This window comes from Ceratotherium simum, chromosome 33 (genome assembly GCF_057802395.1).
Source record: "Ceratotherium simum simum isolate JZ-2026a chromosome 33, ASM5780239v1, whole genome shotgun sequence".
In the NCBI taxonomy this organism is placed as follows: Eukaryota; Metazoa; Chordata; class Mammalia; order Perissodactyla; family Rhinocerotidae; genus Ceratotherium; species Ceratotherium simum.
In genome coordinates, this window is record NC_141932.1 from 6518690 (window position 1) to 6590778 (window position 72089).

General features: G+C 44.0%; 2 protein-coding genes and 1 pseudogene across 4 annotated transcripts; all 3 read left to right on the plus strand.

The window, feature by feature from the left end:
* The first annotated feature begins 1543 nt into the window (after positions 1 to 1543).
* LOC106800106 (leukocyte immunoglobulin-like receptor subfamily A member 6) lies at positions 1544 to 9581 on the plus strand. 3 transcript variants are annotated; one of them, XM_087421169.1, is made up of 8 exons: positions 1544 to 1930; positions 2154 to 2189; positions 2362 to 2649; positions 2808 to 3107; positions 3337 to 3618; positions 3925 to 4224; positions 5222 to 5295; positions 8792 to 9581. In XM_087421169.1, the coding sequence occupies exons 1-8, from the start codon at positions 1882 to 1884 to the stop codon at positions 8849 to 8851; spliced, it is 1389 nt and encodes a 462-aa protein (XP_087277295.1). In that variant the 5' UTR covers positions 1544 to 1881; the 3' UTR covers positions 8852 to 9581. The 3 variants fall into 3 exon arrangements, with proteins under 3 accessions (XP_087277295.1, XP_014649654.2, XP_087277296.1); XM_014794168.2 differs by lacking the exon at positions 5222 to 5295 and having other exon boundaries at positions 1547 to 1930; XM_087421170.1 differs by lacking the exons at positions 2362 to 2649; positions 5222 to 5295 and having other exon boundaries at positions 1548 to 1930.
* Positions 9582 to 23044: 13463 nt separating this feature from the next.
* LOC106800105 (putative killer cell immunoglobulin-like receptor-like protein KIR3DX1) lies at positions 23045 to 46502 on the plus strand (annotated as a pseudogene).
* Positions 46503 to 47677: 1175 nt separating this feature from the next.
* LOC101404590 (leukocyte immunoglobulin-like receptor subfamily B member 3) lies at positions 47678 to 53721 on the plus strand. Its single transcript, XM_087422329.1, is given in 15 exon segments — positions 47678 to 47788; positions 47952 to 47987; positions 48178 to 48462; positions 48610 to 48992; positions 48994 to 49023; positions 49025 to 49105; positions 49107 to 49428; positions 49689 to 49991; positions 50305 to 50355; positions 51296 to 51415; positions 51729 to 51804; positions 51887 to 51924; positions 52162 to 52214; positions 52995 to 53156; positions 53235 to 53721. Coding segments are annotated over 15 exon segments (2118 nt in total). The 5' UTR covers positions 47678 to 47754; the 3' UTR covers positions 53379 to 53721.
* The last annotated feature ends 18368 nt before the right edge of the window (positions 53722 to 72089 follow it).

Below are 72089 nucleotides of genomic sequence, written 5' to 3' on the forward strand. Positions count from 1 at the left end.
TTTTGAAGGAGGATGATAAAGAAAAAGATGGTGCTGACTTAGAGAAACAAGGAGTCAGTAAAGGGAAGTGTTTGGGGAGAAGTAAAACCACAATCCCTGATCAACAGGGAAAGCTATGCTTTCTTCTGAGAAATAGTGGTCAGTCTTCTAAGCATCTCCCCAGCCTCCTTCTCCCCAGGTCCTCCTCCCTGTGATGGCCCCACTGGCTCCTCCAGGCACCAAGACAGAGAGGGGACCAGCCTTCAGTTCCTCACTCTTGCACTTCACATCCAATCATCAAATCCACACCACTATGCCCCCCAAGTCCTTCTTAACAATATCCTGATCCATCACAAGACTCAGGACATCTCATCTGTGTCATCACATCTGCCTCCTTCCTGGTCCTCCAATCCCGGTCCCCACTCCTTTCTCCAGTTCATGCCTCTCACCGCCTCCGAAGGACTCTTCTAATAACCGCGTCTGGTCTGCTCCTGCCCTGCTCAAAACACCTCCAACTGTTTCTACCTTCAAAATACATCCAAGTTGCACCACCTGATGTTCAGGGCTGTGAATGATCAGGTCTGAGCTAAACTCACAGCCGCAGCAAACACAACTCTCCCCCTGAACCAAACTCATCACAGTTACCCACACACACCCCAAGCACACCCACAAACAGAGCTACTTAACAATTCTGTGCCTTCCTTGGGCTCCTCCCTCAGCCAGTCTGAACCTAGCCAACTCCTTTCCAACCTGCCGGTCCAAAAAGCCATCCTGTCTCATTACACTCAACTGTAAATGTACTTTGTGTTATAGGTTTGTGCAACCATTATATCAGAAAACCATGTACATGACTTAAAATACTGATCAACTCATCATCCAAGGGCCAGATTAATGTTGGAGTTTTTTTATTAGTAGAGTTAATTATTTATAGAGCCTTCATGCATTACCTTTCTACATGGTGGTAGTCTTTTTAAAACAGAAATCTGTTCATCCTGTCTGTTGCTTAAAATCTTCCCATTGCCTTAAAGATAAAATCCAAAATACTTGCATGGTGCTCAGGATCCTGGGTGACAAGCCCAGCCTTCTCCTGATTGCTCTCAATTCTGAGAACAGCTCATATCTTCTGGGCGAGGATGCCCCCACCCATCTCCACCTTTGGGCTAACGCTGCTCATGCCTTGGGTCACTGCTTTGCCAGAAGGATCCCTCACAACCCAGACTCCTTTTGCTGGACGTCTACCTGTTGTTGAATGTCATAGTCCAGTTTTCTTTTTTCTTCCAACTTGTATTAAAATAAGACTATAACTGAATTGTTTGCCACTTAAATATTAGTAATGTCTGTCTTCATTCATCTGAGCCCCGTGAGTCCCAGGAAAGGCTCTGTCAGCTTCACCAATGACTCTCCAGCTCCTGGCACACGGACATGATAACTGCTAAATATAATTTGGCTGATTGCCTAACTGATGAAAGAAAGGAAGAAAATTTGCATTTACAGAAGCTCAGAAAAGGGAAGTGAGTTGCCCCAGGTCACAAAGCCTCTATAAGAGGCGCAGTCAGAGTTGGAACAGAAATTGGGCTGGTCCTCCCCTGCCTGCTCCAAGCCTCATGTTCTGGGACAAGTGTCGCTCTCTGGATTTGGGTTTGGCATGAGGTGGAGGCAGAGTGTGTGGGGTCTGGCGAGTGTCCGATCTGGTCTGGAAGATCCCCAGTGCCTACTATATCCTGAGCCCCATCCTTCACGGAGGGCATAGTGAGGCTCTGGGAGGGGCTGTTCCCCTTCCTGCAAGGCCACAGATGAGGAAACTGTGATGTGTCACCAAGCCCTGATATTATCACTTCCCATGCATCTGTCTGTCCTACTGGGCTCTGTGGACCCTATAGGTCATCTGAATGGCTGGGGACCATGGGAAGCAACACTGGGACACCTACTCTCACTGCTTTTCTCTGCCTTGGTGAGTTTTGAGGAAAAGAGGAGGGATGAGATCCCCTCTTCTTCTAGGTCCTGGTCCCTGAGAGACTTCAAGATTCAGGAGACTCACTCGGGGAAGAACTTCTTGCAGGGAGGAGAGATGTGCTCAGCCCCAGATCTGACCCCAGTGCGGAGGAGCACAGACCAAGCCTGCAGCTTCTATGTGTGGGTTGGGGGACACGTTCTCATAGGGAACTCTCTTCTAGGGCTGTGTTGGGGCCCATGGAACCAGGTACGGGCAGGTGAGTCCTCCCCGACACCTCCCACTTCAGCCCAATGAACCCTTCTGGGAAGCTTGGGGAAGGTCAGATGATCTGGCCTGAGGTGACAAGTCTGCGAGGGGCCTGGAGTGACAGCTGGGGAAGCTGAGGGGAGAAGGGCTCCACTGACACTTGAGGTCTGATTCCTTTCCAGGAGCACCCCCTAAACCCTCCATCTGGGCTGACCCAGGACTGATGATCACTAGGGGGAGCCCTGTCACCATCTGGTGTCAGGGGTCTCTGCAGGCTGATGTCTATCATCTGTATAAAGAGAGGGTCTCTAAACCCTTGGATACAGAGGCCCCACAGGACTACAGCAACAAGGCCAGTTTCTCCATCGAATCTGTGAGCTCATACACTGCAGGGCTATATCAGTGTGCATATCACACTAGTGGGAATGGCTGGTCAGAGCGCAGTGACCCCCTGCCCCTAGTGGTGACAGGTAAGAGGGAGGAGCCTGGTCCCCTCCCACTGTGGGCTCCTCCTCACGGGAGGAAAGGAACACAGTGTGGGCTCAGGGGACCCTAGTCCTCACAATCCACACCTGGGGTATGTGAGCTAATGGGCCCCCTTTAACACAGCTCCCTCCTTCTCCCTCAGGAGTGTACAGAGCACCCTCCCTCTCAGCCCACCCAGGACCTGTGGTAGCATCAGGAGGGAACGTGTCCCTCTCCTGTAGCTCAGAGTCCACAATGGAAACTTTACATCTGCTGAAGGAGGGAGGAGCTGACCCACCCCAACACATGGAATTGAGGACCTATCGTAGGAGGGGGCAGGCTGTCTTCCCTGTGGGCCCTGTGAACACCTCCCATGGGGGGACCTACAGATGCTATGGTTCTCACAGCTCCTACCCCTATGCGTGGTCACTCCCCAGCGACCCTCTGCATCTTGAAGTCACAGGTGAGGGCCTCCCTGACCCACCTCTTTCCTAGGACCCCAAAATGACTGATGTAAGCCTTGTGCCCAGTGGAGCCCTGAGGGTGATGGGGACTTGGTGACATGTCTTCATGGGGCGTGAACCACAAAGTGAGAAGTTTAGGGGGTTGAAAAATGAGAACTCTCACTGCAGGCCCCAATGGGCAATGTGGGATGTGAGTCCCATCCAAAACTACCATCCCCTTCTCTCCAGGTGTGTACAGGGAGCCCTCCCTCTTAGCCCAGCCGGGCTCACTGGTGCTTTCTGGAGACAGCCTGACACTCAAGTGTCACTCAGAGGCCGGCTTTGACAGATTCGCTCTGACCAAGGACGAGGGGCTCACACCCCCCCAGCGTCTTCATGGGCAGCACAGCCCTGACTTCCCCCTGGGCCCTGTGAACCACACCCACGGGGGACAGTACAGATGCTACAGTGGACACCACCTCTCCTATGTGTGGTCGGCCCCCAGCACCCCCCTGGACATCCTGATCGTGGGTGAGGAGCCCCATGTCCTGAGTGTCTGTTCAGGGCCCTGGGCACACGGTCAACCCTGGTGGTGATGGGGTCCAGGGAAAGGGTCCTGGAGCAGAGGCTGAGACGGAGCAGTGGTCGAGGGAGAGGGAGGGAGGTGGGGGGGTGAGGGACAAGGAGACAAAAGAGACCCACCCAGAGTGACAGAGAGGAGCTGAGAGGGGGTCACAGACAGAGTCCCTGGAGAGAAGACAGTGGTCCTTCAGCTTAGTGTCAAGGGCATGTGGTAAGAGGCAGCTTTATACACATCACAACCTTCCCCCCCGCCAGGAATGTACCAGAAACCCTCCCTCTTGGCCCAGCCAGGGCCCTCAGTGTCCTGGGGAGAGAATGTGACCCTGCAATGTCGCTCTGAGATCCACTTGGATACCTTCCATCTGTCCAAGGAGGGGTCACCTGCTCCTCCCCAGCACCTTCGTCTGCAGGACACAGCTGCACCCTTTCAGGCCAACTTCACCATCAGTCCTGTGACCTCAGACCACGAGGGGACCTACAGGTGCTACGGTTCAGACAGAACCTCCCCCTACCTGTTGTCACTCCCAAGTGACCCCCTGGAACTTCTCGTCTCAGGTGAGGAGCACCAGCCCTGTTCCCTTTGTCCCTATGATCTGTTTGGGGCCCTGTCCTCAAGAGATGTCTTGGCTGAGAATGGAGATAGGGGTCTAGAGGGAGGGTCACCCAGAAGGGGATAAGACCCTCAGAGTCTCCCCTCAGACCCACCCCCTTCCCACTCATCTGGATCTAGAAGGTGTCAGGTGGGGAGAAGGACAGTCTTGCAGGGGCCACAGGGCAGATGTAGGAGAAGGTTTGAGTGAGGTGGGTACTTCAGGATCATCCCAGCCCCTCACCCACAGGGCCCATCTCAACAACTGGGGATTCACGGAGGTTCCTTTGCTTAGAGGGAGCACAGACCACCCAGGTCATTCTGACAGTCTCTCTGAGGATCTAATGCCCCATCAGATATTCAAGGACAGGCTTGTCTCCCAGGGAACCTGGATAATTGGCAGGGATATAGACGGGGACTACAGGACTCCAGGGGCTCTAGGCTGGGCAGACAATGTGTGGGGCGATCATGGCAGAGGGAGATGTTAGGCCCGCCTTGGAGAGGGGCAGCCGGGCTGAAGATGGGAGAAGATCAACTGCCGTCACTTCCCCCAACTTTGGTTTATACATATGGGGTGTGATCCACTGCGGGGTCTCCGTGCTCCCTGAGCTGGTGATTTTGGACAGATCCCTGGTCCCAGAGCTCCTGGTCTCAGGTGGGGAACCCCTGTCCCTGTCCTCTCTGAGCTCAGGTCTTCTCTGGGCCCCATCTACAGGAAAGTCTGAGAAATGATGGAATAATTGGAGCACAGGGAATGTTCCACAGAGGAAATCCAGCCCATTAGAGGGTGGAAATTAGTGGGAACCTCCCAGCCCTGGGACACCCCATCCCTGTAGTCTCAGACAGGGCTGAGGATGGGAGAGGGATGGAATGAGACTTGGTGAACCTAAGAGGAAATGAGATTAGACTGAAGTTACAAGACAGAGGCCCCTGCCTACTGACTTCTTGGTGTCTCCATCTCAGAACCACAGCATCGCCACTCACCAGGAGCCAGGAGCAGGGGGAGATCCCACAGAGGTGCTCATCTAGGAATCAAGGTGGCAGGGACCCCCTGAGTAGGTGGAGCTGAGGGTGTGTGGGCTCAGTTCTCCTGGGAGGGCGAACTTCTGAGAAAGCCTTTAGTCCTCTGAATAAGGGGGAGCTGCATGACCATGACCTCCAGAGGCCCTTTCATTTCTGACCTTCCAGGGCATCTGCGAAGTGGCTCATCACAGACCTGCTCCTGGTCCAGCCCTCTCTGGGCCTGTCCTGCTTCTCCCAGTAATTCTGCCCTTATCAGGATTAAAAAGCTGAGGGAGGGCCGGCCCCGTGGCTTGGTGGTTAAGTGAGCGCGCTCCACTGCTGGCGACCCGGGTTCGGATCCCGGGCTCGCACCGACGCGCTGCTTCTCCGGCCATGCTGAGGCCGCGTCCCACATACAGCAACTAGAAGGATGTGCAGCTATGACACACAACTATCTACTGGGGCTTTGGGGGGAAAAAAATAAATAAATAAAATCTTTAAAAAAAAAAAAAAAAGCTGAGGGAGACAGGGGGAAGGTGCATGTGATTTTAATCCATCAGGCCTGGAGTCTCAGCTTAGCAAGAGAAAGCCACAATATTGTGGAGACTGCAAAGATTTGGAAACCCTATTGATTTAGCACCTCAACCCTCCCAGTCCACACAAAAACTGTGGGATTTTCTACCAAAAGCCACCTCCCCTTGTCAGAATCCCTGTTTCACAGGCCCCTGACCAGTTTTGGATGACGTGTGGAAAAGAAGGAGAAGGGCAGGGTTGCAGCCTTTGGTGTCCAGGACTGACTTGGAATCCAAGGAAGACGGTGGGATGATGGAGGAGGACAGGCTGGGAGAGTTGGAGGACAGACGGACACTCCCTTGGCAGCTCCTGTTTCTCATTTCCAAGAAACGTTTAGATGAAGCCCCTCACACACACATGTGGGGGTGGGGGTCCCAGAGCCCTCTCAGATCAGGACAGTAGGTTGCTCAGGCCAAGGTGGGATCTGCTGTGGGTGCAGATGGGGTCCACACCAGACTCTCTCCTATAAAGAGAAGCACCCTGTCCATGGGTACTGCTCTGCACAGACCTCCTGTGCTCACCTGGAGGCCTCCAGCCTTCAGTGCACACCTGAGACTAAGGAGGGACCATGCAGGGCTCACTGGGGTCACTTAGGGGAGCACTGCACAGCACGTCTGTGTGCAGCTCACATCTACTCTGCATTTTCTGTGCAAACTTCTCTGTTATTCCTTTCTTTCTCTGAGAACTTTAATAGCAAAACTTGCATATATAAATTTACAAATTGAACTTATAAAGATTTATGACAAAAATAGGCAATTCTATTCCTATTTTCATTGGCATTAGATTAAATTTATACATTCATTGTGGAGAGTAACTTTTTAATAGGAAGTTTTCTTACAAAAGATGCTTAAAAGGAGGGTTTATTAAGGACTTCACATGCATTTTGAAGTTTTCTTCATAAAATTGTCTACACCTATAGCTTAAGATTTGTTCAATGGCTTTATTAATTTATAAGTAAGATCTTTGATTTTTTATAATTTATAAATATTTAAATATAGATAACAATGATATTGGCTTGGTTATATTAATTTTATGTCTCATCAACTTACTACAGATTCTCCACCATTCAATTGTTTTTCAATTGATCTTCTCTGATTTACTGACAATAATTTCATTAACCTCAAGGAAATTGAAATTTCACTTATTTCCAGATTGTGCACCAGTTTTATTTGTATCAAATATTATATGAAAATGCGGACAATGTAAAATGTTAAGATATATCTGAGTGTCACTTTCAGATAATATATTCATTTTTAATCCAAATTGTTTTAAGGCAAAAGCATCAAAAATCTATATTTTGTATATGTATAACAGTATTGACCTCTACATCCGTCCATTTTTCTGTTACATTCAGATTTTATTAGAAAAAAATATTATTTCCTTTATAGAAATTAGGAATTTTTTCTGGACTTTTTACATCTCTTGAATTTTTTCTCTTTAATTTTAGCCATGGTGAGATATATTTAAAAGACTTATTAGTGTCAAACATCTGGATATTAACCCCACCAAGTGACGTCTATTATTAATTTGTACTTTTGACCAGTATAAGCTTATTTAGAATTTTTACATTGAGATGTATAACTAGAATTAATCTAACACTGCTTGGAATAGATTTGAAGAGTTACCTATTTTTTGTGCTCGCCCAATGCATAAAACCACTGATTTTCCTGTTGCTTAACACGTTGAATACTAGGAGTGTGGATTTTCTTGGTTTGGGATATTAGAAATGGAGAGGATAGAGATTATCTACATTTTTTCTTTCATGTAGTATTTATTGAGTGTCATTAACCATTACATGATTTTAATATCAAGGTAGCTGAGAAATTCACACATTCTTGCAACTCACTTTCTTATCCAGCATTTTAGCACGGAAAAGTTCAAATATAAAATTGAATGATTAGTCTTCTCTCTTTGAAATCTTCTAGCAGTTTCCAGAGTTATTTCAAAGAGAGAGAATGATGATGGTGATGATGATGATGACAGTTATGGAAACTCCCTCATCTGTAATGTCATTTCTGGCTTGTCTCAAATCTCACTTCCCCTTCTCCTCTGGACCCAGCTATATCTCACAGACATGATTTTATTCTTTATTGAAGAACAGTCAGAGATCTTTCTGGGGACCTGCTCTTCCTGCAGCCTGTGATGTGCTTCATCTGGGTCTTCACGTGGCTCCTCTCAGGCTCCTTCTCCTATTCGGGAATCATCATCTCCAAGTGTAACCTTCACGGTGACACCATGTAGATCAGACCTACCTCCTCATTACATAATTTATTTCTTGTAATTAACCCAACTGATGCTATATTTTTGTATGGATTGAATTTTCTCTCTTCTCTCATGTGTATATGACCCACCTCTCATCCATGGGTCCTCAGTCTTCAGTTGTTGAATGAACAGAAGCTCTCATGTCTGGAAGAGTTAGCATGCGTGGTCACTATCCCAGAGTTAACAGAGAGCATACAAGAATTCAATTATTTCTGTATTGGGAGACCAGGTTTCTCAACAATCCTGAGCTCTGGGGGCACATCCAAACTCTGTTCCAAAGAGGTTCAAAAGCAAAGTCTAAATTCAAAAGACCACACGAAGACTGATAGAATCCAATGAGAACAGAGGGAATCCTTCTACAACAGAGAAAGGATTCTTTAAGGGACAGCATAATAGTTATTTCATGAAAAACAGAGGGAATCATAAGACCACAGAGCCCAGGGGAAAGGCTTAAGTCATATCAACTCCTCAACCATCCCCACTATTTTATGATTCTGAGGAGCAGCTGACACCATCCTCCCATCACAATGCAAGTCAGACTCCAAGAGTAGCAAGCAATAGAAATTCTCAGTTATGGGGCTGGTGCAGAGGGTCACATACTGCCAAGGGGAGACAGGTGCCTGGGTGGACATCAGGGATCCTGGGGTGATTTTTCTCTGCACTGACCTCTGTGACCTCTTTCTCCACAATTCCTAGCCACGCATCCCCAAGACTACACAGTGGGGAACCTCATCTGGATGGGCGTGGCTGCCGTGATCCTGGTGGTCCTCGGGATTCTGCTCTTTCAGGCTCGGCACAGCCCCAGAGGACCCCAAGATGCAGCCAGGAGGTAAATACAAGAGAGAACTATGCACTGCTCAGAGAGGTAGAGGCTTGGAAATAAGTCTTGTGTGCCCAGGAGGTTCTGGAAGAGCATCTGGGGCATATGTTGTGTGAAACGTCTGTGGGTCATTGTGAGGTGGAAGAATCATTGTTCATGTGCAGGGACAACGTCTGGACTCTTCTGCCATTAAACTGTGGAATTTTCCTTCCTGAACACTGCTGAGTTGCCTTGACTGGCTCCTGTCTTTCCCCCTTTCTGTGAAATCAGCATGTATCCCACATGGCAGATTTGGGTCCACACCTCCTCACACTTTCATGGTCTGGTACACTTTCATGTAATCCATTTTTTCTTTATTTCTAATTTCCACATTCCTTGACGTAGGTATGTGTATTAGGAGTCTCTATTTTTTCTTTCAGAGCATGTAATCTGTTTCAATAAATCCATAAGTTGTAATAACAAAGAGCCAGCCTGAAAGAGGTAAATCCAAAATGATGCCCTAACACCCTCTCTGGACTGCACATCCCTTCACTTTTCATCAGATGATACCTGTGTAGTTTCTGCAGAGATATCATCACTTGGAATCAAGACATTGCTGTTTGAAGTGATAGCACAGTTATTACTGCTCCTGAAAAAACCCACTGTTAAAAACACTGATTCAAAGCATTTTCCAGTTTCTCTGGTGTATATACTCCCTTCATGGCCAACTTCAAGGTGCCAATGTGAGAAAAACATAGAGTAAATTTTAATAAGCTTAGACTTGCCAATAGTTTTCAGTTATGACACAAAAACACAAACTGTGAAAGAAAAAAACTACATGAATTGTACTTCATCAAAATTTAAAATATATGTTCATTAAAAAAGATGATCAAGACTGTAAAAGATAAATTACAAAACTGGAAAAAAATTTACAAATCACGTATCTAATTAGGGTCTACTATCCACAATGTAAAAAGAATACCTTTAACTCAACAACGAAAAGCAATCCTATTAAAAAAAAAATAGTCCAATGGCTTGAATAGGCATTTCCAAAAAAACATATACAAGTGGACAGCAAACATATGAAAGATGGTCAACTCATTAGTCATTAGGGAAATGAAAATGAAACCACAATGAGATATCACTTCAAACCCATTGGATTGGCCATAATTTGAAAAAGAAAATAACAAGTGTTGATGAGGATGTGAAGAAATTTGAACCCACTATACACTGCTGGTGGGTAAGTAAAATGGTTAAGCCATGTGGAAAACAATTCAGCAGTTCCTCAAAAAGTTAAACCCCGAATTATCATATGATCTAGAAAATCTCCTTCCAGGTTTAAGTTTCACTTATGCAAGACTAAAAAATTATAGCGATCTGCCATACAACTACGCGCCTATACTTAATAATACTGCACCAGACACGAAAATTTGTAAAGAGGGTAGATCTCACATTAAGTGCTCTTACCACAGTAAAGAAAAGAAAAGAAAAATAATTGCAAACAGATATTCAAACACTTATGAAAGTGTGTTCATAAAAGAACTGTTCACAATAGACAAAAAGTCACAGCAGCCCAAATGTCCATCAATTGATTATGGAAAAACAACAACAACAATTAAAAACTCTTACTGTCTCCAACTAGTGCACTTGCCAAAAGCATGGAGACAGAATCCACAGTCTCAGGTGAAGAGTTATTGTCTGGAGGACAAGAGGTGGTGAGGGGGCAGAAATGACTCAGAGGTTTTGATGGAGAGTGATGAAGAGAAGGTGCTGCTACTTATGGAAACAAGAAAGTAGGAAAGGAAGTGTTTGGGAGAAACAAAACCACATACCCAGGCCAGGAGGGAGGTGGTGGTTCCTCTGTGAGTCAGTTGACGGTATTATAAACATCTCCCCAAGCCTCCTTCTCCTCTTGGGGTCATCCATCCTGTGACAGTCCCACTGGCTCCTCTAGTCAAGGAAAGGAGAGAGTAGAAGAGCCCTCAGTTCTTCACTCTCTTCCACCTCACATACAATGAACAAATTGAACAGTTCTGCCCCGATCCCCTTTTTTTTCCATGACCCTAGACCACCACCACAGTCAAGTTCAATAGAAGACTTAAGATGTCTTGTTGGTGCCACATCATCAGCCTCCTTCCTGCTGCATACCTCGGGCTTTCACTCCCTGATGAACTGTTTTATTCTCATGGCCCCAAACTAATCTGTCACTGACTCTACCCTGCACAAAGCCCTTCCACAGGTCTCCTCCTTCCTTCAAGTAAATTCCAACAATCTCCACCTGACAATCCATGAGGTTGATGACCAGCCTGAGCTAAATTCTCCAGCCCCAGCAAAGCCAGCTCCTCCCTACAAACCAAACTCATCTCAGTTGACAACCTCCCCTCCCCAGACACACACATAACCTGAATAATTACCACATTTGTGCCTTCTCAGGAGCAGCTCCCTGAGCTAACTTGAACATAGCAGACTCCTTTACAAACCTCCTAGACCATGACAAGGATGAAGAATTCTTGTCTCATCCCACTCAACTGTGAATGTATTTTTGTTGTAGGGTTTGTGTAAGAGTTACGTGAGAAATCCTCATAAACCACTCAGAATACTGGTTGACTCATCACCAGACTAATGATAGCATTTTATCACTGTTTATATCTATACGGTCTTCCTACAGTACAGTCCCTACAGAACGGTGCCTTTTTCAAAACAGCAATCTATTCATACCTTCCTATACTGAAAATGTTCCCGCTATCTGAAAGATAAGATCCGAGAATACTTGCAGTCTGCACAAGACTTTGTGTGACCAGGGTGCATTGTTACCAGATTACTCACAGTTCTTAGACTAGTTCACCCTCTTTCTGATCAAGCATGCCAACCCCTCACCACATTTGTGCTAACCCTACCTTGTCGTGGTCTCTTCCTCCAGAAGGTCCCCAAACTCTCGTCACTAAGGTTGCTAGACATCCACCTGTTACCGAGTCTCTCTGTTTTCAGTTTCTCTTTTTCTCTACAGCTTACCAAAACTACAGTCAAATTATCCATTGTCTAATTATTTGCATTGTCTTTTGTTGCTAATCAAAGCTCCATGAGTCCAGGGAAGGAACCAGTCAGTTTCACCAATAAATCTCATCCTGTACACAGTAACTTCTCAATAAACACTGGTTGATGCCTGGATGGTGGAAGGAAGCAAGAAATTTGCATTTACAGAATCTATGGAAAGGGAATTGATTTACCACAGGTCACAGAGTCTCTATAAAAGGTAGGGTCAGAAGTTGAACTGAAATGGGCTGGCTCCTAGGCACTGCCTTGCATCCTCTACCATCATTTTCTGAGACAAGTGTCACTCTCTGGATTTGAGTTTGTCATGAAGTGGAGGCAGAGTATACGGGGTCTTGTGAAACTCAGATGGTCTGGAAGGTCCACAGAGCCTGCTGTCTCTTTGGCCCCATCCTTCAAGGAGACCAGACAGAGGCCATGAGAGGGGCTTTTCCTTTTCCTGTGAAGCCACTGATGAGAAACCCAAGATGTGTTACATGCAGCCTGGACCTTGTCCACCCCATTTGTCTGTCTGCCTGCCTGGCTCTGTGGTCTTGATAAGTGGTCTGCACTTCTGGGGACCATGGGAGACAGTACCAGGACCCCAACCCTCATTGCCCACCTCTTCATCCATGAGTTTTTGGAAAAGCAGAGGATGGGTTTCCCTCCCCTCACAAGTCCTGGTCCCTGAGACCCCAGAACTCACAAGGATCACTGTGGGACAGAACTTCAGGGGGAAGGAGAGATGTGCTCAGCCAAAGATCTAACCTCAACGCTAAGGGGCTCAGAGCAGGCTTGGAGCTTCTATGTGTCTATGTTGAGGGACTACACTCTCACAGGGAACTCTTTTCCAGAGTGTCAGGTCCCATGGAACTGGGGAAGAATCCTCTGCCGCAAATCCTGCTTTAGAACAGTGAACCCCCCTGGGCATCTGGTGGAGCACAGAGGGTCTGAGCTAATTGTTACCTGTCTGGGAGGAGCCTTGGAGTGACGGCTGGGATACTTGAGGTTGAGAAGGGCCCCTTTCACATTTCAAGCCTGATTCTTTTCCAGGAGTCCCCCAAACCCTCCATCTGGGCTGACCCAGGCCCCATGGAACCACGGGGAACTCTGTGACCATCTGGAGTCAGGGGTCTCTGCAGGCTGATGTCTATCATCTGTATAGACAGGATCGCTAAACCCTGGGACACAGAGCCCCACTGGACCCCACAAAAAAAATGATTTTTTCATTGAATCTATGAACCCACGCAGTGCAGGACTATATCAGTGTGCATTTTACACCAGCAAGAATGGATGGTCAGATCACAGTGATCCCCTGGTGGTGACAGGGAAAGAGAAAGCTTCATGTCCCCTCTCCACTGTGGGCTCCTCCTCACAGGCAGAAGGGAGCAGAGTGTGGGCTCAGGAGCCCTCAGCCCTTACAGTCCACACCTGGAGAATGTGTACTGACAGGCTCCCTTTAGCAAGCACCCTCATGCTTTCTCAGGAGTGCAGGACACACTCTCCCTCTCAGCCCACCCAGGTCCTGTGGTGGCATCAGGAGGGAACATGTGTGGTCATTATGAGAGGAAACACATAAAGGGGAAGACCCTCAGCTGAGGTGGGGAGAAAAGAGCAGATTCCATCTCTGTCCATGGTGCTGAACTCTAGGGGTCCATAAGAATCATCATGGCACCTTAGGGAGAGTAAAGATAGTCTCTCAATTTCAGGTCGAGGAGATTGGGGGATTCACTGGAAGTCGTAAGCTGAAGCTGAGTTGGCTCAGCCACCCTTAGCAGACACACTGACAAAATTCTATCCGTATCTCAAACTTTATCTCACATCCCTCAAAAATACAATCCTATCCTGGATTTCAAAAGGCTGAATTAGCTCTGAAGTTCTCTACCAGTGGATTTCTGTGGAATAATGTTGAGGAATCCTTCTCTGGGGACTTCTGTCCATTATGACTATGTCCTGTCTCCACAAGGAACCACAGTCATTATGTGGGGGGAAAGAAGAAAGGCAGGATTTCTTCCTGATTTCCATGAGCACCAGGTTGTCAGCCAGATCAGGTCATTCTCCAAAACATCTTCCATCAGAACTCATGTTTAGTATTCCCTTCCTTCCTCCCAGTGCCACCTGGTATTCCTTGGTATTGCTTTTCTCAAGTTATCAGAGCCTATCTTACATCTATAGATATCTGTATTTTTGACCATGTATCCATCTAAATATTTACTTTTATCGTTTTTTGCTTGTTTCTTATCAGTCTTTCTACCTAGACTACAAAATGAAAGACTAATCAGACGTTATGTTAAGTGTTGTTATCCTTGATTCCAGAAAAATTGTCTTATACATTGTAGATATTCCACCTTTTATTTTCTAAAAGATTGGATTGATAGAGAAAAGAAAGGAAAATAATGGAAATATGTAATGTTGAGCAAGAGACAAAAAGAGCTGGCTGATATGGAGGAACTGAAAGGTAGATCCAGCCCTTCACTCTCATATTCCTGAATCTCAGGACAAAATGAAGCCCCAAATGTTCATCTTTGAATCCTAATTAGATGGAAGATGAGCCCCTGGAGATGCTCAACTCCGGGGATTGAGATTTGCATTGGCTAGTTTTTGAGAATCATGGGAGATCAGAAAAGACATTACCTAAGCATGCCCAAATCTACTCACACGCAGTCCCTATTTTTGGCTCTTGGGAGTAGCTGATAATCCTCAAACCTTCACAAAACAAGTCAGACTCCAAGAAGGATGAGTTAGGAGAAATTCTCAGTATGCGACTGGGCACAGAGGATCAAATCCTGTCAACAGAAGGCAGGTGCCCTGGATGGACATGCCAGGATCCTGGGTTGATTTCCCTCTCCCCTGATGACTATGATCTTTGTCTGCAGTCTCTAGGCTCAAATAACCAAGATTACACAGTGGAGAATCTCATCCAATGGGCATCCCTGCCTTGATCATGGTGGTTCTAGGGGTGCTTCTCTTTCAAGCTTGGCAGAGTCAGAGACGCAATCAAAGTTTCAGCCAGGAGCTAAACACGCAAAAGAACAAACCCACCATTTAGTGAGGTAGAACCTTGGAAATAAATATGATACCAAGAGGATCAATATGATACTGAAAGAAAAGTGGGGACATAAACCGGGGGAACAGTCTGCCGACGTTTGTATCTCTTCAGCTCAGAACACAGAGTCTCTTTTAAATAACTGAATAAATGGGTGAAAATTGGTTCCAGATTAGAACAGATAAATCCAAAATAATTCCCCCAAACACTCTCTGGAACCATTAAGCCCTGCCTTCCTCTTTAGATGACACCTGCTACAGTTTCTCCAGAAATACCATCAGTGTGAATGAGCACACTGATGATTGAAGTGAAAGTCAGGTGGTTTACTGGTAAATCAGCTCTCTGAAAAAATCATTATTAAAAATGATGGTATACTATAAAGAGATGTTGAAACATTTTGTTCAATATGGAAACCACAGGGTCCTCTGGAACACTGACAATGTTCTTCTTGACTTTCATTTGTTGACTCATAAGTCTTTGTTGTTATTGGTAAATCACACATTTCTACTTATAACTTATGTTTATAATCTGTATAATTTAGTGAGGTGGAACTGAAGTAGGACGCATAAAGCCTGTTCACTAGACACTGAATATCAATCAAGGTTGCTCTTGATCTGTTATAACAAATACTTCGCATGTCGGCTCTGAGGTTCCCTCTAAACACGATCACCATCTAACTGTTTAGCCCCACCTGAGTCTAATCAGACAATGAGCCACATTGCTGGTGAGAAACTGGATCTCTGAACATTTTGCCCAAGGTCACAAGCTATGTACTTAGGAATTAAAAATGAGCTCATCATATCCCATGAATCTGAATTGAGATGGAGGTCATCAACACAAACTCAGGGGTTATCTCAGAGATAAGGTTAACCCATCTCTGATTTTGGTTGTCAAAAATGAGGGGAAAACTCTTATTTTGCCATGCTGCTGACATCTCTCTGTAGGTCTCCTTTGCACATCAACTGTCCCCCAAGACTGTAGAATCCTACACATTAATGCTCTCATGTTCCAAACCCCATACATCTTTATCAGGTCTGAAAATTAACAAGGTTAATCCCTCTCGTGTTTTGGGACCACTGAACCCACAACCACTCTGAGTAGGGTTCCTGACAACATGCTTCAGATGAGGAAACTGAGGCTCAGATATTGGGCATTAATGCTCAAAGTGACGCGGGCAGTGGATGGAGGAATATTTAAATAAGAATCAGCTTTAATCCCCAAATCAGAGCACTAACCTACTCTTGACCCCTAAAGCTGACGACAGGACCTCAAGATGAGGAGGAAATTTCTGCCCAAGGAAACTAGGAGCACTGAGGAGGCAGGAAGGGCTCAAATGTTTGTACCCAAAAAGATGGGGGTGGGAGTGACGTCAGCATCATGGCGGAGTGAGCTTTCCCGTGAACTCTTCCCCCAACAAGATACAACAAAAGGAACAGTCACAGACCAACAACGGAATCCCAGACAGTGAAAAGCTAGAGGGGAGGGATCCACACTGCCGCACATCTGAGAGTGGAACGTGCTGGGCCCCCGGAGGAAGTGGGGAGAGGTAAGGAGAACTCCTCTCCCTCCCCATCAGATCAGCGATCCCGGTCCACTCGGCTCCCAGAGAGGGGGGAGGGGCGGCCCTCGGCGGGGAAACCGTGGCTCTTTGGACTCTCTCAGCCAGTGGGAAACTCCGGCACAGAGGACTCAGAGGAGCCACAGGGCTACCATCAACATCTGAGCACCCCAGAGAGCGGATAAAGAGGGGCAAACGAGAAGCCTCCCACGTCAGGGACCCAGAGGGCAAAAGAGAGAGCTCCCCGCTCCCCGCAAACAGGACTCTACTGCTCAACCGACCAGACCAGACCTAGCGATCCGCGGCAGACCAGACCAAGTGATCTGCGACAGACCAGACCAAGCGATCCGCGGCAGACCTGATCAATCAACTGGACCCATGGATTGCAGCGGGAAAAAAAAAAAACAAAAAAAAACAAAACTGCGGATTGCAGCAGAAAAACCGGGGCAGAGCGCAGGGGGCTTAGACTACACAGTCCTTTACCACCAGACAGTGGCGGCAGGTGGAAATTGCAACCAGAGATTTCCAGGATGAGGAAAAACAAAACCAACACAGGAACCACAATGCAAAAATATATGAAATCATCAGACCAGAAACAAAATGACAAGCACCCAGAAATCAACCCCAAAGACACAGAAATCCATAAACTAAATGACAGAGATTTCAAAATAGCTATCATAAAAACACTCAACGAAATACGAGACAACACAGACAAACAATTCAATGAGAGTAGGAGTTTCTTCACAAAAGAGATTGAAATCATAAAGAAAAACCAATCAGTGCTGATGGAGATGAAGAACACAATGGAGGAGATAAAGGAGAATCTGGAATCTCTAAAGAACAGAGCTGACAATATGGAGGAAAGAATTAGCACCTTAGAGGATAGGAATACAGATATACTCCAGATGGAAGAGGAGAGAGAACTAAGACTAAAAAGAAATGAAGAAAGACTCCGAGAAATATCTGACTCTATAAGAAAATGTAACATAAGAATTATAGGTATTCCTGAGGGAGAGGAGAGGGAAAGAGGAACAGAGAGCCCTATTCAAGGAAATAATAGCTGAGAATTTCCCAAATCTGGGGAAGGAGCAGGAAATACCAGTAAGCGAAACCAACAGGACACCTATATATATTAACAGACAAAGGCCTTCACCACGACACCTAGTGGTAAGGCTAGCCAGGGTCAACGACAAAGAAACCATATTAAGGGCAGCTAGACAAAAACAAAAAATAACGTACAAAGGAACTCCCATCAGGCTCTCAGCGGATTTCTCAACAGAAACTTTACAGGCTAGAAGAGACTGGAATGATATATTCAAAATACTGAAAGACAAAAACTTTCAGCCAAGAGTACTCTATCCAGCAAAAATATCCTTCAAATATGATGGAGAAATAGTAACTCCCCCAGATAAACAAAAGCTAAGGGAGTTCATGGCTACGAGACCCCCACTACAAGAAATACTCAAGAAGGCCCTCAGGCCTGAAAAAAAGAAGAGAAAGGGAACACAAATCTTGGAGCAAGGAGAAAAATAGGTAGACAAACTCAGAAAAATAGTAGATCTTTACTGGACTAGGTTAGCAACCACTTAAATACTAAATTCAAAGATCAAAGGAAGAAATTCACCAAAAATAAATTTAACCTTATCACTGTAAACACACAGCCATAACACAAGATAGAATAAGGTATAACAAGAAAAACTTAGAAGGGGAAGAGGAAAGTGACTGAATTGACTTAGTATAAGGAAATAGGAGGCCATCAGATAATGGACTATCTCATACACAAGATTTTTTGCCCAAACCTCAAAGTAACCACTAAACAAATAATCAAAACAAAACCACGTATGATAAACAAAGAGAAAACTAGAAGAGTCATAAGACAGAACAACCAAACTGAATTGGCAGTCCGAAACAAATGGGACAAGAAACAAAGGAAATGCAAAAGAACCAGAAAATAAGTGACAAAACAGCAACATTAAGCCCTCATATATCAATAATTACCCTAAATGTAAATGGATTGAACTCTCCAATCAAAAGATACAGAGTGGCAGGATGGATTAAAAAGCAAGACCCAACAATATGCTGCCTTCAGGAAACACATCTTAGCACTAAAGCCAAACACAGGCTCAGAGTGAAAGGATGGAAGACAATACTCCAAGCTAATGGCAAACAAAAGAAAGCAGGTGTTGCCATACTCATATCAGACAAAGTAGACTTCAAGATAAAACAGGTTAAGAAAGACAAAGAAGGGAAATATATAATGATAAAAGGGACACTCCATCAAGAAGACATATCACTTATAAATATATATGCACCCAACATAGGAGCACCAATGTACATAAAGCAACTATTAACAAACCTAAAAGGAGAAATCAACAACAACATAATAATAGTAGGGGATCTTAACACCCCACTTACAGCAATGGATAGATCATCCAGACAAAAAGTCAATAAAGAAATAGTAGACTTAAATGAAAAACTGGACGAGATGGACCTAGTAGACATATACAAAGCACTCCACCCAAAAACAGCTGACTACACATTCTTCTCAAGCGCGCATGGAACATTCTCTAGGATAGACCATATGTTGGGAAACAAAGCAAGCCTCAATAAATTTAAGAAGATTGAAATCATAACAAGCATCTTTTCAGACCATAAGGCTATGAAACTGGAAATGAACCATGAAAAACAACTGGGAAAGTGACAAAAATGTGGAGATTAAACAACACGCTACTGAACAACCAATGGATCATTGATGAAATTAAAGGAGAAATCAAAAACTATCTGGAAACAAACGAAAATGATAATATGCCATATCAAACCATATGGGATGCAGCAAAAGCGGTCCTGAGAGGGAAACTCATAGCGATACAAGCCCACCTTAACAAACAAGAAAAAGCCCTAATAGGCAACCTTAAATTACACCTAACAGAACTAGAAAAAGAAGAACAAACAAAGCCCAAAGCCAGCAGAAGGAGAAAAATAATAAAAATCAGAGCAGAAATAAATGAAATTGAGACCAAAAAAACAGTAGAAAGGATTAATGAAACAAAGAGTTGGTTCTTCGAGAAGATTAAACAAAATCGACAAACCCTTAGCCAGGCTTACTAAGAAAAAAAGAGAAAAGGCTCAAGTAAATAAAATTAGAAATGAAAGAGGAGAAATTACAACGGATACTATGGAAATACAGAGGATTATAAGAGAATACTATGAGAAATTATATGCCAACAAATTGGACAATCTAGAAGAAATGGATAAATTCTTAGACTTATACAACCTCCCAAAATTGAACCAAGAAGAAATGGAGAATCTGAATAGACCAATAACAAGTAAAGAGATTGAAATAGTAATCAAAAACCTCCCAAAAAATAAAAGTCCAGGACCAGATGGCATCTCCAGTGAATTTTACCAAACATTCAAAGAAGATTTAATACCCATCCTTCTCAAACTATTCCAAAAAATAGAGGAAGATGGAACACTTCCTAAATCATTCTACGAGGCCAACATCACCCTGATACCAAAACCAGACAAAGACAATACAAAGAAAGAAAATTACAGGCCAATATCGCTATGAAGATTGATGCAAAAATCCTCAACAAAATATTGGCAAACCGAATACAACAATACATTAAAAAGATCATACACCATGATCAAGTGGGATTTATACCAGGGACGCAGGGATGGTTCAACATCCGCAAATCAATCAACGTGATACATTACATCAACAAAACAAAGAATAAAAACCACATGATCATCTCAATAGACGCAGAGAAGGCATTTGACAAGATACAACATCCATTTATGATAAAAACTCTCAATAAAATGGGAATAGAAGGAAAGTACCTCAACATAATAAAGGCCATGTATGACAAACCCACAGCCAACATCATACTCAATGGGGAAAGACTGAAAGCCATTCCTCTCAGAACAAGAATGAGGCAGGGCTGCCCACTCTCACCACTCCTGTTCAACATAGTACTGGAGGTTTTGGCCAGAGCAATTAGGCAAGAAAAAGGAATAAAAGGAATCCAAATAGGTAACGAAGAAGTGAAACTCTCACTATTTGCAGATGACATGATTGTATATATAGAAAACCCTAAAGAATCTGTTGGAAAACTATTAGAAACAATCAACAACTACAGCAAAGTTGCAGGGTACAAAATCAATCTACAAAAATCAGTTGCATTTCTATATGCTAATAATGAACTAACAGAAAGAGAGCTCAAAAAGATAATACCATTTACAATTGCATCAAAAAAAATAAAATACCTAGGAATAAATCTTACCAAGGAGGTGAAGGACCTATACAATGAGAACTACAAGATGTTATTGAAAGAAATGCATGATGACATAAAGAAATGGAAAGATATCCCATGCACGTGGATTGGAAGAATAAACATAGTTAAAATGTCTATATTACCTAAAGCAATCTACAGATTCAATGCAATCCCAATCAGAATCCCAATGACATTCTTCACAGAAATAGAAAAAAGAATACTAAAATCTATATGGGGCAACAAAAGACCCCGAATAGCTAAAGAAATCCTAAAAAAAAAAGACCAAAGCAGGAGGCATCACAATCCCTGACTTCAAAACATACTACAAAGCAATAGTAATCAAAACAGCATGGTACTGGTACAAAAACAGACACACAGATCAATGGAACAGAATTGAAAGCCCAGAAATAAAACCACACATATACGGACAGCTAATTTTTGACAAAGGTGCTAAGAACATGCAATGGAGAAAGGAAAGTCTCTTCAATAAATGGTGTTGGGAAAACTGGACAGCCACATGCAAAAGAATGAAAGTGGACCACGTGCTATCGCCATTCACAAAAATTAACTCAAAATGGATCAAAGACCTGAAGGTGAGACCTGAAACTATAAAACTCATAGAAGAAAATATAGGCAACACACTACTTGACATTGGTTTTAAAGGAATCTTTTCAGATGACATGCCTACCCAGACTAGGGAAACTAAAGAAAAAATAAACAAGTGGGACTTTATCAGATTAAAGAGCTTTTATAAGACAAATGAAACCAGAATCAAGATGAACAGGCAACCAACCAGCTGGGAGAGAATATTTGTAAAACATACATCTGACAAGGGGTTGATCTCCATAATATATAAAGAACACACACAACTGAACAACAAAAAAACAAACAACCCGATCAAAAAATGGGCAGAGGAAATGAACAGACACTTCTCCAAGGAAGATATACAGATGGCCAATAGGCACATGAAAAGATGCTCAACATCACTAATCATCAGGGAAATGCAAATCAAAACAACACTAAGATACCACCTCACACCTGTTAGAATGGCTATAATCACCAAGACAAAAAACAACAAATGTTGGAGAGGATGTGGAGAAACAGGAACCCTCATACACAGCTGGTGGGAATGCAAATTGGTGCAGCCTCTATGGAAAACGGTATGGAGATTCCTCAAAGAATTAAAAATAGAGATGCCCTATGATCCAGCCATCCCACTACTGGGAATCTATCCAACGAACCTGAAATCAACAATTCAAAGAGGCTTATGCACCCCTATGTTCATTGCAGCATTATTCACCATAGCCAAGAAGTGGGAGCAACCTAAGTGTCCCTTGACTGACGATTGGATCAAGAAGATGTGGTATATATACACAATGGAATACTACTCAGCTATAAAAAAAGACAAAATCGTCCCATTTGGAACAACACGGATGGGCCTGGAGTGTATTAAGTTAAGTGAAATAAGCCAGAAAGAGAAAGACAAACACTGTATGATCTCACTCATATGTGGAATATAAAGCAACACATGGACAGAGAAAACTGGACTGTGGCTACCAGGGGCAGTGGGGGTCGGGGGTGGGGGGAGGGGGGTGGGGGTGGGCACAAGGGGTGAAAGGAGTCATATATATGGTGATGGACAAACAAAAATGTACAACCCAAAATTTCACAATGTTAGAAACCATTAAAACATCAATAAAAAAAAAAAAAGATGGGGGTGGATGGTATCACAAGAAAAAAGAGAAGTCCCTGAAGGGGTCTGTGATAGAAAGAAAGCCCACACTCCGGGCCTAGGAGAGGAGTGATGTTTCCTTCCCTTCTTTGCCTGTATTTCTCCTTTGTGCTCATTGTCACAATGACCTCGACCTGAACTGTAGAGTGAGATGTTGAGCATGTGTCTTTGTTGTTCTGAGCTCTGCAGTGCAGCAGGATCCTGCGTCTTCCCTGAAGCATCTCCAGGACCTGGAATGACCACTGTCCATGGTGAGGACCCCACAGGGATGTTCTGATGGACAGGTTGAGGGTGAAGGAGACCCCATGGGGGAGGTTCTGAGAAGGAAGTCCTACCCTGGGTCACCCTCACCTAGAAGGGCATCTCTGCCTCTATTTGTTGCTCCAAACTCTAAATGAGAGTCACGCTCCTGGGGAAGTCAGTTCCCCTTCCTGTGGGGCTGCTGACTTGACATCCCCATAACTAGGAGGACCAGCCTCCCCGTGGCCACATCCTGTGTGTCTGCCTGACATGCTGGGCAACGATGTCTCCTCCATCTGCACAACCATAGCCACAGGGAGGAGACGCAATGACCCCCACCCAATGGTCCTGCTCTGTTTCGGTGAGATTTGAGGATATGGGGAAAAAGCCTAGTCTGGGAGGGACCCTGCCCCACTCCAGGCCCTGGTCTGTCAGGAGACTTGAGGACTCAGGAGGCTCATGAGGAGGAAGGGTCCTGCTCAGGATTTAGGGGCAAATCTCTCACAAGGAACTGTCTTCCCGGGCTAAGTGTGGGCCCACAGACCGCAGTGCAGGCAGGTGAGTCTGTCTCCAGGTGTCCCAGGTCCCACCTCCTCAGTGAGGACAAGGGGACGCCCCCGGGCATTTGGGGATGGAGAACAGCAGTTCTGGGCTGAGGGACGGAAGGTGTCTGGGAGGGTCCTGGGGCTGAGAGCTGGGGAACAGGGGCGTGGACTGTATTGTGACCCAGTGTCTGATTTCCTCTAAGTGATCTTCCCCAAACCCACCATCTGGGTTGAGCCAGGCTCTGTGATCCCCTGGGAGACACCCGTGACCATCTGGTATCAGGGCACTCTGGAGACCCAAGAGTACTGTCTTGGTAAAGTGGGAAATAAAGACGGAAATTCATTCACCTGGAGGATCCAGAACCAACTGGAGCCCAGAGACCAGGCCGAGTTCTCCATCCCACACATGATAGAGCAACACGCAGAGTGATTTCACTGTTACTATCCCAGCCCCACTGACTGGTCAGAGCCCAGTGACCCCCTAGAGCTGGTGGTGACAGGTGAGAGGACACTCAGGGTTCCCAGCCTCAGGCTCTGCTCTCAGGAAGAAGGTCTGCTCTCAGGGGTGTGTCTCCCTCTCACAGCCCAGCCCTGGGCAATACGAGGGAGGTGTAGCCCCATTTACCATTCTGCCTCCTCCTCTCCTAGGAATCTACAGCAAACCCTCCCTCCCAGCCCTGCCGAGCCCTGTGGTGACCTCACAAGGGAACGTGCCCTGCCAGTGTGCCTCATGGATGGGATTTGACAGACTCATTCTGACAAGGAAGGAGAACACCAGCCCTCCTGGCTGCTGGACTCACAGGGACACGCCACTTGGCAGTCCCAGGCCCTGTTCCCTGTGGACCCTGTGATCCCCAGCCACAGGTGGACGTTCAGATGCTATGGCCGTTACAGGAAAAAACCCCAGGCATGGCCATATCCCAGTAATGCAGTGGAGCTGCTGGTCCCGGGTAAGAAATTCCCATCCTGCCCCCATCCATATTTTGATGCACCAGACAGGTTATTGGAGTCTTTGCTCCCAGGGGATCCCCAGATGAGAATGCGGGGTAAGGGGAGCATAGGTGTCCTGGGCCAGAGACACAGAAGGTGAGGGAGAAGAAAATATGTACATATACACAATGGGATACTATTCAGGCCTTAAAAAAAGAAGAAAATCCAGCCATTTGTGACAATATGGATGAACCTGGAGGACATTATGCTAAGCTAAATACACCAGTAATATAAAGACAAATACTGATGATTTCACTCACATGTAAGAATAAAAAAAGCTGAACTCATAGTAACAGAGTAGAATGGTAGCTAAGAGATGCTGTGGGCTGGGGAAAAGGAAGAGATATTGATCAACTGTAACAAACTTCAGTTATAAGATGAATAAGTTCTGGAGACTTAATGTACACTGTGGTGATCATAGTTAACAATAATTGTTACATATTTGAAATTTACTAAGAGATCTCAAGTGTTCTCACCACATGCATATACACAAACGTTAACTATGTGAGGGGATAGATATATTAATTAGCTTGAATATGGTGATCTATTCAAAATGTATGTATATATCAAAACATCAAGAGTGTGACATCAGCATCATAGCAGAGTGCATTGTTCTATTTGTATCTCTCTTCTAAATTACAAAAACATTGAACATCCATGGACCAACAGAGAATTCCCTACACAGCACAACAGGATGCATAAGAGATACGTGCATCTATACTTTTAAAGGTGGGTGGCCTGGACCCCTGGGAGGCAGAGGAACTAAGGGAGCAGTCCCCTCACCCCCAGCAGCAGTGATCCTGGACAGCTGGCACCAGATATGAGACGCTGCACAGCAAGCAGCAACAACAACCTCTCCCTGCTTAGCCCCTGCTGTCCCCTAGTGGTGAAACGTGGAACCTGCAACCAGAGGCTTCAGAGACCACAGCAGAACTGGAGATCCAGCTCCTAGTGGAGCACCCACAACGCAAGCACCACCTGCAGTGGGGCTGCATACAAGTCCCTGGGTCCCTGGGCCCCCAGCAGTGACAGCAACACTCATGAACCCATCACCCTTGACAGTGATGCAAGCAGCACCCCCAGACAACTCAGGACCAGTAGCACAGGTGGTCACTGGGGCAGCAGCATCAGAGCCAGTAGAGGAATGCAAAACCCAGATGACCCCAGAAGCAGCAGAAGTACTCATAGCCTTGACCCTGGTGGTGACACTTGAGACTGCAGTGACATCATAAGCAGCAAGTCACCAGCAACCTCAGAGACACAAGGAGGGCACTGACGACAACTCCAGCAGAGGCAGTGGAGTGTGGAAAATGCAGTCTCTCAGATACAACCAGAAGCAGCCCAGAACCAAAGTATTGAAAGTTTACCCAAATAACAACAGTGGTTTCTACCATAAATGGGTCAGCAGAGGGTGAACTCATCACACACCATGAAGAATTACAGTAACACAGCAGAACAGAAAGAGAATGACAAATCTTCAGAAACCAAACTTCAATTCACAGAAGATTACATTCCAATGGACAGAGAATTCAAAATAGCTGTCATAAAGAAACTCAGTGAACTACAAGAAAACTCAGAAAAACAGTTCAATGAGCTCAGGTATAAAATTAATGAACAGAAGGAGTACTTCACCAATGAGATTGAAACTCTAAAAAAAATAACCAAACAGAAATTCTGGAGATGAAGAACACAATTAATTAGATGAAAAATAATATAGAAAGGACTAAAAATAGAGCAGATAATATGGAAGAGAAAATTACTGAGGTTGAAGATAGAAACCTAGAAATGACTCAAGTGGAGGAGGAGAGACAATTAATATTTTTTAAAAAGGAAGAAATTATATGAGAAATATCTGACTTAACTAGGAAAAGTAACAAAAGGATTATAGATATCCTAGAAAGAGAAGAGAGGGAGAAAGGAGCAGAGCTTCTTCAAAGAAATAATAGTTGAGAACTTCTCAAGCCTGGGGAAGGAACTGGACATACAAGTGCATGAAGCTAAAAGAATTCCAAGTTACATCAATACAAAAAGACCTTCTCCTGGGCCGGCCCTGTGGCTTAGCGGTTAAGTGCACGCACTCCGATACTGGCGGCCCGGGTTCGGATCCCGGGCGCACACCGATGCACTGCTTCTCCGGCCATGCTGAGGCCGCGTCCCACATACAGCAACTAGAAGGATGTGCAACTATGACATACAACTATCTACTGGGGCTTTGGGAAGATAAAGGGGGAAAAAAGGGAGGAGGATTGGCAATAGATGTTAGCTCAGAGCCAGTCTTCCTCAGCAAAAAGAGGAGGATTAGCACGGATGGTAGCTCAGGGTTGATTGTCCTCACAAAAAAAAAAGAAAGAAAAGAAAAGAAAGACCTTCTCCAAGGCATATAATATTAAAACTGTCAAAAGTCAATGACAAAGAAAAATTTTAAGGGCAGCAAGACAGAAGAAAATAACATACAAAGGAACCCCATCAGGCTTTCAGCAGAAAACCCACAGGCTGGCAGGCCCCGTGGCTTAGCGGTTAAGTGCGCGTGCTCCGCTGCTGGCGGCCAGGGTTCGGATCCTGGGCGCACACTGACGCGCCGCTTCTCCGGCCATGCTGAGGCCGCGTCCCACATGCAGCAACTAGAAGGATGTGCAACTATGACATACAACTATCCACTGGGGCTTTGGGGGGAAAAAAAAAAAAGAAAACCCACAGGCAAGGAAAGAGTAGAATGATATATTAAAAATACTGAAACACAAAAACTATCAGCCAAGAATACTCTATCCAGCAAAATTATCCTTGAGATAAGACAGAGAAATAAAAGCTTTCTCAGACGAGAAAAGGCTGAGGGATATCATCACCACTAGACGGGTGTTAGAAGAAATGTGGAAAGGAGCGTTCATACTTGGAGAAAAAAAAAAGTAGTTTTACCTTTCAGCAATGGGATAAACAGACAGAATCAGAAAATTGAAGCTCTATAGCAGAATAGGTTAGTAAACACATAATTATAAAATAAAGAATAAAGAGAAAGAAAGCATCAAAAATAACTGTAACTATATCAGAGTGCTCAAAACTTACCACATAAAAAAGAATAATTTGTGACAACAAAAATATAGAGGAGAAGAGGAAAAATAAACAACCTACATAGGCTAATAGAGATAAGAGTCTACCAAAAAGTGGAGTATCTCATCTACGAGATCCTTTATAGAAACTGTATGGTAACCACAGTACAGAAAATCAGAGCAGAATTAAAAATCATAAATAAAGAGAAAATTGAGAAAACCACCATAGAAAAACACCAAACTTAAATGGCAATCAGAAATACAAGGAAAAAGAAACAATGGAAATATAGAACAACCAGGAAACAAAAACATAAAATGGCAATATTAAGCCCTCATATATCAATAATCACTCTAAATGGAAATGTGTTGAATTGTCCAATCAACAAACACAGAGTGGCTGGATGGATTAAAAAACAAGACCCAACAATATGCTGCCTCCAGGAAACACATCTCAGCTCTAAGACAAATATAGGCTCAGAGTTTAGGGATGGAAGATGAGACTCCAAGAAAATGGCAAGCAAAAGAAAGTGTGTGTAGCCATACTTATATCAGATAAAGCAGAAATCAAGACGAAAAAGACAATGGGAGATAAAGATGGGCATTATATAATGACAGAAAGGACATTCCACCAAGAAGATATAACAATTATTATACATGCACCTAACAAAACAGCACCAAAGTACATAAAACAACTATCAACAGAAATAAAGACAGAAATTAGCAGCAACACAATAATAGTAGGAGACCTCAACACCCCACTTATGTCAATGGGTAGATCATCCAGTTAGAAAGTCAACAAGGAAACAGTGGCCTTAAATTAAACACTAGACCAGATGGACTTAGTAGACATATATAGAACATTTCATCCAAACAGAGCAAAATACACATTCTTCTCAAGTGCACAAGGAACATTCTCAAAGATAGACCATATGTTAGGAAACAAAGTAGGCCTCAAAAAGTTAAGAAAATTGAAATCATATCAAGCATCTTTTCCAACTACCATGATATGAAATGAGAAATCAACTAAAAGAAAAAAGCTTGGAAAGTCACAAATATGTGACTCCACAAATATGTGGAGAATAAACAACATGCTACTGAACAATAATTGGATCAATGAAGAAATCAAAGGAGAAATTTAATGAATACCCGGAGACACATGAAAATGAAAAGACAACATACCAAAAATTATGAGATGCAGCAAAAGTGGTACTAGGAAGGAAGTCTATAGCAATTCAGGCTTACCTCAAGAATCAAGAAAAATCTTAAATAAACAAGCTTACACTATATCTAAAAGAATTAGAAAGGGAAGAACAAACTAAGCCCAAAGTCAGTAGACAGAAGGAAATAATAAAAATCAGAGCAGAAATAAAGAAAATGGAGACTAAAAAAAAAACAATAGAAAGGATCAATGAAACTAAGAATTGGTTCTTTGAGAAGATAAATAAAATTTACAAAACCTTAGCCCATCTCATTAAGAAAAAAGAGAGAAGACTCAAATAAATAAAATCAGAAATGAAAGAGAAGGGCCGGCCCCGTGGCTTAGCGGTTAAGTGCGCGTGCTCCACTGCTGGTGGCCTGGGTTCAGATTCCGGGCGCGCACCGACGCACCGCTTCTCCAGCCATGCTGAGGCCGCGTCCCACATACAGCAACTAGAAGGATGTGCAGCTATGACATACAACTATCTACTGGGGCTTTGGGGGGAAAAAATAAAATAAAAATAAAAATAAAAAAAAGAAATGAAAGAGGAGAAATTACAATGGACACCACAGAAATACCAAGGATTATAGGAAAATACTATGAAAAGCTATACACCAATGAATTAGAAAACATATTAGATAACATAGAAAAATGGATATATTCTTGGAATCATACAGCCTCCCAAAACTGAATCAAGAAGAAATAGAGAATCTGAATAGACCAATCACAAGTAAAGAGATTGAAACAGTAATCAAAAACCCTCACAAAAAATAAAAGTTCAAGACCAGAGAGTTTCTCTGGTGAATTCTACCAAACATTCGAAGAAACTTTAATATCTATCCTTCTAAAACTCTTCCAAAAAGTTGAAGAGGAGGGGACACTTCCTAACTCATTCTATGAGGCCAACATTGACCTGATACCAAAACCAGACAAGGACAACACATAAAAGGAAAATTACAGGCCAATATCATTGATGAACATATGCAAAAATTTCAACAAAACACTAGCAATTTGAGAACAATACATTAAAAGGATCATATGCCACTATCAAGTGAGATTTATTCCAGGGGTGCACAGCTGGTTCAAAATCTGCAAATCAATCAACCAACATTTGAGTATGACATGATGATTCTATATATAGAAAACCCTAAGGAATCCACCAAAAAACTATGAGAAACAATCAAAGAATACACTAAAGTTACAGGGTACAAAATCAACATAAAAAATCGGTTGCATTTATATAAATAATGAACTAGCAGAAAGAGAAATCAACAATACAATCCCATTTGCAATAATAACAAAAAGAATAAAATACTTAGGAAAAAATTTAACCAAGGATGTGAAAACCTATACACAGAAAACTATACGACATTATTGAAAGAAAAGGAAGAAAACGTAAAAAATGGAAGAAGACATAAAGAAGTGGAAAGATATTCCATGTTCATGTATTGGAAGAATAATCATAGTTAAAAAGTTCATATAACCCAAAGGAATCTACAGACTCAATGCAATCCCAATCAGAATACAAATGACATTCTTCCTGGAAATAGAACAAAGAATCCTAAAATTTATATGGAACAACAAAAGACCTTGAATAGCCAAAGCAATCCTGATAAGAAAGAACAAAGCCAGAGGCATCACAATCTGTGACTTCAAAATATACCAGAAAGCTATAGTAATCAAAATAGCATGGTACTGGCACAAAAACCGACACACAGATCAATGGAACAGAATTGAAAGCCCAGAAAAAAGCCACATATCTATGGACAGTTAATCTTTGACAAAGCAGAGAAGAACACACAATGGAGAACAGAAAATCTCTTCAATCAGTGGTGTTGGGATAACAGGACAGCCACATGTCAAAGAATGAAAGTAGACCATTATCTTGCACTATACACAAAAATTAACTCAAAATAGATTAAAGACTTGAATATAAGATCTGAAACCATAAAACTCCTAGAAGAAAATACAGGCAGTACACTGACATCAATCTTAGCAGCATCTCTTTTATTTATTTATTTATTTTTGTGAGGAAGATCAGCCCTGAGCTTACATCCATGCTAATCCTCCTCTTTTTGCTGAGGAAGACCGGCTCTGAGCTAACATCCATTGCCAATCCTCCTCCTTTTTTTTCCCCCCCGAAAACCCCCCAGTAGATAGTTGTACGTCATAGTAGTACAGCCTTCTAGTTGCCGTATGTGCGGAGAACGTGCACCCAACCGCCAAGCCACGGGGCCGGCCCAGCAGCATCTTTTTGAATACCATGTCTACTCAGTCAAGGGAAAACAAAAGAAAAAATAAACAAATAGGACTACATCAGACTAAAAAGCTTCTGCGTAGCAAGGAAGACCATCAACTAAATGAAAATACAACCCACCAACTGGAAGGAAATATTTGCAAATCATGTACCTGACAAGGAGTTAATTTCCAAAATATATAAAGAACTCACACAGTTACTGACCAAACATGGGTCCCTTTTTGGAGTTAAATCAAACTGCACCAGAAGTGGTTGTTTCACAAAATAGAATTTTTATTTTTGGCGTGCAGCAGAGAATAATGGAGACCATAGGGAATAATATCACAAGCTATGGCCCCCCAAGCATGGGGAAATGGGTACCTTTATTTGGGGTAGGAAATGCATATTCAAAGGGAAGTTTCATCATCTGATGTAGAGATGGGCATAAGCTTGCACATGTGTGGCTTGAAATCATGCTTCTACATACATTGCAGGACCTAAAAATGGCTGCTTCGCCCCTCCCAGAGGAGGGAAATTTACAATGTTAGTGAGGGCAGGTTACATTAGCACAAGTCTCTGCCTATCTGTGCAGGTGTCAGTCTTGTGGCTGCCATTTGGGTCATTCTAGTCCAGTTCATAGGAGCTGGGTCCAGGGTGGTTGTTGCTTAGAGCTTCTTCCTGGAACATAGCTGAGAACCACATAAGCTCGTGGTTCCAAGGTGTTAGATAAAGGAACACCTGCACCTTTAAAGAAGACAAGAGATTTAGGTCAAACACAAAGGTCAGAGTTTAGGCAGGACAGGAGAAGCAGGTTAGGGTCCATGTCTGGTGACAAAATAACAACAAAAAAACAAACAACCTGATCAAAAAATGGGCAGAGGATATGAACAGACATTTTTTTCAAAGAAGATATACAGATGTCCAACAAGCACATGAAAAGATGTTCAACATCACTGATTGTTAGGGAAATGCAAATCAAAACTACAATGAGAAATCACCTCACACCCGTCAGAATGGCTATAATTAACAAGACAAGAAATAACTGTTGGAGAGGATGTGGAGAAACGGAACCCTCATGCACTGCTGATGGGAATGCAAACTGGTGCAGCCACTATGGAAAACACAATGGAGATTTATGAAAAATTTAAAAATATGGGGCCGGCCTGGTGGCGCAAGCGGTTAAGTGCCCACGCTCCGCTGTGGCCGCACGGGGCTCACCAGTTGGGATCCCCGACACGCACCGATGCACTGCTTGTCAAGCCATGCTGTGGCGGTGTCCCATAGAAAGTGGAGGAAGATGGGCATGGATGTCAGCCCAGGGCCAGTCTTCCTCAGCAAAAAGAGGAGGATTGACAGATGTTAGCTCAGGGCTGATCTTCCTCACAAAAAAAAAAATTAAAAATAGAAATACCATGTGATCCAGCTATCCCACTACTGGGTATTTATCCAAAGAACATGAAATCAATGATTCAAAAAGATTTTTGCACCCCCACATTCATTGCAGCATTATTCACAATAGCCAAGATGTGGAAGCAACCTAAGTGCCCGTCAACAGAGGAATGGATGAAGATGTGGTATATATATATATATATATATATATATACACAATCGAATACTACCCAGCCATAAAAAAGACAAATCATTGCCATTTGCAACAACATGGAGAGAGGCTGAGGGTATTATGCTAAGCAAAATAAATCAGTCAGAGAAAGACAAATACCATATGAGTTCACTCACATGTGGAAATAAATAAATAAACACATAGATAAGGAGAACAGATTAGTGGTTAACAGAGGGGAAGGGGGTGAGGGGAGGGTGAAATGGGTAAAGGGGCACATAGGTATGGTCATGGATAAACACTACGGTATTGGTGATGAAGACAATGCAGTCTACACAGAAACTGAAATATAATAACGTACACCTGAAATGAACACAATGTTATAAGACAATATGACCTCAAGAAAATAATTTTTTTAAAAACATCCAGACTACACTTTAAATATATATGATTCCTATTTGTCAATTATACCCCAATAAAGCTGGGGGTAAAAAACAAAGTTTCTAGTTTACCATCTCTTTTTTTTTACAGGAGAATTTGCAACTGTTATTAGCCCTAAAAATCACTATTGGGAAAGACATTGGATATTCCTTCTGCAAAGAGTTTGAAAACGTTAATATTTATATTAGGTTGGGAAGGGAATATTGTTTATTATAAATCGAATAGTAACTATGACTTACAAAATTCAGCAAGAGATGCTAAAATCTTTACAAGATTGTAGAGTTTAGGGAAACTAAATGTGATACTTTAGACATCAGGAGTGTTCAGTGACGTGGCTCAATTCAGACCCTCAGCACCCGTCATCTTTAGGATGAGAAGGAGCCGGTCATCTTCCTGTGTGACAGGCACCTTGTAGACTGTACCAACTGTGATGTGGGGACCCTGCCCACCACATCCTGTGAATCTGTCGGCTTTGCTCGGCTCCTGCCTCTTGTCTGACAGAAGAAGTGCCATGTCCCCCACATTCCTCAGCTTCCTGGGTGTTGGTGAGTCCTATAAGGGAAGGGAGGAGAGGGTCATGGCAGAAATCTGGGCTTCTTCATCGCATAGACCAGGACCACAGACCAGCTTCTGTGGCTGGGAGCACATGGAAGCCTGGGATCCATAGGGGATGAATCATCACTAATGTGGTTTCCTTCCAGGATTCTGTCTGAGCCAGAGGATCTGGAGACACATGAGTGAGTCCTTCCCATTCCATCATTACTGTGTGGACCAAACACGGAGTGCTCTGCCCAGGGCAGGGGAGCAGTGGAGTTGGGGCTGATAAGGATGACACTGGGGGAGCTGTGGTGAGACTTCTGGAAATACAAGGAGAGCAGCATTCCCTGTGGATCCTAGGTTCTTATTTTGTCCTGGAGACTTTTCCTAGACACTCCTCCCAGGCTCAGTCCAACTCTCTATCTCATGAAGGAGGCTGTGAAGTTCTGAAGCTGTGACCTGGGGCAGATGAGTGTCCTCTCTATAATGAGAGGGAAAGGAAATGCTGGACCCTGCAGAGCCTTCCTAAGACCAGGTTGCTCATGCTTTCTCCTACCTGCCCTTGACAATAGAATTTGCCGGGCCTCCCACTAGTCCTGCTTCGGGGGAAGGGACTGGTCCACAGGCAGGGCCACCTGGACCTCAGGGCACACTCTGTTGTAGGAGAGCTTAACAAAAGATCAAGGTTCGTAGTTCACATCAACTTTCATCATGTAGAACTTGCTCCCCTCTGCCATAAATAATTTTGTTGTTATAGAAAATTGTGTTTTAAGAAAACCTTATTCAACATTTTATCGACACTCTAAATATAATTCTTGATCTGGGAAGACCTGTCATGCCCATGCGGGGTGGGCTGTGTCCCTGGTCCCCCACTGGGTCTCCCTGGGCATCAGGGACTCCAGTTTGGGGGAGAGACCTTGAGAGAATGTAAAGGAAGAAAAGCCCCCTGAGGGCAGTGAGGGGAGGGGGCAGCTCCCCATTTTCCTCTCTAAGGCTGTGCCTCCTTCTCTCCCAGGTGGACACAACAAGCCCTCCCTGTCAGCCTGGTAGAGCACTGTGGTTCCCCTAGGAAGGAATGTGACTCTTCAGTGTCATTCTCATCTTCTATTTGTCATGTTCAAAATATTCAAAATAGATGTGACCTGTGTCATTGAGCTCCAGAGAAGTCTTTTCAAGAACAACTTCACCATAAGCCCTGTGACCACAGCACATGCTGGGTCCTATAGATTTTCTGGATCTTACAGCCACAGCCCTATGTGGTCATCACACAGTGACCGCCTGAGGATCATAGTCACACGTAGGAGAAGTCCAGCCCAGCCCACCGTGCAGACAGCCCTACTCAGAGTCCAGATCCCAGTGGAGCCCAAGAGTTATCATAAGATCCCTAGTCAGGACATCATCATGGAAGGAGAATCTGCTCTGAGAACGCAATGACAGGGTGTTTACTATAGGGAATGGGGTGCCCAGGTGAAGGAGGAAGAGCCGATAAGCAGGAGAGCCAACCTAGGGATTAGGGAGCAGGATGCTGCTACCACCTGCCAGCAGGGAGGACCCAGGGAGGAGCAATGTAACCTGATCCCAGCATCAGCATCCCACTAGGGAGTTACAGCCTTGTCTTGAAGGAGCAGGAGCCTCGGGTAAGACACAGTCCCCTCCGTAGAGGTCTCCAGAGGTGTGGGGTGGGCATGGATTAGAAAATATCCCCTTCAATCTCCTCCTCTTTCCCCAATCTGCAAACAGTCATCCCCGTTGTTGTAGGAGTGCTGCAGACTCTGAAAGTGGTGTGGAAATGCATCCTGTAGGGTCACCACCACCCACCACCACATAGATTGGAGAGGATATAGACTTAGAGTGGATCTAAGAGTGGTTACAGAGCAGACAACCAACACAGAGGAGGTTGAGGGCCAATGGCCAAGAGACACAGAAAAGCATATGGAGATAAGGCAGTGAGATTCAGGCGATAAAATCATGAGCCAGAGGATGGAGAATAAGGCTCAGAGACAATGCAGTAAGAAAGGCATGTGAGGGAACTGAGACAGCTTTGGGCTTGAGGGAGGTGAAAATCACTCTGAAACTATCAGGAGAAGGGTGAGGAGGGTGCACGTGGAAACTCACACTCTTTCTTCCCAGGTGTGTTCACAAAGCCCTTCATCTCAGCCCACCCAGGCTCCATTGTGCATGCAGAAGGGGCTGTGACCCTGAGCTGTCACTCAGAACTGGTGTTTGACACATTTATCCTTCTCAAGGAGGGGGACACACGGCATTCTCAGCAATTTGTAGAGAAGCTTCCTGGTGGGCACACCCAAGCTCACTTCTCCATGGGCCCTATGACTTCTGCCCATGCGGGACCTACAGATGCTACAGCTCTCTCAGTCACTCCCCCATGAGTGGTCGGCCCCTGGTGACCCCCTGGACATCGTGATCATAGGTGAGTGTGGCTGGCACAGCCTCTGTTATCTTTGTGCCCTGGACCCTCAGAGGGTGATGTAGTGTTGAGTGCAATGTTAGCACAGGAAGAGAAAGACAGGCATACAGAGGTACAGACAAACACAGGAGAGAGCGGTGAGAGGAGGGATAAGAAGAAACATGAATCTGTTATAATCCAAAGAGAAAACAGATTAGACTGTGACAGAGCATGAGACAAAAGATGAGAAAGATGGACTGAGAAAGACTCCTGAGCACAGGTATGAGGTGTGTCCCCAGCTCAGGCACCGAGTGACAGTGGGAGTTGGTTCCCCCTTTAACTCCACAGCCCCTTCCTCTGCTGTGAAGACGCAGGGACTCACCAGCCAGGCCCTGAACGATCTGCATACGGACTCAGACCCTGAGGTGTTGATCACAACCTGGTTTAACATGTCCTCCTGCACAAGAGGGAGGAGTGGTCACTTCCAACCTTCCCCACCTAGTGGTCACTCCGCACACCTTGGGGTGCTGGGCCATGCTGGCCACTCCCTGCGTAATGAGGTTCTCAAAGATCCTATGGAGATTTTGGCACTTTTCATCCATAATCTCTTTGTTCTGTGTCAGGGAGCCTAAGGCCAACACCATGTTTTCTGAGTGTCCCCAAAGTGGCTAGTTGGTTGCATTATTCGAAAGAACCCCTCATCTCTTATGGCTTCTTGGAGCAGTAAGACATGGAGATACAGTCAGAAAGCCACAGAGATTCAGGGAAAAGCAGGGTCATGAAAGGCACAGACACACAATCACCCAGCACTGCAGAGATAAATCTGAGACCTAGAGGTACTAGAAGACACACAGAGTGGGCACCCCAGAACGGGAACAGAGAACACTTTGTCATGACCAAGGACAGTGTGATAAGACTTGTGGTCTCAGATCAAGAACTCTTTTTCTCCTATGAATACACAAGAAACCTTCTCTCTCAGGCCAGGTTGTCCCCATGGTGATGTCAGGAGAGAACCTGAACTTGTTCTGTGAGTCTGAGAGCTTGTTTGATAAGGACCATCTATCCAGGGAGGGGGAGGCCCATGAACGCCAGCTCACTGGAGGGCAGAGCCACAAGGGTGCAGTCCAGGCCTTCTTCCCTCTGGGTCCTGTGACCCCAGCCCACAACGGGACCTATAAGTGCTACGGCTCTTTCAATCACTCTCCTTGTGAGTGGTCAGACCCAAGTGACCCACTGCACCTTTCCTTCACAGGTGAGGAACCTCATCCTGTCCCATGTCTTACAATACACTAAACCAGGGAGCTATAGCTGAAGGGCGCCTTGTAGGTGATAGGGTAATCTTAGAGATTCTGGAGAAATGGAAGCAAGGAGACATACAGAGAGGAAAAGAGAGGATGGTAGTCAGGGCACTTCCAAATCCTCTTCCATCTCCTGTGTGGATGCCCACATTGGGGTCCTATGTATCCAGGAGAATGAACAAAGGGGTCAGGGAAGACCTAGGAGGAGGAGAGGCTGACTGAAGTTTGGAGAGATCAGAGGTTGCATCAGGTCCTCACCCTTATTTGTTTCCCAGAAGCCCCTCTGACACACACATAACTTCCCAGTTGAGGAACATAGATATTTATCACCTGAAGGGATGTAACGTCTCCTGATCATAGCTGTCTTTCATCACCAGATATATTCTAATGCCTCTTTCCACTATCACATCTCAGGGAGGAAGAATCTTCTCATGGCAATCAGGTGGAGGGACCAGAAGGTCCCCATCAGTCCTTAGGGGGATGGCAGAGTGAGGGGTGGACAGAGGACCAACCTTCCAGAAAGAATGGTCCTATATCATTGGGCGAGGAAGGACACTGGTTCATCACTCACTGTCCTTTATCTTAGGATTTCCTACAATTACTTGCCTGTCACCCAAATCACCAAGCACCACAAAAGGTGAGCAAGGGGGTCTCTTAATTTAATCTATGAATCCCTGGGAACCAGACGGTTCCTGTGTGAGTGTTGCCTCTGCCACCTCCCAGCTCTGTAACATTGGGTTAGTCAGATTCCCCATCTGATCCCCAAATTCTCCATCAGCATTTGAGACTGTGGTCAGTATGGTAATCAGAAGGGGCATTTAGGGTCTCATGTTCTGGGACTGAGGTCTTTTCTAATAGGGATAAAGAGGTCACAGGGACCCTGACCCCATGCCCAGGAGAGATGTTTATCCTCCCTCCATCAGGGTCTGCGAGGATGGGGATGATGGGGAATGGAGGGATTTATGGAGATACTTTAAATGTATACTTTCCGTCTGTTAATATTCAATTAGCTGAATATCCAACAGTTATCAAGGAAAAAGATCCAGTCTCATGAGGATCATATTCCAGACATGTGTGAAGGGAGGAGAAAAATTATGATGAATAAATGAATGAAAATTCATTAAGATTCATTAATTCATACACCTTGAGATAGAGTCATATGATAGAGAAAGCTTAAGTGGATAACTTAGAGTGAGTGATAGGCAAGACCCTACTGACAGTGATATTTCAGGTCTAATGACAAGGAAAGCCAGTCCTGAGAAGATTAGTCTAAGGATATTCTCAACAGATGGAACCATGAGTGCCATGAATCCAACTTGGCAATGAGCTTGATGGGTTCAAACTACCAGTGAGCCTGACATGTGCTGGGTGAGGTGGAGTTGAGAGAGGCAGACAGGAGCCAAATTAGGTAAAGGTGGATAAGCAATGATGAGGAGCTTGGATTTTATTCAGTCTGAAATGGGAAGCCATTAAAAAATATATATATATATATATATATATATCAGAAAAGTGGCATTATGTGCATGATATTTTAGAGGGAACAAATTGGTAGGTGTGAACAGAATTTATTTAAAGGGAAAGAGTGTGGGCCAGCCCCGTGGCTTAGCGGTTAAGTGCGCACGCTCCGCTGCTGGCGGCCCGGGTTCAGATCCCGGGCGCGCACCGACGCACCGCTTCTCCGGCCATGCTGAGGCCGCGTCACACATACAGCAACTAGAAGGATGTGCAGCTATGACATACAACTATCTACTGGGGCTTTGGGGGAAAAAATAAATAAATAAAAATTTTTAAAAAAATAAAATAAAGGGAAAGAGTGGAAGCCATGAGCCTGGTGGGAGGCTATGACAGTCCTTGTGGAGAAAATTCATGATGACTTAGCCATGAAGGTGCTGGGAAAGAAGTCTAGTGGGTGGTTTCATGACATACTCAGATGTAGACTCATCAGGAAAGAGATTTCTGAAAAGTTCTAGTGTTTCTCAGCTGAGGCACCTTGGGCATCCTCATTATCTAAGCTGTAAAATTTCTTGGCATAAACTTGTTCATAGTATTTCTTTATTATTTTTTTAATATCTGTAGGATTGGTAGTGATGCCTCTCTTATTCTTGATATTGGTAATTTATGTTCTCTATTTCTTCCTCTCTTGCTCTTCTTCCTTACATCCTACAAGCTTTGATATGTTGTAGTTTCATTGACCTTTTCTCATTAATATTTGCTAAATTCAATTTTGTGTGATTCTATAACCATAACTATTTGGGATTTTACTTGTTTCCAAAGTATTGGGGTTTTTTTTAATGTTTTCTTATTGTTGATGCTCATTTAATTGCACTCTAATCAGGAAACATGATATGTATGATAACAGTTTGGAGAAACATAGATACTTTGTTGTCTAGTAAGAAATCAATACATTCTGTTCAACATGTGATTTAAATAATGAGCATTCTCACTTTGTTGTAATATGTATGTCACAAAAATATTTCTATAAAATTATGCATACTAAATACACAATAAAAAACTTCATCATGCGTGCACATCAGATTGAACATTTGTGATTCAACTCTCATGTAAATTTTTTCCTGCTTAATCTATCAGATAGTATATATTTTTCTAATAAGTCTTTGTTCAAATCCTCCATTATGTATCAATTTATGTTTTGTATGTTTCAAGGATACATGATTGGTTGAGCGAAAGTTCATAATTGCATCGCTTCTTAGTAGAAAGTTGATTTAAAAACATAAAACACCAGGGCCCCTGGGTGTAGTGGTTAAATTTGCACGCTCCACTTCAGCAGGCCAGGGTTTGCAGGTTCAGATGCCCGGCACAGACCTACACACCACTTATCAAGCCATGCCTTGGCAGGCGTCCCACTTATAAAGCAGAGGAAGATGGGCACGCATGTCAGCCTAGAGCCAATCTTCCTCACCAAAAAGAAGGGTATTGACAATGGATGTTAGCTCAGGGCTAATCTTCCTCTCGAAAATATATATATATGTTGGTATTTACATGTATATAAAATACCAATTCTTGATGTCTTAAAAATATTTTTCTGTTTGTGTTAGTTTTCTATTGCTTCCATAACAAATTACCACAAATTTAGCAGCTTAAACCAAATTTATCATCTCAGAGCTCTGTAGGTCAGAATTGTGGATGGGTCTCACCTGCTAACACGGCTGAATTCCTTTCTGGAGGCTCTAGAGAGGAGAATCCACTTCCTTTTTCATTCAGATGATTGACAGAATTATATGCACTTGCAAATGTGCATAGATATATATATACATATCAAATGCTATTTCTACTTACTGTCAATTTCTTTTGTTCTCGGTACCATCTCATTTTCTCCATTTTGGATCCATTATTCTTCTTTCTGATTTGCATCGTTCAGTATTCCTATCAGAAAGGGTGTAGACATAAAAATATCTACATCCTTATATCTCAACAATGCCCAATTCGCATTAATATTCTCTCTATCACAGGAGAAGGTTTACTTTGTTAGAGTGAAAAACATCTGATATTTAAGAGATCTGTCCACCAATGCCCTCCTTATCACTCATAAAGATGCAGCCTGATGTGGTGCTTCATGGGTGAGACACGAGTCTCAATATGTCAGATATTCCTTGAGTCTCTATGTGTTTAAGGGTTTCTCCACTGCTGATGGTTCATCTTGCCCATTAATAATAACTAGGTTCAGTATAGAACTCTGTACTCACAATTAATACCTTGAAGGAATTTCTCCAGTATTTTCCATCACCTGTTTTTGCTCTTGAGAAGTCCAGTCCCAATGAGCTCGTCATTCATTTGAGGGTCACTTGCATTTCTCTAGTAGTTTTAGAATTATTCAAAAATTTATTACCAATATTCTTTACCAGGGGCAAGATATGATTTTCATTTATTAATTTATGCATTTTAAATCCATGTTCTTTCTTCATTTCTGTAAAATTTTCAACCACTCTCTCTTCAAGTTTGCCTAACACCATTCTCACTTCTTTCATCCTGAAACTGTGATAGATGTCTGTTCACTCTTCTCATTCTATTTCCCGTGTATATTCACTACCTTTCCTATTTTTCGATTTCTGATCTCACTGTGATGAATTCTAGAAACTTTACTCAATATCTTATTCCAGTGAAGTCAGCAGGATGGCAGAATAGGAAGTCCCAGCCCTTGTCCCCACAGAAACACTGACAAAACACCAATGCTTGGGCCAAAATACCTTTATGAGAAGTCCAGCATCCAGTTAATGAGTTTCCAAACCTCAGCCAAGCATAAAAACAAAAAAAAAAAACAAAAAAGCACTTTAGAAATAGGTAAAAAGCGTGGTTTCACTTTTCCCAGGTCACCCATCCCCCAAGCCGCTGAGAGATCAGCTCCACTGGGAGAAAAGAGAGGGTGAAGCTGCATCTGAGGGCGCTGCCCCAGAGACCTCCTGGTGTCCCACCTCACTCAGAGTGCTAGGCTGCAGGCACACCAGGAGCAGCCAAGAACAGAGGAAAGGGGCTCTCAGTGCAGGAACAGGCCTGAGACTGTTCCCCCAGGAGGGAGGGAGAGGAGTGGAGCTTGCACATCCGTAGACAATGTGTGAGAGGCTCCCAGAAGCCAGAACTGTGCTGATTGGTGGTCTCCCCCTGACAGAACCAGACCATAAAGACTGAAGAGGTTGCTACTTCTTCCACTGTGCAGACACCAAAGCAAAGCTACAAGAAACACGAAGAATAAGGGAAATATGATAAGATCAGAGGAAAAAAATAAATCTCCTTTAACCAACCATAAAGAAAAGGAGATCTATGAGTTGCCTCAAAAATTATTCAAAATAATTACCTTAATTATTTTAGGTGAACTAATTTTCCACAGGGTACCAAGAACACACAATTGGGAAAGGATAGTCTCTTCAATAAATGGTGTTGGGAAAACTAGATAGCCACATGCAGAAGAATGAACTTGGACCCTCAACACACACCATAGACAAAAATGAACTCAAAATGGATTAAAGATTTATTGACTTAAAAAGCAAATTCACCTATTATTTTGTCCTCAAAATAAGTTTATTCAGGAATAGCCAAAAGAATTACAATTTGAGATGTGCGTGCTATGGCAAACCACAGGCAAATGGAGAAAACAAAGGAAGGGAGCTGCTTTTATAGAGAAAAAGGAGGAGAAGCGAGGGGTTGTTCTAAATGATGCCCATTAGGGGAAAGTGACAGTTCAAGATGGCAATGAAGTGTCACTGGCTGAACTGAAGACCTTCTCAGAGGCCACGAGAGAAATCTTCCTTCCGTGGTAAAGTAGTTCTACTTCCTGTGGAAGATGCAAGCTTCTGTCTCTTCCTGTTTGGTGTAACTGAGGACGAGTGATAGGACTGAGAGCTCCCCCCACAGGCCTCCTGACATCAACTTAGTTAAGGTTTCCTTTATTAATTTCCACAAACTTAAATGTAAGATCTGAAGCAACAAAACTTCTAGAAGAAAACAAAGGTTGAAAAGATTCTTATATCAATTTTGGCAATGATATTTTTTTGGATGTGACATCAAAAGCACAGGCAACAGAAAAAAAATAGACAAGTAGGATTGCATCAAACTAAAAAGTTTCTGCACAGCAAAGGAAATAATCAACTGAGTGAAAAGGCAACTTACAGAATGGGAGAAAATACTACAAACCATACGTCTAATAAGGGATTAATTTTCAAAATATGTAAGGAACTCATAGAACTCAATACAAATGTAGTAATAATAACCCAATTAGAAAAAGGGGAAAGAGGAGGCTGGCCTGGTAGCATAGTAGCTAACTTTCATGCTCTGCTGTGGAGGCCTGGGGTTCACGGTTTTGGATCCCGGGTGCGGACCTACACACCACTCATCAAGCTATACTGTGGCGGCGTCCTACATATAAAATAGAGGAAGATTGGCATAGATGTTAATCTTCCTCACCAAAAAAAAAAAAAAAAGGGCAAAGAATTGTAATAGGTTATTTCTCAAGAGAAGACATCCAATTGGCCAATCAGTATATGAAAAGGTGCTCAACCTCATTAGGCATCAGAGAAAAGCAAAGCAAAAGGGTAATGAGATATCACCTCATACCTGTTAGAATGGCTATTATCAGGAAGACAAGCGATAACAAGTCTTGGCAAAGATGTGAAGAAAAGATGTGGAGAAAAGAAAACCCTTTTCTGTAAACCAGTACAGCCATTTTGGAAAACAGCATGGAGGTTCCTCAAAAAATTAAAAATAGAACTACAATATGATCCAGTAATCCTACTTCCGGGTATATTCCCTAATTAATGAAATTAGGATCTCAGAGAGATATCTGCATTCCTGTGTTCATTGGAGCATTATTCACAACAGCCAAGATATGGAAACAACCTAAATGTCCATCAACGGATGGATAAAGGAGATGTGTATATACATGCAATGGAATATTATTCACCCTTTAAAAAGAAGGAAGTTCTGCCATTTGTGACAACATGGATGAACCTGGAGGACATTATGCTAAGTGAAATAAGCAAGATGAAGACAAATACTACATAATTTCACTTACATGTAGAGTCCAAAATAGTCATAATCTTCGAAACAGAGTTTAATGGTAGTTTCAAGGGGCTCGGGAAAGGAGGAGATGGGGAGATGTTGGTCATGGGGTACAAAGTTCAGTTATGCAGCTGAATGATTTCTGGAGATCTAAGGTACAGCCATGTGGCTACAGTTAACAATACTCTATTGTGTACTTGAAATTTGCTTGGGGGTAGATCTTAAGTGTTCTCACCACACACACACAAAAAATGGTAACTATGTGGGTGATGGATGTGTTATTTACCTTGATTATGCTGACTATTTCACAATATATACAACATTGTGATACAATGTATCAAGTTGTACAACTTAAATATATACAATTTTTATTTGTCAATTATATCATAATAAAGCTGAAAAAAAATGTGTTTCATAATTAAACCAAGAATTTTGGAAGTTATTCAATTTCTAATTTTAAGTAGTTACTCTCATTTTTAATATATGTATTTGTATTTTTATTTCTAAGCAAGTATTCATTATCCTCTTCCCTTAGAGAAGACAAGGTTCTATTTACACTTTACTTGAACTCTGAGTTCTCATATATGTAAATATGTGTGTGCATGTGCACATCTGTGTGTCTATGAGCACGTGTGTGTGTGTGTGTGTGGATGTGATTTTTTGTGTGTGCAAGTGCGTTTGCGTAATTTTCCAGTGTTTTTTTTTTTGTCATTTTTTTCCTCACTGTTGCATCTCACTTTCTCTACTTTGGGTTCATTGTTCTCCTAACTGAATTTCATCACTTAGTATTCCTTTCACTGGGTGTGAAAATAGTAAAATATCTAAGAACTTGCAGCTCTGGAAATGCCTTCTTGCACTCTCGTTCTCTTTATCAAGTTACTTGGGAACATTTTGTTATTTCAGATAAAGTGTAGGATTCAACTGACAGGAGAGGAAAATCCATGTGATGGTCAAGGATCCACCCCCAAAGCTCTTCTTATCTCTTATGAAGACGCAGCCCCATGTGGCGGGTCTAACCTGTGAGATTCAGGTCAAAGTCTCCTCTTGTTTGGGGGTTTGCCCCTCTGATCCTTTCTCCTTTGTCCCTTAAAAGTAATTTGGCTCAGAATAAAATTCTTCACAAACAGTTAATTCCTGGAAGGTATTTCTCCAATCTCTTCTGATATCTCATCTTGCATTGGGGATGTCTGGTCCCAGAGCTTGTCATTCTATTGAGGGTAATTTGCATTTTCTCTGGGAAGTAATTTTAGGACTTTTCATGTGGTCCCAGGCCAGTCCTCCTCAAAATTTTTTGAGTTGAAATTCACATGAAATAAAATCAACCATTTTAAAGTGTACAATTCAGTGTAACATATATATATTTTGTGTGTGTGTGTGTGAGGAAGATCAGCCCTGAGCTAACATCCATGCCAATCCTCCTCTTTTTGCTGAGGAAGACCTGCCCTGAGCTAACATCTATTGCCAATCCTCCTCCGTTTTTTTCCCCCTTTTCTCCCCAAAGCCCCAGTAGATAGTTGTCCATCATAGTTGCACATCCCTCTAGTTGCTGTGTGTGGGACGCTGCCTCAGCTTGGCTGGACAAGTGGTGCGTTGACACGCGCTCAGGATCCAAACCCGGGCCGCCAGTAGCAGAGCACGCGCACTTAACCGCTAAGCCACAGGGTCAACCCCAAGACATATATTTTTAATTTACCCTTCATTTTCTTCATTCACCATGAAGGTCGACACAGATGTCATTTTAAATATATGCCTCCTAGGAGCCCGCCAGGTGGTGCAAGTGGTTAAGTGCGCACAGTCCGATTCTGCTGCCCAGGGTTCACAGGTTCGGATCCCAGGTGCGCACTGACGCACCACTTGTCAGGCCACGCTGTGGAGGCGTCCCATATAAAGTGGAGGAAGATGGCCACGGATGTTAGCCCAGGGCCAGTCTTCCTTAGCAAAAAAGAGGAGGATTAGCAGATGTTAGCTCAGGGCTAATCTTCCTCACAAAAAAATATATAAATAAATAAATGCCTCCTAATACTTAGTCTTTCCTCATCTCTGTAAAAGTTAATTCTTTGTCTCTTGAGCTGTCGCTGGACATCATTCTCCCTTCTTTCCTCTGACACTTACAATAGATGTGACGTTGGTTCTTCTCATTCTATTCCCTGAGTATCTTAAATTTCCATTTCTGGTCTCTCTGTGCTGCATTCTGGAAAATTCCCTCATTATTCTGTTCCAGTTTCATAATTGGCCTTCAGCTGTCTAGTCCTTGAGGGATGAATTTTTTTAATGTGTTAATTCTATTGGATTTTTCATCTCTAAAATTTCCAGCTCACTTCAATAGTTGCCTATTCTGTAAAAACAATCTATATTCTTGCATCAAAAATTCCATTTCTCCCGTTATGTTTCAGATATTTAAACATGCTTATTTTAAAATTACTCTATTTTCCTATTGACTATTCCTTGCATATGATAACCCCATTCATCAGTAGCTGTTGTCCACAGCATGTTCATCATGATTAGGATGACTCTTGACTGTCCATTCCTGTTGGAAGGCTCTGCTGCCACACACCTGATCTTCCAGAGAGGGTTTCCCAGGGCTGTCCTGGGACTCAGGCTGACAAGGCAGAACTATTGTAGCTGCTCCTGGCTCATGGCATCCACTCTCTCAAATTTACCATCTGCTCAGGGTTGTATCCAGCAGGGATGGTCCAATGGGAACCTCACATTCACGTGTGGGGCCAACGCCCATGGCTGACAATACTGGATTCAATCTGTTTCAGGACACACATGGGAGGTTGCTCGGTCCTGACCATGGGCTCAGGGCAGTGGGCAGACATCCCAGAGCTCACCCAGAAACATGGAGGAGGAGGAATCACAGCTTGCAACCTTCACCTGGAGCTCTGACCACTCCCTTCTTGTGAGAACCTGGGGGTCCTCCCTGTGTTCTCCTCCATAGGACCCCTTGATGGTCCTGGGCACTGATGGCCACTCAGCTTTGTTCCCTATTCTTTGATGTAGTTCCCTCTCCATTGTGAGAACTTTCATTCCTCTTTTTCACATTTACCTTGGCTACATATTTTAGAAATGTTGTAAGTAGTATTTCTCAGTGTTAGGAGCAGACAAGAGCTCTTGTATGGGCAGATTAATTCTCCACTTGACTGTGGAGTCCAACCCCATGGTCCTCTCATGTCCCAAGCCACTCATGTGTTAACGTGGCCTGGAAATTGATTGATCCCTCCCATGGACCCAGCACCACTGACCCCACAACCACTCTGAGGAGTGGGGTTCCTGACAACATGCTGCAGATGAAGAAACTGAGGCTCAGAGATGGAGTGTTCATGCTCAAGCTCACATGGGCAGTGGATGACCAATGAATATTTAAATAAGATTCAGCATTGTCCCCCAATTAAGAGCACTAAGCCAGTCACTGACCCCAGACACTGAAGACAGAACCACAAGATAAGGAGGGGAGCTCTGCCCAAGGGAACAAGGGGTCTGAGGAGGCAGGAATGACTCAGAGGTTTGTTCCCAGAGAGATGGGAGTGGACGCTGTTGCAAGAAAAAAGAAGTCCGTGAAGGGGACTATCACAGCTGTGAAGGCTGTGATAGAAAGAAAACCCACACTCCGGGGCCAGGAGAGGAGTGATGTCTCCTTCCCTTATTTCCCTGTATTTCTCCTTTGTGATCCTTGTCACAGTGACCTCGACCTGAACTTTACAGTCAGATGTTGAGTGTGTGTCTCTGCTGATCTGAGCTCTGCGGGGCAGCAGGATCCTGCATCTTCCCTGAAGCATCTCCAGGACCTGGATGACCACAGTCCATGGTGAGGACCCCACAGGGATGTGCTGATGGACAGGCTGAGGATGAAGGAAACCCCATGGGGGTGCTCTGAGAGGGAAGAACATGCCCTGGGTCACCCTCACCTGGAAGGGGCCTCTCAGGAAGGCACTACATCTATCGCTGTGAAGTTCTGTCTGCCAGTGAGATTAGTCTGGATCACACAGACAGTGGGAGTCAGGAAAGACCAAATTCATCAGAAATGTCTCCCCAGTGCCTGGTACAACTTCAGTCATAGCCCGGGGAGGAGCAGTTCCCCTTCCTGTGGGGCTGCTGACATGACAACCCCGTGATGAAGGACCAGCCTCACAGTTACCACACCCTGTGCCTCTGTCTGTCCCTCCCGGCATTGCAGTCTCCTCCATCTGCACAGCTGGGGCCAGAGGGAGGAGACAACATGACCCTCACCCTCATGACCCTGCTCTGCGTTGGTGAGATTTGATGAGAGGGAGGGGAAGCCCTAGTCTGGGAGGGACTCCGCCCCACAGCCAGGCCCTGGTCTGTCAGGAGACCCCAGGACTCAGGAAGCTCAGGGGGAGGAGGGATTCTGCTCATGATCCAGGGACAAATCTCTCACAGAGAACTCTCTTCCAGGGCTGAGTGTGGGCCCGAGGACCCCAGTGCAGGCAGGTGAGTCTGTCCCCAGGTGTCTCAGGTCCCAGCTCCTCATTGGCGACAAGGAGCCACCACCAGGCAGCTGGGATCAGAGAACAGCAATTTTGGGCTGACAAGTGGGGGATGTCTGGATGGGTCATGGGGCTGAGAGCTGGGGAACTGGGGTGGGGAATGTCTTGTGACCCAGCCTCTGATTTCCTCCCAGGGATCCTCCCCAAACCCACAATCTGGGCTGAGCCAGGATCTGTGATCCCCCAGGGGAAGCCCGTGACCATCTTGTGTCAGGGGACCCCGGAGGCTCAGGAGTACCATCTGGATAAAGAGAGAAGCACAGAGCCTTGGAGAAGACAGAATCCACTGGAGCCTGGGGAAAAGGCTGAGTTCTCCATCCCACACATGACGCATCTATCGGCAGGGCGATATCGCTGTTACTATCTCAGCCCCACTGACTGGTCAGAGCCCAGTGACCCCCTGGAGCTGGTGGTGACAGGTGAGAGGACACTCAGGGGTCCCAGCCTCAGGCTCTGCCCTCAGGAAGGGGTCTGCTCTCAGGGGTGTCTCCCCTCTCACAGCCCAGCCCTGGGGGATATGAGGGAGGTGTGAGCCCCATTTAACATGCTGCCTCCTCCTCTCCTAGGAGTCTACAGCAAACCCACCCTCTCAGCCCTGCCGAGCCCTGTGGTGACCTCAGGAGGGAATGTGACCCTCCAGTGTGGCTCATGGCTGGGATATGACAGGTTCATTCTGACTAAGGAAGGAGAAAACCAACCCTCCTGGACTCTGGACTCACAGCTAAACCCTAACGGGCAGTCCCAGGCCCTGTTCCCTGTGGGCCCTGTGACCCCCAGCCACAAGTGGATGTTCAGATGCTATGGCTATGATAGTAAAAACCCCCAGGTGTGGTCAGGCCCCAGTGACCCCCTGGAGCTCCTGGTCCCAGGTGAGGTAGTCCCATCATAGGCTCATCCATGTTTTGAGGCACCAGACAGGGGTCTTATTCTCAGGGAGCCCCACGTGAGTGGGTAGGTTGAGGGGAGAATGGGGCTCCTGGGGAAAAGGCACAAAGCGTGAGAGACAGTAAGACTTGGGGGCAGGACTGGAGAAGGGAGGTTTATGGGAGGAATCAGCCCTTACAATTCACATGTGGTCTTTCTCCCAGGTGTGTCTAGGAAGCCCTCCCTCCTGACCCAGCAAGGCCCTGTGGTGACCTCTGGACAGAAGCTGACCCTCCAGTGTCTCTCTGATAACGTCTACGACAGATTCTCTCTGTTCAAGGAGGGGGGACGTGACCTCCCCCAGCGCCTTGGCTGGAAGCCCCAGGCTGGGCTCTCTCAGGCTGACTTTCCCCTGGGAACTGTGAGTGGGTCCCACGGGGGCCAGTACAGATGCTATGGTGGACACAACCTCTCCTCTGAGTGGTCAGCCCCCAGTGACCCCCTGGACATCCTGGTGGCAGGTGAGGAGCCAGGGGGTCAGTCAGGGACTCAGACTCTGAACAGGCCCTGCTGGCGGAGCCCCAGGTGATGATGCCAGAATGAGAGGTGGGGGTATCCAGGGAGGGAGAGAGATAAAGAGAGGCAGGGGAGAGGATCGGAGGGGGAGAGACTCAGAGAAAACAAGACAGAGAGAGGGGAGGGTCCTCAGAGAGAGGCCTGGGGACTCTCAGTTCAGAACAAGGTGGGTGGGCAGCCCCTCACCCACCCCTCCTCTTTTTAGGACTGTTGTCTGACACACCCTCCCTCTCGGTGCAGCCGGGCCCCACGGTGGCCTCAGGAGAGAACGTGACCCTGCTGTGTCAGTCACGGAGCCCGGGGGACACCTTCCTTCTGTTCAAGGAGGGGTCAGCCAATACCCCATTGCGTCTTAGATCAAAGTACCGAGCTCAGCAGTACCAGGCCCAATTCTCCATGAGTCCTGCGACCTCAGCCCACAGGGGGACCTACAGGTGCTACAGCTCACTCAACACCTACCCCTACCTGTTGTCACACCCCAGTGACCCCCTACAGCTCGTGGTCTCAGGTGAGGGCCCCTGACCCTGTCCTGTCTGAGTCAGTCAGCTCAGAGCTCTGTCCCCCAGAGAGCTCTGGGCCGGGATGGGAGTGACGGGCCCCAAGGGAGGGTCACCCAGAGAGGGATCTGCCCCTCAGAGTGCAGGAGGGAAACAGGGTCCTCCCATGCCTGCCCCTTCCCACGGCCCCATATCCAGAATCCTCCAGGTGGGTGGAGGGAGAGGCTTAGAGACCACGGGACGGATGAAGGAGAAGAGAGTGAGCAGAGACGGGGTCTCTGGGAGGACCTCCAGCCCCTCATCTCCTCTTGTCCTTTCTCCCAGGATCCTCTGGGGACCCCAGCTCCCCACCCACAAGGCTCGACTTAACAGCTGGTGAGTCACAGGGGCCTCTGTCCAGAGAATTCACAGTTTCCCCAGGCCTGTCTCTCGAGACTCAGCTGATCTGACTCCCAGTTCCTCTCTCAGCACAGCTTGTCCCCCAGGGGGGCTGGGAGTTGGACAGAGATGGGGGTCCACGGGGCTCCAGGGCTCTGAGGCTGGATGGATGGATGGTGGGGCGGTCATGGCAGAGGGAGATGTTGGGGCCCAGCCTGGGGGAGGGGCAGCCGGGATGAAGTGGGGAGAAGCAGCCCCCCCACCTCCATCCTGATCCCCAGGAGGCATTGAGGGTCAACTCCCTCCTATGGGAGGGAGTCAGGTGTGTGGAGGGATAAATGAGGGTCTCTGTGGGGAGGTGGTGGGTGAGTCCATGGGGGGCGAGGGCTGAGTTATGCCATCAGGAGACCCTGACTTCGACATGCCTTTCGCTGTCTGGGCCTCAGTTTCTCCAAGTGTAAAGGAGAGAATCGTGGCCCAGAGCTTAGATTTCCTTTCAGTTCTGACTATGGCTCTGACCTCCTGGGAGAGGAGGCCTCACAGGGAAGCCCCCAGGATGTTATTTTATGGAGGCCCATCCCCTCTGCAGCAGTGACGGAGACATTGTACAGGGGAACTGGGGCAGGACAAGAGTCCGGGGTATTCAGACCATTTCCCTTCAGCTCAGCTGGAGTGGAAAGAGCACAAAAGGCAGTCAGTTCCTCGGGTTTATTTCCTAGCTGAGCTGCTTCCAGGCTGGGCAACCTGGGGCATGTGACTTACCTCTCCGTACCTCACGTTGCCTATCTGTGAAATGGGTGGGCGTGGCAGTCCCATGTTGCACGATTGTTGTGAGTTATTGGAGATGAATGCACAGGTCCCAGCACAAGCCTGGCACACAGTAGGATCTCAATTAAATGACATTAGTGGTTCATTCATGATGTCACTCGTGCTCAAGGTCTCAACTGGTACTTGAAGGCTCTGATCGGGGTCTCAGTGGCCTTCATCCTGCTGCTCTCCCTCCTCCTCCTCCTCCTCCTCTGTCGACACCGGTGTCAGGGCAAACACAGGACCTCAGGTGAGTAGGGAGCAGGGTGACCTGGGTCACAGGAGGAGGTGGGCTAGGGCACCAGCCAGAGGGAAACCAAATAGATGGGAAGGTCAGCCTAGAAAGAGACTTTTCCAGAATCTCAAATCAGAAAATCCAAAGAAAATGCTTAATGTCAGCACACACATACACATTTAAGGTATTTTTTATCTTTTGGATCTTATGAAATATTGAAGCATACACACAAGTGTGTGTTAAGGTTTCCTTCTTTCCTCTCCAATCCCATGTGAAGGGTGGGTGGTCATAACCTCCCAGGGCTGAGACTCTGTCCATCGTGACCCAGTCCAGTGACAGTCTGATCTCCAACTTCCTGCAGGGGCTGCAGACCCAGAGCCCAAGGACAGAGGCCGGCAGATCAGGTAATTCCTGCCCAGGAGACCCCAGACCCCCACCCCGCCCTCAGTCCCTCTCTGCCCCTAACACTCTCATCTCCTCCCCCAGCTCCAGCCCAGCTGCTGATGCCCAGGAAGAGACCCTCTGTGAGAGGAGAGGAGGGGCTGCCCTGGGGGTGGGCACAGGGATTTCAGGAGGCCATGGGAGGCTGGGCTGGGAGGGTCTGGGGATTCAGGGTGAGAGGGACTCAATTACCACCCTCAGTGACCTCGGGCACTCACCCCTGGACCTCAGTGGACCATCTGGGAGCAGAGGGGGCCTGCAGCCCTGAGAGATCTCAGGGAATCCTGCCAAGAGACACACCCCCTGTTCTGCCCCAGCAGATGCTGCCGTGAAGGACACACGGCCTGAGGAGGGCATGGAGCTGGACCATCAGGTGAGACCCCTGCTCCTATCCAGGCCACCAGGGACCTACCTGTTGCCAAACTTAATCTAATGGACACTTCCTGTCCTCACATCACCCAGCTCTCAGCAGCGTCCCACATTGACCTCTCCTCTCGGGCACCCTGGGTCGTCCTGCTGTGACTTCACTCCTCCTGGTTTCTGTGACCTCATGGCCCCTCCTACATGGCCCCCTTTCCTGGTTCCTCATCCTCTGTCTGATCTTCTGGTTGTTGGGGTGCACCCCCAGGTCTCAAGAGGATGCATGAATGAGTGAATCACCCACACGTCCCCTAGGTTCCCTTCATTCATTCCCCCAACAGTGTGCACAGGGAGTTCACTGTGTACCCGGCTCCATTCAGGTGCTGCAGGTGCAGCAGTCAGAAAACTGTCTCCACACTCCTTGAGCTCCCCTCGTGAGTGAGAGGCAACATACAAATACACGGGGTCCTAGAGTGCAAAGTGCTGTTAAGGAAAATAAAGTAAGGAAAGGGGTAGAGTGCATGGGGGGGCAGAAAAAACAGCAGATACAAAGGTCCTGAGGTAGCAACATGCTTTTTCAGGAAGATGGGCCTTGTGGGTGGAGACAAATGACTGAGAGAATGTTAGGATAAGAATCAGAAACACAGAAAGCATCCAGATGTCCAAGGCTCAGGACGTCCCTGAAGATTCCATCAGGAAGTGACCTCACTTTGTAACAGTGTGGACAGTTGACTGGAGGAGGTCAGCACTGGGGTCAGGGAGACACTGTTTCTGTCCCTTTGTCCACCCCCAGCAGGGCCCCCATGATGAAGACCCCCAGGGAGTGAGAGATGTCCAAGTGAGCTCCTCAAGATCAAGACTCAGGCAGGGAGTGACCACCTCTCCTTCCGCACTGTCAGAGGAATCGCTGGACACAAAGGACAGACAAGCAGAAGACAGACAGATGGACAGACAGGTGGGTCCCATCCTCTCCAGACCCCAGGCTTCCCCCTCTCCACCCAAATACCTATCCTCCACTCTGCCTCTGCTCCAGGCTGCTGCATCTGAAGACCCCCAGGAAGTGACCTACGCACAGCTGAACCACTTGACCCTCAGGCGGGACACAACACCCCCTTCCTCCCAGTCAGAGGAGCCCCCAGCAGAGCCCAGTGTGTACGCTGCTCTGGCCATCCGCTAGCCCAGAAAGGACCCCAACCCCACCCTCCAGGGAAGGAGACTGCAGGGACCCCAGAAGGCACAGGTGCTGCCCCCAGTGGACACCTCCTCATGAGCCCCAGCCAGCCTGGACGCCTAACATGGACCAACAGGAGCTCTTGGGACAATTTGGGAGTCACCTGATTCTGCTGTCAAAGATAATGGATATCCCCACATTACGGAAATAAAGTAACAGACTTTTCAATAATCTATGAGTGAAATGAGAAATCCAAAACAGAAGTGAAAGCATGTTTTAAATTGAATGTTGATGTAAATATTACACATCAAACCTACAAAATGGGAAAATTAAGGACCTTGAATGAATATATTAGAAAAAGAAAGCCTTAAAAAGTGAATGACCTAAGCTCTCATACCAAGAATTTACAAAAAGCATAGCAAATTATTCCAAATGAAGGTAGAAGGAAGGAAATAATAATGACGAGAGTAGCTACTAATGAGGTCAAATAAAAAATAGAGAAAAGTCAATAAAGCCAACAAAATTCATTCTTGAAAACATTAATCACACTAATACATCCCAACCACAACACTCAAGGAAAAAAGAGAGAAGGCACACATTACATTATCAGGACAGTATTACATATCCTACAGACTCGAAATAGATAACAGATACTTATGATCAATTTCATGCCAATATATTAGAAAATGTAGATGAAATGGACAAAATCCTCAAAAATACAATTTTCCAAAATGATGGACTTAAAAATAAATAGAAAATCTGAATTATCTTATATATTAAATATGTTGAATCTGTAATTAAAATTTTCCCAAAAAGTGAACTTTGAGTCTGGAAAGCTTCACTGGTGAATGCTTCTGAACACATATGCACTTATGAAATACACACATACACATAATAAACTTACATAAGAGTCTCCTGAGAATACAGAAGGTGGAATATTCCTCCCAACACATTTTATCAGGCCACAGAAATCTGATACCAAAACCTGACAAGGAAACTACAAAATGGGAAAATCACAGAAACCTCTCTCACAGGATCTTAGCTGTAGATTCCTACACAAAATATTCCCAAATAAGAGTCAGCAATATATAAAATGGATAATAGATCATGACCATGCTGGCATGTTTTTTTCAGAAATGCATGGCTGGTTTCATACTGAAAAATCAATCAATACGTTTAAAACATAAAAGAAGAAACAGAAAAAATAATCATATCAAGAGATTCAAAGAGTCTGATAAAATACATCACCAATTTATAATGAAAAACAATCTCAGAATTGAAAGGGAAATTTCTTTTTTTTTTTTTTTTAAAGATTTTATTTATTTTATTTTTTTCCCCCCAAAGCCCCAGTAGATAGTTGTGTGTCATAGCTGCACATCCTTCTAGTTGCTGTATGTGGGACGCGGCCTCAGCATGGCCAGAGAAGCAGCGCGTTGGTGCGAGCCCGGGATCCGAACCCGGGTCGCCAGCAGTGGAGCGCGCTCACTTAACCACCAAGCCACGGGGCCGGCCAGAAAGGGAAATTTCTAACATTTATCCAAGCATCCATAAAAGTCTGCAATAGAAATAACTTTTAAAGGTAAAAACTTGAAATCTTTCTGCCTGTGACTGGGAATGAGACAAGAATGTTCTCTCCAGGGTGGCCTGTGGCGTAGCGGTTAAGTGCACCGTGCTCCGCTGCTGGCGGCCCAGGTTCGGATCCCGGGCATGCAGGGATGCACCGCTTGTCAGGCCATACTGTGGTGGCGTCCCATATAAAGTAGAGGAAAATGGGCATGGATGTTAGCTCAGGGCCAGTCTTTCTCAGCAAAAAGAGAGGATTGGCACGGATGTTAGCTCAAGGCTGATCACCCTTAGAAGAAAAAAAAAAGAAAGAAAGAATGTCCTCTATGACCTCTTCTATTCAGCAGGGCACTGGAAGAAACAACCAAATAAACAAAGTAAAAAAAAAAAAACAGAGGGCAGAGTCAAGATGGCGGCATAGGCAGACTCTGAACTCACCTCCTCCCGTGGACACAGCCAATTTACAACTACTCGTGGAAAAATTACCCGTGAGACAGAACTGAAAACTGGATAAGAGGAACTCCTGCAACAACGGACAAGCCTAACTGGGGTAGAAGAGGCAGAGACTCCCTTCTGGAGAGGAAAAACACCGCCTTCACAAGCCGCCAGCTTCAGGGCCGCCGGGAGCAGCTCACAGGTACGCACCCTCCCTGGAGGCGCAGGGTCCTGAGCCGGGGAGCGCCCCTGCTGTGGGCATTTTGTGGACCCAGCACAATCAACACCAGCGGCATAATATCTGACTTTGCCTGCTACTAAAGCATTGGGGAGCACCCCCAGAAAACCCAGTTCACAAAGAAACTAAAACTGGCTCTTAAAGGGCCCGCGCACAAACTCACCCATTCCAGAAAGCATCCTAAAATCACCAGAAAGAAAGGTGCACAGTGCTGGGGTGAAAAGAGACTCACCTAATAGGCCCTGAGTGCATCTCGGTGAGGGGTGAGACCTCTCCAGGGACTGGGACATTGGCGGTGGCCATTGTTGTGGCCTGGTGTGAGCGTGCTGACACAGACGCCATTGGAGTTCTCCCTAAGGCCTGCTAGCCCAGGGTCTGCTCCACCCGCTAGAGCACTGATTTAATCCAGCTCAGCCAGGGCAGGCAGCCCACCCTAGAGACTGGCCCCACCCAACAACAAGCCCTCAGGCAACGTGTGGGCCTGCATAGATTGGTGACTGGATTCTCTGCAGCCTGGCAACTGAGCCGACTTGAGTGGGGCAGGGTGTGCACAAGGAGCGGGTGGAGAGTGTGGGGTGGTGGCGGAGTGTGTGGGGCTCCCGCCGTGGAGAGACTGGGTCCGCTTGGGGAGGTCGGGGCACTCACACGGGGCAGGACTGTGTTGACTGTGTGTGTGGACCTGTGGGCAACAGGGCTTGTCAGCTGCAGAAGACTTGTGCTTCTCAAAGACCCACATAGGAGGTTTGCCCCACCTTCCAAAGCCTGAAACAATTGGGTGCTCCTGTGCCTGAGGCCAGCCCCACCCACCTGCAATCCTCAGAGAGCTGACAAGAGACCTAATAGGCTAGAGGCTTACAGCAATTGTAAGGCCCTGAGCCTAACAACCTGCGACCTAGGGGGCCTACTCAGTTAAAAGAAATACTGCAACACAAATGTGGTATTAGAACATACAGCCAACTGTGCTGGGGCTCCCCACACCTGATAAAGAGACTGAAGGGCCCACAACAACTACAAACAGCTGAGCATTACAACAGCTGGCCAGGAGCATAACTTGGCCTCCCTGGGCGCCTATAGGGAGAGCTAACAGGCCACAACAGAAGGACACACGTAGCCCACATAGGGGTCACCCCTGGAACATTGAGAACTGAGGAAAGGACACTGGAAACCTCCTAAGGCATCACTTACATAAGGTCACCTATCCGAGAGCAGGAGACGTAGCTGACCTACCTAATACGTAGACACAAGCACAGGGAAAGAGGCAAAATGAGGAGGCAAAAGAATACATTCCAAGTAAGGGAACAGAACAAAACCCCAGAAAAGGAACTAAGTGAAACAGAAATGAGCAACCTACCTGACAGAGAGTTCAAACTAAGAGTGTTAAGGATGCTCACTGATCTGGGGAGAAAAATAGATGAACTCAGTGAGAATGTCAACAAAGAAATGGAAGATATAAAAAAGAACCAATCAGAAATGAAGAATACAATACTGGAAATGAAAAATTCATTAGAGGGACTCAAAAGCAGAGTAGAGGATACAAAAGAACGGATCTGTGAGCTGGAAGAAAGACTAGAAGAAATTACCCAAGGTGAACAGGTAAAAGAGAAAAGAATTAAAAAGAGTGAGGACAGTCTAAGGGACCTCTGGGACAACATCAAGCGCACTAACATCCGTGTTATAGGTGTCCCGGAAGGAGAAGAGCGAGACAAGGGGGCAGAGAATCTATTTCAGGAAATAATAGATGAAAACTTCCCTAACCTAAGGAAGGAAACAGACATCCAGGTACAGGAAGCACAGAAAGCCCCAGACAAGATAAACCCAAAGAGGCCCACACCAAGACACATCATAATCAAAATGGCCAGAATTAAAGATAAAGAGAGAATCCTAAAAGCCGCAAGAGAATGTCAAGTTACATACAAAGGAAACCCCATAAGACTATCAGCTGACTTCTCAGCAGAAACCTTACAGGCTAGAAGAGAATGGCACGATATATTTAAAGTGCTAAAAGAAAAAAACTTACAGCCAAGAATACTCTACCCAGCAAGGTTATCATTCAAAATGGAAGGAGAGATCAAAATTTTCCCAGATAAGCAAAAATTAAAGGAGTTTGTCACCAAGAAACCAGTGCTACAAGAAATGTTAAAGGGACTGATTTAAGGGGAAAAGAGAAGACCACAAATAGGAAAAATTATCTATTTCCATGATTACAACGTAATGGATACAAATGCACAAAAAAGAGGTTAGATATGATATCAAAAACATAAAAGGAGGGAGGAGGGGAGTTAAAGAGTACAGCTTTCAGACAGAGGTCAAAATAAAGTGACCATCAATTCTGTATAGAAGAAGTAAGGAACAGAGAAGGACTACTACAACACTGAGGGAAAAAAAAAAAAGTTAAAAAATGGCAGTAAGTACATACCTATCAATAGCTACTTTAAACGTCAATGGACTAAATGCTCCAATTAAAAGGCATAGGGTGGCTGACTGGATAAAAAAACAACACACATATATATGCTGCATACAAGAGACACACTTCAGACCTAAAGACACTCACAAACTGAAAGTGAAGGGATGGAAAAAGATACTCCACGCAAATGGCAATGAAAAGAAAGCTGGGGTAGCAATACTCATATCAGACAAAATATACTTGAAAACAAAAACTGTAAAAAGAGACAAAGAAGGGCATTACATAATGATCAAGGGAACAATCCAACAAGAGGATATAACACTTGTAAATATCTACGCACCCAATGTAGGTGCACCTAAATATATAAAGCACTTATTAACAGACATAAAAACACAAATAGACAGTAACACAATAATAGTAGGGGACTTTAACACTCCACTTACACCAACGGATAGATCATCCAAACAGAAGATCAACAAGGAAACATTGGCCTTAAATGATACACTAGAACAGAAGGACCTAGTAGATATATACAAAACATTCCATCCAAAAACCGAAGAATACACGTTCTTTTCAAATGCACATGGAACATTCTCCAGGATTGATCACATATTAGGCCACAAAACAAGTCTTCATAAATTTAAGAAGATTGAAATAATACCAAGCATCTTTTCTGACCACAACAGTATGAAACTAGAAATCAACTATAGGAAGAAAATCAGAAAAGCCACAAATACATGGAGATTAAACAAAATGCTACTGAACAACGACTGGGTTAACGAAGAAATCAAAGAAGAAATCAAAAAATACCTGGAGACAAATGAAAATGAAAATACGACATGCCAGAATTTATGGGATACAGCAAAAGCGGTTCTAAGAGGGAAGTTTATAGTGATACAGGCCTATCTCAACAAAAAAGAAAAATCTCAAATAAACAATCTAACAATGCACCTAAAGGAACTGGAAAAAGAAGAACAAACAAAGCCCAAAATCAGTAGAAGAAGGGAAATAATAAAAATCAGAGCAGAAATTAATGAAATAGAGACCAAAAAAACAATAGAAAAAATTAATAAAACCAAGAGCTGGTTCTTTGAAAAGATCAACAAAATTGACAAACCTTTAGCTAGACTCACCAAGAAAAAAAGAGAGAAGGCACAAATAAGTAAAATCAGAAATGAAAGAGGAGAGGTTACAACAGACACCTCAGAAATACAAAAGATTATAAGACAATACTATGAAAAGCTATATGCCAACCAATTCGACAATCTGGAAGAAATTGATAAATTCTTAGAATCATACAACCTTCCAAAACTGGATCAAGAAGAAGTAGAGAATTTGAATAGACCAATCACCAGTAAGGAGATCGAAACAGTCATCAAAAACCTCCCCAAAAATAAAAGTCCAGGACCAGACGGCTTCCCTGGTGAATTCTACCAAACATTCAAAGAACACTTAATACCTATCCTTCTCAAACTCTTCCAAAAAATTGAGGAGAGGGGGAAGCTCCCTAACTCATTCTACGAAGCTGACATTACCCTGATACCAAAACCAGACAAGGACAACACAAAAAAAGAAAATTACAGGCCAATATCACTGATGAACGTCTATGCAAAAATCCTCAACAAAATACTAGCAAATCGCATACAACAATACGTTAAAAAGATTATACACCATGATCAAGTGGGATTTATTCCAGGGATGCAGGGATGGTTTAACATTCACAAATCAATCAACGTAATACACCACATTAATAAAATGAAGAACAAAAATCACATGATCATCTCAATAGATGCAGAGAAAGCATTTGACAAGATACAGCATCCATTTATGATAAAAACTCTGAATAAAATGAGTATAGAAGGAAAGTACCTCAACATAATAAAGACCATATATGAGAAACCCACAGCTAATATCATCCTCAATGGTGAAAAACTGAAAGCTATCCCTCTAAGAACAGGAACCAGACAAGGATGCCCACTGTCACCACTCCTATTTAACATAGTATTGGAAGTCCTAGCCAGAGCATTCAGGCAAGAGAAAGAAATAAAAGGGATCCAAATTGGAAAGGAAGAAGTGAAACTGTCACTATTTGCAGATGACATGATTTTATATATAGAAAACCCTAAGGAATCCACCAGAAAACTTTTAGAAGTAATAAACGAATATGGTAAAGTTGCAGGATACAAAATCAACATACAAAAATCAGTTGCATTTCTGTACACTAACAACGAAGTAGCAGAAAGAGAAATTAAGAATACCATCCCATTTACAATTGCAACAAAAAGAATAAAATACCTAGGAATAAACTTAACCAAAGAGGTGAAAGATCTGTACACCGAAAACTATAAAACATTTCTGAAAGAAATTGAAGAAGACACAAAGAAATGGAAAGATATTCCGTGCTCTTGGATTGGAAGAATTAACATAGTGAAGATGTCCATACTTCCTAAACCCATCAATAGATTCAATGCAATCCCTATCAAAGTTCCAACAACATTTTTCACAGAAATAGAACAAAGAATCCTCAAATTTATATGGAACAACAAAAGACCCCGAATAGCTAAAGGAATCCTGAGAAAAAAGAACAAAGCTGAAGGTATCACACTCCCTGATTTCAAAATATACTACAAAGCTATAGTAACCAAAACAGCATGGTACTGGCACAAAAACAGACACACAGATCAATGGAATAGAATCGAAAGCCCAGAAATAAACCCACACATCTATGGACAGCTAATCTTTGACAAAAGAGCCAAGAACATACAATGGGGAAAAGAAAGTCTCTTCAACAAATGGTGTTGGGAAAACTGGATAGCCACATGCAAAAAAATGAAAGTAGACCCTTACCTTACACCATACACAAAAATTAACTCCAAATGGATTAAAGATTTGAATGTAAGACCTGAAACTATGAAACTTCTAGAAGAAAACATAGGCAGTACGCTCTTCGACATGGATCTTAGCAACATCTTTTCAAACACCACATCTGACCGGGCAAGAGAAACAGTAGAAAAAATAAACAAATGGGACTACATCAAACTAAAAAGCTTCTGCACAGCAAAGGAAACCATCAACAAAACGAAAAGACAACCTAACAATTGGGAGAAGATATTTGCAAACCATACTTCTGATAAGGGCTTAATCTCCAAAATATATAAAGAACTCATGCATCTCAACAACAACAAAACTAACAACCCAATTAAAAAATGGGCAAAAGACCTGAACAGACATTTCTCCAAAGAAGATATACAGATGGCCAACAGACACATGAAAAGATGTTCAAAATCACTAACTATCAGGGAAATGCAAATCAAAACTACAATGAGATATCACCTCACGCCCGTCAGAATGGCTATAATTAACAAGACAGCAAACAACATGTGTTGGAGAGGATGTGGAGAGAAGGGAACTCTCATACACTGCTGGTGGGAGTGCAAACTGGTGCAGCCACTATGGAAAACAGTATGGAGATTCCTCAAAAAATCAACGATAGAACTACCATATGATCCAGCTATTCCACTGCTGGGTATTTATCCAAAGAACTTGAAAACACCAATTTTCAAAGGTACATGCACCTCTGTGTTCATTGCAGCGTTATTCACAATAGCCAAGACTTGGAAGCAACCTAAGTGCCCATCAAGGGATGAATGGATAAAGAAGATGTGGTATATATACACAATGGAATACTACTCAGCCATAAGAAACGATGAAATCCAGCCATTTGTGACAACGTGGATGGACATTGAGGGTATAATGCAAAGTGAAATAAGTCAGAGGGAGAAGGTCAAATACCATATGATTTCCTTCATTAAGTAGTAGATAATAACAACAATAAACAAACACATAGGGACAGAGATTGGATTGGTGGTTACCAGAGGGGAATGGGGGAGGGAGGAGGGTGAAAGGGATAATTCGGTACATATGTATGGTGATGGGTTGTAATTAGTATTTTGGTGGTGAACATGATGTAATCTATGCAGAAATAGAAGTACAATGATGTACACCTGAAATTTTTACAATGTTATAAACCAATGTTACTGCAATAAACAAAAAATTTTAAAAAAAAAATAAAAAAAAAACAATGATAAGCACCGAATGGATGAAATAAAGCTGTGTTACTCACAGATTACAAAATTGTGTGCATGGAAAACCTCAAATAATATAAACATCTATTATTCTAATGTGAAAAGGATTGATCCAATGTCACTAGATACCACATAAATATATAAAAATCAGTTGCATTTCAGACTTCCAGTTTTGGACCTAACCCCCATAAGGCACAGTAAACTGCTAGACTTTGTATATACAGCAAACATGAGAATATTCCGAAAAGTGGAAAGAAGGCAGTAGAGGGGCTAAGACTGTTAGAACCCCAGGAGTGATACAGTGGGTGTCAAAGGAGCCATGTGGGGGACCTGGACTGTACCCTCCACATGGCAGTAATGAGTCAGTACCCCAGCCATGTGTCAGAAAAGACCTTCTGTAACAAAAGATTTAAATAAGATCCAGACTCTCACAACATTTTATCTAAAATGTCTAGGTTTCAATTTTAAAAACCACTCATTATAACAGGAACCAGGAAAATCTCATCTCGAGTGAGAAAAGACCATTGCCAACAGAGGCTAACACTGTGATGATGCAGAGGTTGGAATTATCTGACAGGATTGTGAAGCAGCCATAATAAAGATGCTTTCGTGAGCAATTACACACAGGCTTAAAACAAATCTTAAAAAAAGAAAGACTCATCAAAGAAATAGAAGATACAAAGAAGAAGGTAATGCAACTTTTAGATCTGAAAAATACAATAATCAAAATAAAAGGCTCCATGGATGGGCTCAACAGCAGAATGGAGAGGACACAGGAAATAATGAACGTGAAGACAGAGCAACAGAAATGACTCAATCTGAACAACAGGGAGCAAATGAACTGGAAAAGAGCATGAACAGAGCCTCAGGACCTGTGGGACTCTAACAAAAGATCTCACATCCATGTGATCCGAGTCCTAGAAGCAGAGGAGAAAGAGGATGAGACAGAAAAACTATTCAAGAATTTTATTTCTTGAATAGTTTTTGGCAACAGTCATAAACCTACATATTCATGACACTCAGTGAACCCCAAACAGGAGAAGCCCACAGAAATCCATGCCAAGATGCATCATGACCCAACTAGGGAAAACAAAAGACAAGTTCCTTGAATGCAGTGAGACAGAAATGCCACCTGACCATAGAGGGAAACCACTCAGATGACAACGGGCTTCCTGTCAGAAACCGTGAAGGCAGGAAGCAAGTGGAATGACATTTTTCAGGTGCTGAAAGAAAAGAACTGTCGATCCTGAATTCCACAGATGGTGAAATTACCCTTCAGGAATGGAGGAGAAATAAAAACATTCTCAGGTGAAAGGAAGCTAAGAGGATTTATCACAAGCAGGCCTCCCCTAAATGAATGGAAAAGGAAGTTCCTGACCCAGAAAGGACCTGATAAAGAGAGGAATCTTGGCACATGAGGAAGGAAGACAGAAGAATGGGAAGGAAACATGTGGACACTGGGACAGTGCAGAGGACAGAGAGTCAGAACTGCCCAGTTACTTTTCCTCCATGAGCACTCACCTCACGTTATTTTCAAATTTTGAGGCAGCAAAAACAAGCATACAGGCATTTATGCAATGATGTTGACATCTTTGTGAATCGACTAACATTTTAGGAAACAAGAATAAGTTAAAATTTTAATTCCCAGAGCTCACACAGTGAAGCGAGACGTTTGAATTCCATGCAGTGTAAGGAACCTGTGGAACACTGGGAGCAATCAAGACACCCCCAGAAGAGCCAGGCCTTAGTAGTCAGGCCAAATGAGCTGCAGGATACGCCTAAAGAGAGATTGTTGTTAAAGCCTTGAAAGGAAGAAATGAACCACAATGTCATTTAATCGACTTCCAAAATGTAGTTACATGCTCTTTAAAGAAAGAAAGTAGAATCTGTATACTCAACAGTATACCTTTCATATTTTCTTGCATAGTCAAGAAAAACAACCCTGCATAAAGAAGATGTGGTATAGATATATCCAATGGAATACTACTGAGCCATAAAAAAGACAAAATTGTCCTATTTGCAACAACATGGACGGACCTTGAGGGTATTATGTTAAGTGAGATAAGCCAGACAGAGAAAGACAAATACTGCATGATTTCACTCATATGTGGAAGACAAACAAACACATGGACAAAGAGAACAGATTAGTGATTACCAGAGGGTACAGGGGTTGGAGGTGGGCATAAGGGGTTGGTCCAATCGTTGCTCAGTAGCATTTTGTTTAATCTCCACATATTTGTGGCTTTTCTGATTTTCTTCTCATAGTTGATTTCTAGTTTCATACCGTTGTTGTCAGAAAAGATGCTTGGTATTATTTCAATCCTCTTAAATTTATGGAGACTTGTTTTGTGGCCTAATATGTGATCAATCCTGGAGAATGTTCCACATGCATTTGAAAAGAATGTATATTCTTCGGTTTTTGGATGGAATGTTTTGTATATATCTACTAGGTCCATCTGTTCTAGTGTGTCATTTAAAGCCAATGTTTCCTTATTGATCTTCTGTTTGGATGATCTATCCATTGGAGTAAGTGAAGTGTTCAAGTCCCCTACTATTATTGTGTTACCGTCTATTTCTCTTTTTATGTACGTTAATAATTGTTTTATATATTTAGGTCCTCCTGCGTTGGATGCATAGATATTTACAAGTGTTATGTCCTCTTGTTGGATTGTTCCCTTGATCATTATGTAGTGCCCTTCTTTGTCTCTTTACAGCTTTTGTTTTAAAGTCTGTTTTGTCTGATATGAGTATTGCTACCCCAGCTTTCTTTTCATTGCCATTTGCATGGAGTATCTTTTCCCATCCTTTCACTTTCAGTTTGTGAGGGTCTTTAGGTCTGAAGTGTGTCTCTTGTATGCAGCATATATGTGGGTCTTGATTTTTATCCAGTTAGCCACCATATGCCTTTTAATTGGAGCATTTAGCCCATTGACATTTAAAGTAGCTATTGATAAGTATGTACTTACTGCCATTTTTTAACTTTTTTTTCTTGGTGTTTTAGTAGTTCTTCTCTGTTCCTTTCTTCTTCTCTTGCTCTCTTCCCTTGTGGTTTGATGGCTTTCTTTAGTATTATGTTTGGGTTCCTTTCTCTTAGTTTTTTGTGTATTTATTATAGGTCTCTGGTTTGTGATTACCATGGGGTTCATATATAGTAACCTACGTACATAGCAGTCTATATTGTTGATAGTCTCTTTAATTTGACCGCTGTCTGAAAGCTCTACTCTTTAACCCCCCTCCTCCCACATTTTATGTTTTTGATATCATATCTAACCTCTTTTTTGTGCATTTGTATCCATTACGCTCTTATGATGGAAATAGATAATTTTTCCTATTTGTGGACTTCTCTTTTCCCCTTAAATAAGTCCCCTTAGCATTTCTTGTAGTACTGGTTTATTGGTGACAAACTCCTTTAATTTTTGCTTATCTGGGAAATGTTTTCTCTCTCCTTCCATTTTTTTTAAAGATTTTATTTATTTATTTTCCCCCCAAAGCCCCAGTAGATAGTTGTATGTCATAGCTGCACAGCCTTCTAGTTGCTGTATGTGGGACGTGGCCTCAGCATGGCTGGAGAAGCAGTGCATCGGTGCACGCCCGGGATCAGAACCTGGGCCACCAGCAGCGGAGCGCGCGCACTTAACTGCTAAGCCACGGAGCCGGCCCTCTCCTTCCATTTTGAATGATAACCTCACTGGGTAGAGTATTCTTGGCTGTAGGTATTTTCCTTTTAGCACTTTAAATATATCGTGCCACTCTCTTCTAGCCTGTAAGGTTTCTGCTGAGAAGTCAGCTGATAGCCTTATGGGGTTTCCTTTGTATGTAACTTGTCTTTCTCTTGCGGCTTTTATGATTCTCTCTTTATCTTTAATTCTGGACATTTTGATTGTGATGTGTCTTGGTGTGGGCCTCTTTGGGTTTATCTTCTTTGGGGCTTTCTGTGCTTCCTGTACCTGGATGTCTGTTTCCTTCCTTAGGTTAGGGAAGTTTTCAGCTATTATTTCTTCAAATAGAGTCTCTGCCCTTTGTCTCACTCTTCCCCTTCTGGGACACCTATACACTGATGTTAGTGCACTTGATGTTGTCCCAGAGGTCCTTAGACTGTTCTCACTCTTTTTAATTCTTTTTTCTTTTATCTGTTCAGCTTGGGTGATTTCCTCTTGTCTTTCGTCCAGCTCGCAGATCCGTTCTTCTGTATCCTCTACTCTGCTTTTGAGTCCTTCTAGTGAATTTTTCATTTCCACTATTGTATTCTTCATTTCTGATTAGTTCTTTTTTATATCTTCCATTTCTTTGTTGGCGTTCTCACTGAGTTCATCCATTCTTCTCCCAAGATCAGTGAGCCTCCTTAACACTCTTAGTTTGAACTCTCTGTCGGGTAGGTTGCTCATTTCTGTTTCACTTAGTTCCTTTTCTGGGGTTTTGTCCTGTTCCCTTACCTGGAATGTATTCCTTTGCCTCCTCATTTTGCCTCTTTCCCTGTGCTTGTATCTATGTATTAGGTAGGTCAGCTACATCTCCTGCTCTTGGAGAGGTGACTTTATATAAGTGATGCCTTAGGGGGCCTTGCAGAGTGCTTCCCTCTCCTCTGCAGTTGCAAATGTTCCAGGAGTGACCCCTGTGTGGGCTATGTGTGTCCTTCTGTTGTGGCGGGGTTTTTCTTCCTGTAGGTGGCCAGGGAGGCTGAGTTATGCCCCTGGCCAGCTGTTGTAATGCTCAGCTGTGTGCAGTTGTTGTGGGCCCTTCAGTCTCTTTATCAGGTGTGGGGTGTATCCATACAGTTGGCTGCAAGGTCTAATAGCACATTCCTGTTGCTGTATATCTATTAAGTGAGTAGGCCCCCAGCGTGGCAGGTTGTTAGGCTCAGGGGCTTACAATTGCTATAAGCCTCTAGCCTTTAGGCCCCTTGTCAACTCTCTGAGGATTGCAGCCAGGTGGGGCTGGCCTCAGGCATGGGAGCAGCCTATTGTTTCAGGCTTTGGAAGGTGGGGCCAAACCCCTATGTCGCCCTTTGAGAAGCACAAGTCTTCTGCAGCTGACAAGCCCTGTTGCCCACAGGTCCACACACACAGTCAACATAGTTCTGCCCCGGGCGTGCGCCCTGATCTCCTGAGGTGGACCCAGTCTCTCCAAGGCAGGAGCCCCACACTCTCCACCACCGCCCCACACTCTCCACCCACTCCTTGCACACAGCCTGCCCTACAGAGGCAGACCCAGTCACCAGGCTGTGGAGAATCCAGGCAGCACCCCTCGCAGCTGCACAAGTTTCCCGAGGGCTTGTTGGGTGGGGCCAGTCCCTGGGGTGGGCTGCCTGCCCTGGGTGAGCTGGATTAAATCAGTGCTCTAGTGGGTGAGGCAGACCCTGGGCTAGCAGGCCTCAGGGAGAACTCCAATGGCATCTGCCAGCATCTGTGTCAGCACGCCCATACCAGGTTACAACAATAGCCACCGCTAATGTCCTAGTCCCTGGAGAGGTCTCACCTCTCACCGAGATGCACTCAGAGGCTATCCAGTGAGTCTCTTTTCCCCAAAGAGCTGTGCACCTTTCTTTCTGCTGATTTTAGGTTGCTTTCTGAAACGGGTGAGTTTGTTCATGGGCCCTTTAAGAGTCTGTTTTAATTTCTTTGTGCACCAGCTTTTCTGGGGGTACTCCCCAATGTTTTAGTAGCAGGCAAAGTCAGATATTATGCCACTCATCTCAATTGTGCTACCATACTTGAGAAAACAGATTTCTCTCTTATCAGGTGACTGAGAAGTCTCCATTTCTTAGTGGAGCCCAGAGGAAGACAGGGCTCTGCAGTACCAGGACACTACAGCCATGGCCATGTGATCTGCCAGGTCCCCTGGTGCTGTAAGTGCGCATGTACTGGGAGGCTGTGTGAATTCCATTCCCAGCCCCAAGGGAAGAGTTGAAGTTTAGCCCCCTTGGGTTCCTGCCATCACATCACCTGCAATAGAGAGTAGACGCCATTTAAGAAGATGTTCCTGACATGATACTGGTTCCCAACAGAAACTGAATGACTGACCAGAAGACATGAACTGTCTATACAACTGTCTATGGAACCATCCATGATAAGCTGGCTACTGCCATTCTCACCAAGTCATAAGGCTACAATCCATTGTTGGATGAGCGTGCTACTCCTGAGGCGATGGACAGGTCCATAGGACAAAGGTGAATCACACAAAGATGTGGGTTAGATGCACATGACGCCCACATCTGTACTGTCACAACAGTGCCTCTCCTCAGCTGTAATCTACAGCTCTGTGGCCTGGGCCATGCCTGGGTGGTGGGATATTTTGGAGTAATGTTGCTCTACAGCCCCACTCGGGGGAATCTGTTGAGAGAAAATGCCTTCAGTGGGCAGACATTTGGGTAATGAATAAGATAATGCACTTTTTGTGGAAAGAGAACCAGCAAGATGTAAAGACATATACGGCCTCCAGGATAGTAGCAAATACCTTGTCTATGTGGTCAGGTACTAGGAGCAAAATTGAACGGAGGAGACAAGGATATCCTGGAAGGAGCCATGTGTATGGACAGATGTACAGGAGTGGACACAAAGGCCTGGATCTTTGAATTAGATATTAATGTCCCCAGAGAGCCCCACTGTAGACAAGGCCCTTAACAACTAAGGGGACAGGATGGCTCATTCAGTAGATACTAGCCAGCCTCTGCTCATCCTTGTCCCAGTGTTGACACAGTCGGCCTATGAAGACAGCCATAGTGGCAGAGATGGAGACCATTCATGAGCCTGGTGTCGTGGACCACCTGTCACCAAGACTGATCCAACTACAGACACTGATGGTTGGCCATCTTTCAGCAGCAGAAACCAACACAGAGTCCTTAATATTGTGTCATTCCTTATGGAAGCATCAGACATGTGGTTGCAAGTTGACTTCAGCCCTGGTGGAATGGACACTGATTGAGCCTAACTAGTACCTATGTGTGAATGTTGAGGCATAAAATGCACCCCCTTTAAGCGTATACTTTGATCAACTTTGACAAATGTATAAATTCATGTAACAACCGTCACCACAAACAATATACAAAACATTGCCAACACTCTTACAATTCCACGGTGACCTTTTTAATCAATCTACGCCCCCAAACACAGGCTGAAGCAAGCAGCAATCAGCTTTCTTCACTAGGTGTCAGTCTTGCCAGATCTAGAATATCATTAAAAAGGAATCATAAGGTACGTATTCTTCTGTATCTGCCCTCTTATGTGCAGTATAATGTTTTTTAAAATTCATCCATTTTACTGATATCTCATTTTCGTTTCACTTTCATTTCTCTAATAATTATTGATGTTGAGCATTTTTTCATGTGCTTATTGGTCATTTAAATACCTTCTTTTGAGAAATGTCTGTTCCAACTGTTTTGCTCATGTGGGAGGGTTTTATTATCATTTGTAAAAGTCCATATTTAGTCTACAAAAAAAATCCCTTATCAGATACACAAATGCACAATATATATTTTTTTTCTCTTAGCCTGGCTTGTTTCCTCCATATCTGTCCTTTGAAGGGCAAAAGTTTTTCAAACTCCAATTAATCTTATTGTTGATGTTATAAATGCTTTTTGTATCTTTCTGAGGAATATTTGTCTAATCTAAGGTTGTAAAGATTTTCCTCAATTTTTTCATTTAGGCCTCTTATGGTTTTGTCTTTTGCAATCAGATCTATGTTCCATTTCACATGAATTATTGTGTCTGGTGTGGGGTAAAGGTCAAGGTTCATTTTCTTCCAAATAGATATCCGGTTGTCCCAGCACCATTTGTGGAGAAGATGATCTTTTCCTAGAGGAAGTACTTCTGTCCTTTGTTAAAAGTCAACTGATCCTCTATATCTGGGTCTACCTCTGGGATCTCCCTTCTGTGTATTTTTCTACCTCCTATCCTTATGCAAATACTACATTGCCCATTACATTTGTTCCTTCCACAGAAAATCTCAGTGTAAGAAGATGTCCAATTATATTCCTTTTCAAAATTGTGCTTTTATTGCTCTTTTGTATGTCCACATATATTTTAGTATCAGCTGTCAATTGCAGAAAAAGCTAATTGGAATTTTCACTGGGGTGACTTTGAATACAAATTGGTTTAGAGAGAGCTGATATCCTAACAATATTGAGTCTTTCAATCAATGAACATGGGATATTGCTTCTACTTTTTTTTTTTTTTTTTAGTTCTTTAATTTATCTTAGCTAAGTATATAGTTTTCAGTCTTCAGATCTTAGACATCTATACTTACATATATCCCTACAGGCTTAGGGTTTTTGGAGCTATTGGAGATAGTATTGTATTTTAATTTTGCTTTCCAATTGTTCTTTTTTAATTTATGGAATAAAATTCAATTGATTTTTGAATATTGATCTTCTATCTTGAGACCTTCCTCCTTCACCTATTAGTTGTCAAAGCTCTTTTGTAGATTCCTTAGGATTTCCTCCATACATGATTATGTGGATTAGGAATAAAGACGGTTTTATTCATTCCATTTCAATCTGTGAGCCTTTTATTCCTCTCACTTGTCTTATTGCGCCAGGTAGTTCTGAATAGATGTGGTGAGAGCATCATTGCCTTGTTCCCAATCATGGGGGTAAAATATTCAGTATAATGGTAGCTAAATATAGAACATAGATGCTCTTTATCTGATTAAGGAAATTCCCTTCTATTCCTGTATAGCTGAGCATTTTAGTTATTTTATCAAATCTTTACATGTATGTATGTAAGGATGTAGTTTTTCTTTATTAGCCTCTTAAAATGGTGTATTTATTTAATTGATTTTCATATGCCAAACTAGCCTGGCATCTGAGGATGAATCCCACTTGGTTGTGATGTATTGTCCTTTTCTTTATTGCTGGCTTATATTTACCAATATTTTGGTGAGGGTGTTTGCATCTATGTTCTTGAGGGACATTGGTCTGCATCTTTCTTTCCTCATATCGTCTTTGTCTGATTTGTGTTTGGAGTAATACTTGCCTCATAAAATTGTTGCAAAGTATTCCTTTCTCTTCTATTTTCTGGAAGAGATAGTGAAGGATTTTATTAATTCTTCTCAAAATATTTGGTGGTATATGCCAGTGGGACCATTGTGGTCAGGAGTTTTCTTTGTTGCAAAGTTGTTTTAACTACAAATGCAATTTAATATTTTTCAAGAATATCAGATGATTTCTTCTTGAGTGAGTTTTGGTAGTGTGTGTCATTCAAAAGTTGGTCCATTCCATTTAAGTTGTCAAATTTATGGGCACAGTGTTGTTTGTAGTATTATTCTCTTATGATCCTATTAATTATTAATTAATTAAAAATAATGTTATTTATACTGATATCCCATCATTCGTGCTAGATGTTGGCAAGTTGTGTTTTTCTCTTTGTTCCATGATTAGTCTGGCTAGGGGTTCATCAATTTTATTGGTCTTTTTAAAGAATGAACTTTGGGTTTCATGGATTTTTTGTTCCTGTGTTTTGTTTTCAGCTTCATTGATTTCTTTCCTCTATTCATATTGTATTATGCTTACTTTGGGGTGAGTTTGCTCTTCTTTTCCTTGTGTCTTAAGATGGAAGCTGAGGTTAGCGATTATAAACCATTCTTTGTTTAATATGAGCACTTGCTGCTCCTACCTTCCTTCTAAATACTGCTTTTGCTGCACCCCACAATGTTTAGTATGCTGTATTTTCATTTTCATTCAGTTCAAACTATTTTCCAATTTTCCTTGAGTTCTTATTCACCCCATGGATTATTTGGAACTGTGTTGCTTAATTTCCAGGTAGTTGAAGATTTTCCAGATATCCTTTTAGCAAAAAAATCTTTCTTAAATTTGATTAGGGTCAGAAAAGAAGGGATGTATGATATTAATTCTTTTAAATTTGTTAAGGTCTGCTTTACAACCAAGGATATGGACTATCTTGGCTGATATTCCATGTGCACTTGGAAAGAATCTGTATTGTGCTGTCGGTGGAATGTTCTGTGTGTGTCAATCAGGTCAGGTTGTTAACAGTGTTGTT

Coding starts and splice junctions, on each gene's coding strand:
- LOC106800106 (XM_014794168.2), top strand. CDS start 1,882: ATGGGAAGCAACACTGGGACACCTACTCTCACTGCTTTTCTCTGCCTT. Junction 3,619..3,924: donor CCTGGACATCCTGATCGTGG/GTGAGGAGCCCC, acceptor CCCCCCCGCCAG/GAATGTACCAGAAACCCTCC. Junction 4,225..8,791: donor CCTGGAACTTCTCGTCTCAG/GTGAGGAGCACC, acceptor CACAATTCCTAG/CCACGCATCCCCAAGACTAC.